Here is a 70,557-nt window from a genome sequence, read left to right as displayed (position 1 = left end):
GCACAGCTTGGTCCCCCGACCAGTGACTCATCAGTCTAATCCTGAGCCCGAGTTCAGTTCCTCGACCAGCAGGTTCAGTCCTTGCCCGAGTCACATAGCTCGGTCCCCTGACCAGTGACTTGTCAGGCGCTCGGCCAATAAATCCATCCCTCCCCAAGACACAAAGCACGGCCTGCTAGGCAACCCCACGACAAACCAGCCCGACTATCCCTCATGAGTAATCAATTCGCACACGGCACCCCTACGAACTCGACGCACCCCTCGCCCTCTAGCAAGGACCCGTGGCATGCCTCGGTAAGGGGGAGAAGTGATAAGGCATATTTTGGACTCCAGCCACATCACCACCCATGCCCCTGCTACATCGGCACGTGGGGGGACCACCACATGCCGAGGCAAAAGCCATGTCGAGGCACCCCTCGGTACGTCCCATCCCGGAATGCTCGGGACAACATTGCCTGGCACCGTTCCGAGCATTCTGAGACAGCAGCCGCACAAAGGTCCACTTCACCCCTCGGGAATCAATCATCGTGCCAAACCCGCGTATGGTCGGTGCTCGCATAATAGTATAAAAGTCCCTAGCCGGCATTTGGCCAGAGGAGAGAAAGAAAAGGAGAATCAACCACTAACTTATTCGACGAGGGGCCACTATCAGGAACCCTCGACAAGGGCCTTCTATGCAGGAGCTCAGCCACCCTGAGAAGCGCGATCGCCCCGACTAAGAGACGTCATCTCGGAAGACGGAGCCAGCATCCTAACCGAGAGACGCCTTCCCGGAAGACGGAGTCGGTGCCCTAACCGAGAGACGTCATCCCTCAGACGGACACCACCGTGCATGGCGTCATGCTCCTTACAGTTCCTTGTTCCCTCCTCTCCAACCCAACCTCTTTCTCTTGCCTTCAACTCCATCTACAGTTGCGACCAAGGGAAGACACCACTGTGATCAAGCAGAAATTTCCAACGCTGAAAGCAGAAGAAGAGGCGTGTTTTGGGTCCCAAGTGAAATGGTAACCCGGCCCCCATCATAACAGACGCAAGAAGCCATGCCATTTCTTTTCAATGCACTCTCTCCGAAGTCCGAGAGGAGAAGACGAGAGAAAAAGGAAAGGTTGTTGTAGGCACTAAGATCATGTCGGGCGGAGGCAGGAGGATCGCCGACGATGAGCTTGTCTCCAAGCTCCAGTCGTTGCTCCCGGCCGAGTCCCGCCGCCACCGCTGTCGCCGGAACACGAGTGGAGGAGGAGGTGCACTTCGTACGCAGGTGTCCGCGTCCAAGGTGCTGAAGGGGGACATGCAGATATATCAAGAGCCTGCAACGGGAGATGGATGACCTGAGCGACCGGCTCTCCGTCCTCATGGTGACCATGGACGTTAACAGCCCTGAGGCTGAGATCATCAGGAGCCTCCTCGGAGGATCCTGAGAAGAGTAGGTCTTCTTCAGTAGTAACATCTGATGGTCACGAGTATATATATATATATATATATAAAATCTAATGGTAACTTCTCGTTTCCTGATAGTGTTTGGTGTGGCTGCATGATATGCACATGCTCCATATGGAAAGGGAAAAGGAACATATATCAAGATGAAGAACACCTCTCGGTAGAGACAATGCTCATATCATCTTATTTAGATCAAAATACTGAACCTAACTAAATTATTTAGGATTCTACAGGGGTGGTTTAGATCTGTAAATAGGGATTTTATAGCGGTTTAGATGCTACAGTAGAATCTAACGAAATAATTACAACCAAATTAATAATATAATAAATTCATCAAACCACCAAAAAAATTGATGAATAACAACTAGAGATGTTATCAATAGAACCAACACTGCACCCAATAGCAAAATTGATCCAAAATCAGTTCATAATTTCAATTACAAAAGAATCAAGCCAGTTTAGCTTATTTAATTTCACAGTCAGCACCCAGCTGGAGTTGGATTAGCAACTTTGGATCATTTACAGATTCTACATCTGCCTACCAAGATTTAAGCTTCCATTTCACATGGTCACTACATATCAGAGCACAAGTGATATTACATGATAAAAATTATACTCGTTCAACTATAGGTCATCATCAAAACAACAGTATATCTTTAGTTCCATCTCTAATCCTGGTGGCTCCAACTCATCACAGTCTTATTATAAAGCTTCTAATGCAATTGAGCTGGGAGACTTCCTCGTGAAATTGAGTGTGGCTTGCTTCTTTGCCTTGAGGGGTGCTACCAAGGAAAATATTAATGATAAACCTTAGTTGGTTATGTCAGTGTCGCTATTGTGAATGATTATTGCATAGTATAGTACACATCAAAGAAGGAAAAAGAGTACTACACCTGTCTTTTCTTGCTTGTTAGAGGAGATCACTGAAATCTTCCAATTTTCATAGGCTTGTTTTTCCATCTTTTTGTGCCTCTTGTAGCTTGAAAGCTGCAAGATTCAATGTACATACAAGTATGGCATAAATTAAAAGAGTAAACCAACCAGATTCTGGGCTGTTGTTTAGCCAATGGATTAATGGACATAATAAAAGATTAACACATCCCTGGTGTCTCAGCAAGGATAAGTAGAATCATAATTTTCAGTTGAATAAGATATGAATGGCAAGAATGTGATGTAAAGCCAGCTTAATGTTCTTACATCAAGTTCCAAAAGTACTTTCTAAGGATTCCATATGAAAGAAAGTTTATTTCAATTACAGGAAACAAAGCTGCAAAAGTATTTACTAAGCATTACATATAAAAGAATCCTTGTCTGTCAACTGGATATTCATTTATCTCCTGCATTCTTTCCTTTTTGCTTAAGATAGAAGCAGACAGTAACAGGTTTCACCTTATCCATCACCAATATTGCTGAGCCATAATTATCAGAACCAAACAATCACTGACCAGCTAAGTTTTGGTTCACTAGGTCATTGATTAGGTCAATGGACCAATTGGTCATTGCAAAAAATCAAGACACGATATCAGATTTTTAATTTTTTAAGTTTCTCCTTTTTTTCAATAACAATAGTAAGAAACAATAATATCGCAAGTGTTTGATTTCCTTTTCTCCCTATTTCTTTAATCTCTTCTCCCATCAACTCCTATCTCTTCTCCCTTTTTTCCTTCATATGCTCCTCTTCTCTTCCTATCTCTTCTCTAGTCCTTTTCTTCCTTTTTATCCCTTTTTTATGCTCTTCTGTTTCTTCTCCTCCACTTATTCCTCTCTCTGATAAAACCGACAGCTGCAACAAAATGGGCATAACAATGAAATGGCAATACAGAACAAGCAGGGAGAGCAACAGGAAACAAAAAGATTGCAAGGCTTTCCTCTAATTCATGATGTTGCTATCACTCAAACACACCCAATTACTAGTGAACTTGATTTACAAAGTCAAGATTTTATTAGAACTGGATAACTCTTGAAGCCAATTCATAAGTTTTCTTTTATCTGACCAAGCAATCTAGTTCAATTTTGATGACTACGAACTAATGATTAAAAGGCCTACATGTCACAACCCAACCTGATGGGATAACTAGCCCGTCAGTTTCATTGAACCCAAACCACTAATCAAAATATTTAAGTTAAAGTTAATAATAGTACACCCATCAAACCTTAATAAGTTAATCTTAGTTTTATTCACTTCTAATGTGAAACTTTTTTTAATGTTACAAATTCCCCCACTTAAGGGCTTGACATCATCGTCAAAACTCAATATATCTCAAATCAAACACTAGCATAATACATTTAAGGCATAACCCAATGATAGCTCCACACAATGATGAGTCACTTGACTCCATCCACATATAATCTTTTCCTACTCAAGCCCCCTCACCATACCTCAACATTAGATTAGTTCTAATATCAAATGTCACAACCCAACCTAATAGAATAACTTATTTATCAACTTTGTTGAGCCCAAACCACCAGCCAAAATGCCTAGGCTAAAGTTGATAATAGTACACCCATTAAATCCTAATAAATCAATCTTAGTCTTATGAACTTCCAATGTGAGCACACTATAAATCTTTATGTGAGTGATCTCTCAAATATTCATCATAAAACTGATGCAACCATAAATTTATAAGGGAAGAGCCATTGATGTGATTTCTAGCCATGGTACTACATTGAGTCACATGTAACTGCACAAACACATAATCCTCAAATGTTCAAATCTTAAAGACATTTATTAAAGGTTTCTAACATGTGGGCATAGTTCCAGCATACTGTCAACAGTTGGCTGAAGAAAGTTATCAAGAATGTATGACCTACCTCATCTCCTGAAGAATCATCAGAGGCATCACCATCATCCGCACGTCTCCTTTTACTGGGAAGGGCATCTAAAAGCTCTGTAATTATCAAGATGAAAATTATGAATGACTAAATAATTTCAATCTCATAATGTCTCTATTACATAGATAACTCCCGTATCAAGTAATCAGAGACATATATACCTCGATGACCTTTGACAGCCTTTGGATTTTTCTTTTCTTTGAAAATCCCAAAAACATCAAAGCAGAGGTCACCCATAGAAGTTGAAACCTAGATCCCACAATCAAGAGCATATATCTCATACTACTAGAATAGCCCAAAAAATTCAAGAGATGAGACTTAACAAGTTTGTATCTCTCTTACAGTAGCAAACTCAGATTCAGATGTGCCACATAACTCAATCAACCTCAATTTGTCTACCTTCAGCTGTAAGAAGAAAAATAAATTTCTCAATATTGGTTGGGGGAAAAAAATCCAAGGAGCACAAAGGCTAGCTATTACCTTATGCCTTTTGGCACATAAATAGAAGGCAACTGCTGTAAATACTGGCCGATTGAAATCTGTGCTTGTCCGACGAGAGGGTGGAAGTGCTGCTAGAAAACGGTCCTTGTATCTGGAAAACAGAAGAATCATATCTTAAGACATGCCTAGGGTAACTAATAATATATGAGCAAGCACAAAAGATTATATGCAGAACTACAACACATAAATGGTCTAACTATAATTTCACAACAATTTTCGTTTGCTAAATCCTTCTTAAAATTTGCAGTAGATTCATATATCTGTAGCCCAATTGAATTCATAATACACCAAGAACTTTCTTTTTTTTATCATGATCTTGATATTCAGGATCTAAGAATCATTAAGAAGAGAAAGGTTACCAAAAATGTTAGGGATTCTTATTAATGGGCATTCAATTGACACATATAATGTCAAGACAAGTCATAAGAAACTACATGATTATTATGGTGTTGTTCATTGCTTAAGAGAAACACATGAAATGAGACCAAGGGATTGGATCTTACAGAGTCAAGCCCTTCTTCACGAAGGGGATGAGCCTAACACAGCCAAACTGAATCCCAAGTTGCCGAACATCCAGACTCGGCCTGCAAGAAAGCACATCGGCAAACTCTAGGCATCCATCAAAGCCTGATGAACTCAAATGAATACATCAAAATTGGAAAGAAACCCACTTGACTCCGATACCATTCTTCATGGCATTAAGTGACCTCATGTAAGCTTTTTCCGACATGCCGCTCATCTTTATCGCACTTTGCCGATCAAACACCACGTCAAACCTACATTTACATATCCAAAAGCTTAATCTTTGCATGGCAAGACAGTTCAAAAGCAATTAATCAAACAAGTGATGTGCAGGCCAACGGGGGCACCTCGATGCCGCCAGCTCCAGGCAAATGATGGCTTTGGCGATCTCGCCCTGCCAAAAGAAGAATAGTTTAGGGTGGAAGAACGGAGACGCAACGTCGAGCGAGGGGAGAGGCAAGGCCTTACAACACCAATGATGGAGGAATTGAACTGGACGTCGGAGAAGCGGCGGAGCTCCTCGGCCTTGCGGATGAGGGGCTTGGAGCCAGCGAGGCCGAGCCTGGAGGCGATGGTTGAGAAGTCCATGGCGGTCGGGGAGGTGGAGGGGTTGCGAGAGGAAGCGGCATTTGAGGCGAGCGAAGGGAGGGGAGGGGGATGGGAAGGAAAGGATTTGGCGGGGAACGCTGGCGGGAAGGGCCTTCCAATTGACCGTGAAAATTTTGGCGGGAGAAGGAAACTCGCGACCTATAAGAGCTCCTTTTCCACCTTAAATTTACGAAATTATCGAATTTATATGGCGATTTTACATATCTATCCTTTCAAGGTTTTGAAATATCCTCCTCACAGTTTTAATATTACATCCATATCCTTCCAATTATTTAGATTTTCCATATATATTCTTTCAAATTTAGATTATAAATATATATATATATATATATGCTACTCTCGATAATATCCATTGAGTAAACTTAAATTAACTCCTAATAATTATAATTTTTTTAACTTCAAAATTAAAATTTTAAATATCTGAAATGCCTTTTATTACTATCACCAATTATTTGAACCTTCATATTTTTCTAATATCTTTTTTATGTAAAAACGCATTAGTGTCAATTTGAGTTTCAATATTATTATGCCAATGATCAATTCATGGAGATCAATTACAATGGCATATCTATATGTTCTTGAACTTTGCAAATATAAATTGTATACACACAGATATATATATATATATATATATATATATATATATATATATATATATATATATATATATATATATATATATATATACACGTTAAATTTAGAGGAGACAAATACATAAATTATTTACTTTGGAGGAATATATATATCACCTATTTATTTTTATTATTTCCAAAAATAGATTTTTTTTTTCTTTTACTACCTATCATCTTATTGCTAATTTCAATTGACTTATTTCATGTAATTGCCACTTGTACAAACCTCCTTAAAATAAATTTATACTATCTTATTACTAATAAAAACTATTCCTAATAAATCATGAATATAAGCAACATCAATTTTTTTTATAATTTAGGTTTTATTTATTGTATTTGAGCTTTCTTTCTTCAAAGTAAATTTATACTTTATTACAAGGTGATTAAGCAAGTTATGACAATTAAAACTAAAAATTCTAATTTTAAAATGGATGTAAGCATAAATATAAAACGAAATTATCAGTTATGGTTCTTTTTTAATCCACAAAGTTTATTGAAGCAAGTACTATTTTATTCGTTGAATTAAAGAAAAAGGTTACAAGTTTGCACAGAGTAGGAGAAACTTGGTGGCACATTTCAGTATCAAACAAAATTGTACGAGTTTAATGGATGCACATTTCATGGCATATTTAAGGCTTGAGAGATGTTGCTCACTCATGAAGGATTCACTCACTAAGAGTATGCTTTAAAATATATTTGAATTTTTAACATATATTCAGAATAAAAAGTGTGAGTGAATGAATAGTTATAGAATATTTAACACATTTAATTTTTAAAAAAAAAGATGAAAACTATTGATGCAAGTGTTATTTGATACAATTATATTTCTAAAGTATATTGAATATTATATGATAATTTTATCCTTCTAATATTTTTAATATGTATTAAATAAATAAATAAATATTATGTATTTAAATTAATAAGTAAATAAAATTTTAAAAATAAATGAATATATGTATTGTTATAAAAAAAATTTTGTTATGGCCTAAATATATAACAAATATAAAATATTCATATAAATAAATATAAATTTATATTTAAAAAATAAATAAATAAATAAAATTTCTCATTAGAAGAAATATATCATGCTGGTTTCTTACTAAATAATGGCATTACATTAAGACAGGGTTAGGGATTCTATTATATATTAGCAATCTTATAATTTTAAAAAAATGTCACAGGTACTATGAGAAATTTAAAATTTTTCATTAGTATTCTAAAGTTGAAATGCTAATGCTACCCTAAGGTAACATGATACTGGCATCTGCAATGCAGCATCAAATCATCGTTTCTAATCTGACTGAACCATACTAGATGCAGCTTATTAAGTTGGGTGCTCCTACAAAACTTTAAATCTATTTCCACTCTAGTGTCGTTCATCCACTCAGCAGAATTTAATCTCTGACACTTTCAATTAAGACCTGACATCATTACATTGGATAAACAATCTATATTGATCGGTAAATATTACTCTATTGGCCAGCAAGACTCCAAAACAAAAAACAAAAAAAAACTGCACATCAGTTAGAACAATCCTACAAAATGGACAAACAGAAAATGGAAATTGCAGTAGGTTTTCTTTACCAACATTCCTAGTGGCAAAACAGTACCTGCACCTTTTCATTCTTCTCGGTCTTAGTTCAGGCAGAAGGCCATGTGTATCCTGCCATCATCCTTCTTGTAACAAATCTTCAGTTAACTGTGCCTTCTAACAACCACTCCTTCAGAACATGCTTTAATCCATTTATTTTTCTATCAGCTTCCTGCAGTCAACCAATACAGGTGCAATGTGTAGGAAAGGAGAAGACTAATGAGCGAGATGTTCTCAACTAATAGTTCTGCACGCTACATATGTAATTGGATTTACCATTCAGTTGGAACAACTATTTAAAGAACTCACCTTATGAAGTGTCGCAACTCTTGTTTCTGCATCACTTATTTGAGATTCTATTGCTCCCTCAACTTGCAGAAGAAGCTTTCTATGTGAAGCCTCTGCATATTTACGAGTGCAAATAATATCACCAAGAAAATAAATAACAAATGAACTCATAACAAACTTTAGAGGCAGATGGCTTTTGGAACATGTCTATCCATAACAAAAAGCAAACCTCAGAAAACATTCTTTTAAGTAAATTTTTGTGGATTCAATATCATGATACAACATATATCATGCATTCAAATACAGGATGATACTAGAAAAGAATGGGTCCAGTGAAATGCTAATGCAAATGATGTTTAGTGCAGGCAAGTGTATGTGCATATTGTACTGTGTAATCCTACCACAAGACAGAAAATATCTACAGAATGAAGCTGCATGATCACTACAGTTGGCAAACGCCATAAGACAGGTGACTGATGTTTATCACTGCAACTCAAGGAAACCAATAATTTGTCATGGAGATTATTTCAAGAAAACAACCCGTCAAAAGAAAAACTTAAAGAACCACCATATCCCTTTAACAGGCATTACATGTAATGCATGATCTGGTGCTCAATCATGTTCACTCTGGTATTTATGTGTGAAAGACACCAGATTTATTTTCACTTGAAATGCTACTTGTCCATCACTACCAACTTTGGGACTTGACTTAGTGCACCAACTTCTTAAAGTTTTAAATGAGACTTACTTTGCCTGTCCAAACTTCCTTTTAGCTCGATTTTGTATGCCTCGATTTCCTCAAGAGTGCTCCTGCAGCCTAGGAGATGCTGATCAACCTCCTCCTTGAACTTGTTGTGCATGAACCTCAGTCTTTCTTGTTGCTCTGTGTCACTTCAGCTAATCAACTAGAGGAAAAAGAAATGAAAAAGCAGAGAATAAAATATACCACATGATTTACAATGTAGTAAAGTCAGTTTTAACTAAAACACAAAGCCAAAGAGAACTACAATTGGCAAATGAGGCATCTTGCAGGCCTATGTCTACTCCTCAAGTCCTTGGTCATATCCTCATTAGGTTTCAAAATTGACATTGTATGTAAAATTTAATTGAGACATTTTATCTCTTTATGTCAGAAAATTGCATTTGAAGTTTATACCTTGGAATTTTGACTCCAAGCATTTACCCTTGGATTTGCCAATGCCAAGGAACTTCCCTCTGAAAAACAGTGTCACAGGTAAGGCTTTTGATAAAAAATGTCATTGCTTCATCGCAATGCAAAAACTTACAGATCTGCTTCCATCTGAGATTCAGCATGTTGTAGCTGCAGATGTACTTTTTCTCCAGCATCCAAAAGTATCTTTGAGCTTTTTTTGCATATTTGTGACCTTATTTTAGATTTGAATTTTTCCAGAAGTCGCACCAGTTGGCACACAGACCTATTATATGGCAGGAATGGAACACAGTTAATGTGAGCAGAATATAAAACGTTGATACAAAAAAAAGAATCATTTAATCCTAGAAGGGATAGACCTAGCCAACTCATCCTCTGGATAATGCTCCAAGATTTCATGTAATCCAGTAGCTTCTTCAATTCCTGAATTAGATTATGGGAGGGGAGATCACTTGATCTTAGATATAAAATATGTAAAAGATAGTGTTTTTTAATTACTTGAAGTGCCAACATGAGGTGGTGAGGATAGGCTGCTTTTGCTTATTTTGGTATCTTTTAGGTAGTTTACCCTTTTCATCCGATGAATTCCAACAGGAGATTCAGGAAGACTACCAGAGTTCAAGAACCATTCTTCAGATGATCTGTAATCTGCACATGGAATTCAAGATTGTGCATGCTATTCTAAACACAAGAAAATCAACAAAGATTTAAAGAACCATACAAATTATCATAGGAACAAATCAATTCTCTAACATGTTCTACAAACACTCGTTACAACTCTTTCTACCATGTTCTCCAAACACATTGCACCAGATTCCTGATATTTCTACTAAACAATAAAATTGACAATCCAAAATATATAGTTGCACCGACTAGATTAACTTCCAACAAAAAAAGGAAAGACAAATAACAATAAGAGGTTACCAACCTAAAACCACTGGCTAATATCAAGCACAACAGAACAAGTAGTAAACAATCATGACAATATCTCACATCTATATTTTCTCTAGACAAAAAAAAAAAATATTGAGGCATTTGTTACCTACTATCTTAATGATATGCATCTCCATTCAATTTTTCTGCTCTATCATTAATGTGCCTGAAAATAACTGATTAATACTAGTGTCAATCAATTCTTAAAATAACATCACAATTCTTTGGTGCAGACCTAAATGGCTGGCCAACCTTAAAATACAATATTTACTGCCTATTGCAATTACTTGCTACTGATAATCATATCATAGTAGAACAACCAAGGCAACATCCTCATCAGGACAAAGCACAGCCAACAATATTTACACTAGATTTGAGGAGCAGAAAGCATTTAACTAAATAAGGATGAAAAATGGATATCACAACTTATCATCTAATATGTCCATGTAATAATAATGAAAAGGAACAAAGTAATGAAATCTTATACAAGCTGAAATTTAATGTCATATTATGTTCAATTAAGCATGGAACAGATATGGACCAGACAGGCATGTACACATCTCTGACCACTTTTCTGGGTCAAATTTTGACTTTTGTAAAGATATGGAATGGAAATGGAAATTACCAACCACATTTTCTACAAACGGAAAGAGATACAAATCAAAGACTATCCACAACTCCGTTCGAGATAAACACTGCATGTATCATATGTTAGCCAAAGCCATATACCATATATGTTCCCACCAAGCTTTTAAGATACCATGCAGAAATAATCTATAGAACCTTTCACAATGAACAAACAAGTCAATAACATTTTTGAATGGAAGGCTTATGGCTTGAGGAAAGGAAAAAAGAAGAAAAAGATACCATAACTAGAAAGAATTGGTCAAGTGATCTCTTTCTAGAAGGATTAACGTAGGTGCATCTAATATTTGAAGTTTTAAACCATATCTGGATTATCTAATATCCTGAAATAACTATAACCCAGGCAAAATCTGTACCTCATCCAGGAAATTTTGGATGGCAAATCTCAATCAGATACATTTTACATATCCAGCTCAACTACATATATATATATATATATATATATATATATATATATATATATATATATAAAAGAAAGGTGGCAAGATAATGCACTCTATACATTTAGGCCTATCAGCTGGAAATTAAACCACCTTCATTAATGAAGTCACTTGCTTCAAAGCTCTTATATCTCTGGTTTTTTCTTGGAGATAGAGAAGGTTGCTTTTCAGTTTCTTTTCCTTCTCCATCATGTGGAAGCATCACATTCTCTGACTCATGAATCTCTATGGTTTCATCCTAAAGCACATTAAGGCAAACGAAATAGAATGGTGGAGCATATAGTTCAGGCTTGACAGACAATGAAATATAAGTCGAATTGCAAAGATAACAAGAAAAAGGATACAGTGGATACCGTATCTGAATTTGAGTTGTCAGTTTCTTGTTTGTGGTTCTCCAAAATTTGTGGCCTAGAAGATGTTCTTGATGGAATTTTTCTCCAATTTGCTACTGGTGTACAGAGGTCCTCATTGAGTAGTTTGCATAATGGTGGAGGTGGATTTGCATCCTTCGCAAAAGATGGACCCTGAAAATCAACCAATGGAATTGAAGTTTTTTCTACTGATGGATGATCAATCTCCTTCTCCAGATGCACATCATTTGGCACTTGGCTTTTATCATGTTTCCATGAATTCCTCTTCCTTTTCAGACTACCAGAATGTTCTTCAGTTTCTGCACTGCTTAATACTGGTGGCATTGCTAAATGCTTATTTGCTCCTAATTGTAAGTGGTGGTTCAAAATTAGAACCTGGTTTGATGTTTGCAATTGGTCTTTGTCATGCTGAAACACTAGACAAGGAGAGGACCTTGTTTCCTGTCTCCTTGATGTTACTTTAACAGAAGATAACACTGTTTGTTCTTTTTCATTGGATTTTAGAGTCTTGTCAGAAACCAACTTTTTAGGACGTGGGGCTGCCCTGAACTTAATTCTCTTGTTTTTCTGCTCACTCCTCTTCCTTTTCGATATATTAGGATGGCCACTGACATATCGGCCTGAAGTGACTGCTTTTGCTTCCTCTTGATCAAAGGCAAAGATGTTCTTATCTTCCAACTTTGGTTTAGATTCTGTGCTGGAGGCAGACAATGGAATCTTCGGATACAAATTACCCCTGTGCAACTTCTGGAATGTTCTACATGAAGCTCTCTTTCGTGTAAAATAATGAGTAATAGGTCCTCTAATGATTTCTTTCGGACTGTCCAAATGAGTCTCAATAGCATCTGGATTCTGTTTTGGTTTGACTGATTTTTCTTTCAGAAATTCCCCTCTTTGATTTCTACTGAGTGTCATTTTGTCTCCAGGAGTTGATGAGTCCATAGTATGATTGCTTTTTGGAGCCATACCAAATTGTTTACCATGGTATGCCTCTTTGTCTTCAGAATTTGGCAAGTTCATATTCTGCTTGCTCTCTGAAGCCATACCAAGTATCTCCCAAATCTTCTTCTTCAGGGCCCCATTGTTGTCCGTAGTCACTTCATCAGGCTGTTCATAACCCACACCTTTTTGTAGCATTTGCATTTTCTGCATGGTGGCAAATGGGACTGCCCTTTCAGTGTTTTCATCCTTCTCTAATCTCTTTCCGCAAGCAAGAGAATCAGTTTCCTTATGTACTCCATCCTGTGACTGTAGAACTGAAGCTTGGTTTACAAAGAACATAAATTTCTCTGCAGTTGGTGTTTCATGAAGTAGGGGCTTTCTGGAAAACCACGCTGAAGACTTCTCAGCTTTACCTGCCTGATCTACTTTAGCGTCAACAACTGCTATGTTCTTGAGCATACCTTCTTCTGTATCAAGTACTGTAGTTTGATCAGCAAATACATGAACTCTTTGAGAGCTTGGTGTCTCATGAGGTTTAAATCTTGTGGATAATTTTTCTGAAGCCATCTGCTCTTTATTAGTCAGTTTTCCATTTTGCTTTGTGTTCTCAGTAACCTCAGGTACTTTGTTTTCTTTTACAATGTTTTCTTGAGATGAATGTATTCTCTCGCAAGCAGGAACTGTAAGTCTATCTTTAATTTTTGCTCCAGATGCCAGCATTGGAAACTTATTAATAGTAATCCCAATTGATACCTTGGAAATTCTATCAGAAGGATAGGGATTACTGCCCAAACTCCAACAATCATTTGCCCCAGCCTAAATTTCGCCATTTGAATCTTGTTATAATATAAATGGGACATCTATTTCGACAATAAAAGCATGAAAACAACAAAAAACTTGACCCTACAATAAATTATTCAAGCAAAAAGACTCCTAAGGCTTGATGTTCGATATTAACAGCTAAAAGCAACTTAAAACTCATCAACCAGAAAAAGTTTTCCTCCATAACATCAGAGGTTCTTGTGTTTTCATCATTTTCAACCTTTTGCCTTGTACATACCTTAATGACTGGAAAAATCCATATACCCAAACCAAATAGTTTACAGCCTGCTATTGTTGTGTATCATTTTGAAGCTTTTATAGGAACCACTTACATCTTGCAACTTCAGTGGTTCAGTATTGGTCATTTTGCTCCCATGCAAGTCAACTATAACAGTCAATGTTAGGTTGAACCTAACAAGCAAGGAAAAAAAGCTTCAGAAGATAACAGAATAAGAAAAGATACACTTTCTGAAGAACAACCATTAGATTACCAACTCAATTTAGCCCCATCATGTAAAACATGACAAAGGAAATAAAAATTTTTTGAAACATAATTTGTTCGTCAACTTTCACATGTATCCTCTCATGAAATTTTCGTAGTACTTTCAGCCTGCTAACAACAATTGTTACTCTAGACTGTTTCTAGATATAATCCATTATAAAACTCCATAACATATGGATGACCATTTTTTGTTGTTTTACCTCAATATAAAATTTTAAAATTTATAATACCTGAGAAGTTGAAAGATAGATAAGATATGTGTCACCATTTTTCTATTATCATCCATATTGTGTGCTACTTGTTAACTTGTTCTCTACTGGCAAGCAAAAAATTTCCTTATCAGCCTGCATTTTCATGAAGAACAAGAGATATGTACCTAGAATTATGGTATGAAATTTTGAATGGTACCGTCCGGTATGGGGTACATACCGGTCCGACGGCATACCGATACGCGGACCGCCCATTCCCGGACGGAACGTGCTACAGTGATACAATGCTCCAACGATAAAATTGACCGTTGGAGCCCTTTCTCATAGTATTTAAACATCTTCTTCTCTCATATTTCACTCTATTACATTTTCATACTCTTTTAAACTATCTCAAACTCTTTTTTTCTCACATTTGTACTCTCCTAAACTCTACAAAACAACGATTTGTGAATTGAATCAAGGCTAATTTGGGAAGATTAAGAGGAAGAACTTTCTAATCAAAAGGTATGTTTACATAAGGACAATTCATAATGGACTGAAATACAAATCTTGCACAAAATATTCTTCAAAGCCCGAAAAAGATATGTGATACTATTCTTACCTAATTTACATTGATTTTGCTAAACTTATGCTATTACTATATTTATTTCTAACTTAAAAACCCTATCCTAACCTTTTTTTTTATTTTCAAGTATTTTCGAAAGGTTTTACGCATAAATTAGGTGTACCGCTCGGTACGCCCTGGCGTACCACTCGGTACACGATACCGTACCATACCGAGCCAACCTTGAAACACTGGTACGGTACAGTATTGCATACCTTGCCTAGAATCACTTTTGTTACAATGATGTGACATTCAGCTATGAAAAAAAGTTTGCACCCTTAGAAATGGGCTTCTCTTATAAACTGATTAGAAACTAGGCATGACAAAAAAAAGTAATCACATAAATTTTTTACATAAAACACAGTTTACTTATATTCCATACACATCTCGAACCATGACATATTAACAAGGAAAAAATTAGCCATGTGGTCAAACAATGTCAAGCCGGGAACAAACCAGTCTTTTATAAATTTATCAGCAATGCAACTGTAAAATCATATTAAAAATGATATAATTAATTAATTAAAATTGACAATCCATCTAAAAAAAAGCCATGAAATCTTTCACAGATAAAACAAACAGAAAAATCTTTTTGGTGTTTGGTATCAATTATGATGTGCAAAGTAAAACTGAAATAGGTTCAAGAGCCGAGACTCTAATATTCCCTACATAATATATCAAAATTCCAGTAACATGAAATATCTAAATTCTCCATAACCTAGTTAGCGATGACTCAGAAATCCCAATTCAGCAAATCCCGCGTTAGTAGAGTATAGAGGTTCACAAAGAACGACGAGCGCAACACGTCGTGTGAACCGACTATGAAGACCCTGCTTCTAGAGGTAAAAGCCCACTCATTCTCCAGAGGAACACTTGAAATGCATCAATCAACTAAATTACCACCATAATGAAATTACAGAAACCCTAAATTCGTCGTGAAGCAGAGCTGATGCAGAATTCCCAACTTGCAAGTGCAAGTCGAGAAAAGCCGCAGCAGCTGGATCTAATCCGAGCGAGCCCACAAAAGAAACGCAAGATCGGATACACGATAGAGGAAGATGACAACAATTAGATCGCAGATTCCAGGAACACCTCCATCCAAGAAGGCTAACATCAACAGATCCGAGGGAAACAACGGAAGGAACAAGGAGATCGGAGGAGATCTCACCTCTCCCCTCATCGTTTGCGGATCCAACGCTCTCAGCGCTGATCTCCTCCTCCTCCTCTCCCTCTATCGGCTCTGCGAAATGCGCTTCAAAATTCGGAAACAAGGGCTGCTTTCCCTCCAACGCAACCGAACGAGGGGCCGCCTTTTCTACTAAGGCCCTGGCTTGACCCAACCGGGAGATCCGCGGTTCAGTTGGACCGGGTGGCCTAATGAGCTTAATCTGAGTTCAACAGTGCCGAATTGGCTTGACTGTTCTCATCTTGAGATTGCAACCATTTTGAATTGACGACTGAAGAACAAAATCTTATCCTTTTTATTCAAATGTGCTTATTAGTCAATGTATTGGATCTTTTTATATAGGTTCGTCACAAGTGACAGTTCCATGTCCTACACCTTTGAAATCTGCGATGGTAATGCGTCGGAAGAACACAAGGACTCGAGAAGCGACAGCAATTTCTTAAAACAATTCAGCTGTTTCATCCATCGCCATGCCGAAAAGCTTCTCTTGCCCCTGCGCCGAGCTGTCGTCAAAGAACCACGGATCGAACAGGATGAGTGGTGCTTGGTCCGCCCAAACCTCGCTCATGGAGTCGGCAAACCGATGGCTGGAGGATGAATCTCCGGGTTTCGGCGAGTCATCGGTGGTCCAGCCTTGGAGAAGCCCGGCCACGTCGTCCGTGCTCGATGCGCACGGCGTGCTGCTGCTGGCGTCGGAGGGGAACTTGGAGTGAGGCGGGGAGCTCGGCTTCTCGATCAACAAGGCGTCGCACAAGTCTCGCTTCGCCTTGTGGATGTCGGTTTGGAGACACCTCTCCCACTGTCCTCTGGAGATGGACTGCTCGTTGGAATGCTTCTTGCTGCCGCTCTTCGAGACGTCGGCATCAGCATCGAGCTTCCTGAGCTTCTTCTTCAGATGGGCGTTCCAGTGGTTCTTGATGTCGTTGTCAGTCCTTTCAGGTAGATAAGAAGCTATGGCAGCCCATCTGCATGGAGTCATAACACAAGAATCAACGTGACCGACCATCGAGCTGAGACCATAAGAGCAGTAGTGATTCTGACCTGTTGCCAAGGAGAGCTTGGAGGTGAACTATCATTCTATCCTCTTGATCGGTGAAGTTGCCACGCTTGATTCCTGGCCTCAGGTAGTTTGTCCACCTGAGCCTGCAGCTCTTGCTGCATCTCATGAGACCTACAAAACCAACACATAACCCGATGTTGATGTAACAGGTATCGTTATGTAATTCATCAAGGAATCACAATATGACTTGATCGAGTCACCGGTCTTGACAGGAACATCATTCCATTTTCCTGGACCATGCTCTTTGATGTAGGAGAACAAGATTAGATCCTCTTCTGGCGTCCAAGGACCCTTCTTCACACCAACCGTCTCAGAATCCAGTGGCCTGCTCATGTCGCCCTTGGGCTATTGTTCCTCGAGGAATGAAGAACGAGAGAGAGAGAGAGAGAGAGAGAGAGTATGTGTATACAAAGATGGTGTCCGTTTCCTTCCCTCCTTTTGCTCCTCCTCTTCGACACAAAGGGGGCAAAGGCAAGGGTCTGAGGGTGCGTTCCTTCCAACCTTTGCCACCCATATATACACAAATGACACGAGGGAAGTCTTTCTTAGCTCAGGATCCGCTGACCAAGGCAGGCATGCATCGATTGCAAGATGAGTCAAAAGAAGGCAGCCAGTTGCATTTACTCTGATGTACCATCGACATCTTAGATCGCACAAGGGAAGCTTCCTTCATCTATTTCTCTATCTATCCATCTACCTATCTATCTCCCTATTCTCTCTCACTCTCTTTCTCTATCTATCTATCTATCTATCTATATATCTATGCTCATACATGTCCAATGAGAAATGTCTCTCTTTCTCTATCTATCTATCTATCTATGTTCATGCATGTCCAATGAGAAATGTTATTTACCATTTGTCTTTCTTGACTGGAAATGGAATTATAAATTCCTCCTGGCAGATCAAGCTCAGGAGATGAAAGACTTGCTTTAGTCCTTCTACTACTGCCGCTTCTTGTACGCAAGGTTTGGCAAAGAGATGACGGTTAACAGAACTCCATCAATGGATAAGTAGAAGCTTAAAGGAAGAGTGCATCACAGCTGTCTCGGCCAAGACACTGTTCAGAGAAAGAAGGGAGCAGGAGGGTCATATCGTCAACGGCGGGTGACGTTGACCTCGTGGCTCATGAACCGAGGTGAGAGATCGGTGGCTGACTTCTGGTCTTTCACCACTTTTGACCTACCACAACTTGCCACCTGCTCTTATCATGAACTAACAGCCACGGAGTTGCACCTATAGCTGAGTCGAGGCTGTCGAGTCTTACAGCCACATCATGGAATTTTATATTTGTCAACCCCCTTGACATCAGGAGAACGATCGAGTCCATTTCATGTGTTGCATTTGAGCCACGATTTTAGATTAGATTTATCTAAATATTTATGTAATTACATCTCCAAATTCTCCATTTCGAAGGACTATAATATATGATCTCCTAAAAATAGCAATTATAATTAATATAAAATTAAAGAGAGAAAAAATCTGGAGGTCTGTCCTAAGATATAGATATATATATATATATATATATATATATATATATATATATATATATTGAATTTCACATATTAATTGGGAGAATGAGAAGATTGCATTGGAATTATGCATGACACTACTTCTTCTGGCTGCTAATTTATGATGTATCCCATATGATATTGTTTAATCATTTGTGATGGCACATACAAAAGCAAAAACAAGATCAAATTCTAATAAAAATATCTTAATTTTTTTCCATTATATATACACATATAATCCCAATTTTTACATGGCTATAAAATTACAGAAACAAAAAGGGATTTCGATGAACATGTGTTACTTGCAGTGTAATCACGAAAAGCTTTTCTAGTCTTCTTTTCCTATTAGATTTTTTAAAGCAAAAAAATCATTAATATGCATCAGTTTCATGGGTAGATAATGTAGGAAAAAAAATTCAACTGTGTAGGACCTGATCACTTAATGAGGTGGAGGATGTCAGAAGCCAGTTTTGATCAATCAAAATCACCAACAGTTGCTAAGTCAAAATTTTCCAGGGACGTCGAGGTCAATCATTTTAGAATAAGTTACAAGTTAGCAAGTAAATTCTGATCCAAGTCAAGCAAATTCATTAATGGATGCACAGTTGAAAACTTCCTCACATTTTTTCACCTACTCCTTTTGTGTAGTATTAATGAGATGTTGGCATGCTTGGGGAATTTTTTATCCATGCTTCATTTTTCTAATGGAATCATGGATATATTTATCCCCCCATGAATTCTAAAAACAAAACTTTGTGTTATTTATGGAAATATAAAATATTAATTTTTTTATTATTGTAAATTTGATCTGTCGACTAGATAGATGTAAAGAAATTGATTTGATCATTTTTCAAGTATTGTTTGTTTAGAAATGAGAAAAAAATATAATATTTGAGATGAAAACAGATGATTCTATGGAAGCCCATTGTTTAAGGTGTCAAAATATATCAAACTCTTAATCTTTGGTAAATGGATCCGATACACTATCATCAAACCGATGTTTAAGATGTGATTAACTTTGAAGTTCTAATGAGATCCGGTAGTATGATCACATACAAAATAACTTGGATGATGTTTTGAACTCTTCGATATTTAGTAAGTCTAATGTATCGTTATAAGACCAATGTTTAAGGTATATATTCCTACATGACATGTATGACTAGCACATTATCATATTTAGGGTAGCTAAGTTTTATTGAGCATATAAATTGGTTTAAAAAAGAAATTATAAAAAAACCTAGTTAATAGAGTGATCATATTTTACTATCTTATTTTTCTGTTTTCTCTTTTCTTTCATAAAATCTTTTATTATTATCTTCTATTATAATATTTAAGATTTGATGTATAATTGCCCGATCATTATATTTTATACACAATCTATTACCCGTTTATACATCCGTCTAAAATATTTATTCCTTGAAAGGGGAAGACAACCACCATTTTGATTGCAACACCATGCGATACGTGGCACGGAGAGGAGTAAAAGAAGGGAAGCGAGTTGTGGACTTGGAATCAATGGAAGACATCAGAGCAGTGCGGCAGTCATGCAAGTGGGAAGAAACCCCCAATGGCCAAGGAGTGGCTCCTGATGAGCAATGCAGACTCGCACGCATGCGTGCATGCATGGCGATGGTGACCGCTTTGCACCGGACGCAGTCAAGGGAATGGGAAGCACCTAATTCATGGCTGCTATTCCATTCTCTACGCCGTGCAAACCTGAAAGAACCAAACATCTCTCTCTCTCTCTCAAGACGATAATCTTATCGAATCGGGTCCCTCACATCAAGAAGGAAACTACAGCACCAGCTCTACACATATTATACGCAAACATATCCGGAAAATGTCATGCTTTTTTTTTGTTTTTCTCTCTCTCTCTCTCTCTCAAGAAAATGATCTTGCTGAATCAGATATATGACATCAAGAAGTCCAACAATAGCACCAACTCTATTCGGATGTAGTATAACATGTGATACGACATATTTTAGCATCGCCCATGTGGACCCAGGCAAGCAGACACAATGATGCAGACGTGAAACCTCAAGTACGATGTGGTTCATAGCACACACGTGGCGGGCAACTGCTTGTCGCCCCCTCCGTACGAACGACATCATCATGGTACAATCATCTCGGAAAGCTCGGGGTGGTACCGCGTGATGCCGATCCGGGCAGGTCGATTGGCGCTCATACAGAAGCTTAAGTCGGCCACTGCCCAAGGAGCTGGTCATAGTGAATTGACCGTACGACCAACTCATCCCCGCAGGTATAAAAGCTAATCCTCCTTAATTCAGGGGAGGAGGCACTTCGAACACTCAACTCCATCTCATTCCACTAAAAGCTGACTTAAGCTTCAGAGGGGTCAGGTTAAAAAATCTCCATCCCAACCTCGACCTGTGTGCAGGAGCTCAGCGACGGAAAAGCAGACCACTCGTCAAGAGAGAAAACTGTGCTCAGGGGACGAGACTCGAACCCGACCCGGCTCGAACCCTCATCACCCGAGCATCCACGTGGACGACCTTACGCATCCGGGACCGGACCGAACCGCGTGACACCTCGACCATGGTGTAAAGATTTACTAACAACATGCAAAGTTAACTGAAAAATGCCATGCTTCTCCCCCCCTTAAAAATCTCTCAAGACGATGATCATACAAACTTCGCAAAGGAGACATGGGTATGCTTCAACCAATGTGTTAGGCACAATGTCAAAGGCAGTCTAATAACGCCCGCCTTTGGCCACCTTCTTGCTCTAATGGATTAAGACAACATGCAACCATTGCCACAGTTCCAACTAAGATGACACTGAAACGATGATCTTATTTCGTCAACAATCGATTTAGCAGCTTCAAGCCTCATGAATGCTTCATCAAACATAATAAAAGAGAAAAGGTGATGGTTCCAAGAGATGTAGCCACCTTGATCGAGTGGCCGAACCCCCAAACTGAAGTTGACCCACTCATTAATGTTGTTGATCATGTCAAGCCATCTACAGTGCAAAACAGTCAACCAAGAAGTTGGGGTAAAGACCGGGGTGTTGGCAGTTCATGTCAAGGACTGCCATGACTAGGACAGGACCACTGAGTTCTTTGTGCATGATGATGATGGTGGGATATAAGTGATCGGTCGTCCCTGGAGAGGCATCATCCTAACTTTTTGAAGTATTTTCTTCCCACCATTGATCTCTCTCTCCTTCCTCAGACAGACAGTGTCAGTTCAATCAATTGTGTGCGAAATTTCATGGCAACTTCCTGAAGGCCTCAGTCATGCTTCGTCCGAGAGCTGAGTCAATAGACGACATCACCAATCAAGGAAAGACAATAAAAGAACATATTTTGTATCACTTGTGGAACCCAAAATATGACAAGAATTTCCTGAGATAATCTCTATTCAGAACTGCAATATGAATACAACAAAAACGAACCATTGTTCACCACATCTTTTTCTTTTTTTCTTTTTTTTTTCTCTGAAAAGGAAATAATGTAGGAAATATATATATATGATTCTTCTTGTGGATGCAATATTTAGAACTGCTACTCAGTGATACCGATATTTGCACAATCAATCACCAAATCACTACTGCCTTGTCTCAGCAATTAAAACAATGCAATTAGTGATCCAAAGACCTAAGTACAAGAAATTTTTTTGAAGATTTAGATCCAAAGACCAAGCTCTTCATAACATGATTATTCGATGTTTTGGGCATTGGACCATGCTGATTTAGTACAGAGTCCAATACATACCATTCCATAAATCGTGTTTTAAACAAACTTACAATATTTAGAGGACTACCGTAATATTTGAGTGAGTTTAGTTGGAACAGCGAAATTACAACCGAGTATTTTTAACTAGTAATCTCATGAGCCTATCACCAATATATTCTATCCTGCTTTTAAATCTATCTCAACCACAATAGATTTAACATCATTTAAATCTGATCATGGATCGTGTTAGGAGAAGTACTAAGTTTACATGAGAACTACTAAGAAAACTTGCCAAAATGTTATATTCGTAATCCTCATCATATTGTCTACAAAGACATTGTCCTTAATAAGTACTTCAATCCAACCCATACCAAAATTAGACTCAAAAAGGAACAATGCAGCAAAAGTAGGATTATACACACTCCCTATAATGACCACAACACACAGCGATGAAAATGTATCCACACAACAATGCCAAGAAATAGAAAATACATCATCCAATTCAAAAGCACACTTTCATCAACCTAAAATTTAACGATGCATGCTTCATATAACTTGGAAATACATGCAATCAACCAATTGAGCAATAATATATACATATATATATATATATATATATATATATATATATATATATATATATATTAGTCAAAATTATAGTCATAGTAATCAAACAACTACAATGTAACATAAAATAATATATAGGATACATTTACAAATTAAGAGTTTGAGCATCCGAATCACATATTATTTGAAATCAATAATAATAATAAAAAATTCAATTATTTTTAAATATAATATTGAAATATTTTGAAAACAAGCAAACATTTATTTCAATAAATGCAAATCATACAATTTTTCTTTGATCACAAACGTATAGATTATTTTATAGTAATTTTAAATAATAAAATACTTAACTATTCAAATCGCTTTTCTCTATTGTCAACATATAATTTTTCTTGCAATACTTTTAAATAATAATACACCTTATAAATTATGCCGATGATATGCATTATTACTTTTTGAAAATAATTAGATGATTCATCACGTACTTAAATTATATAGAACAATCAACCATGTAGCCTTGACACTATTTTTTTTCTCATATCATTCGAACAATATAAATTAATACCACGAGAACTAATATTTAAAAATGTTAGGTCCACCTGTGGGCTTGGACAATTGGGCATTTGGAGCCCAAATCAATAATTAAAAAGGAAGTAACGAACGAGGGCAATCGATGCAACGAGATCGCGTAGCGAGTGGCGACGGCACATAGAGAGAGAAGAGAAGAACAAAGAGAGAAAAAGGAGAGAGGACAGCGTGCGTGCGTACAGAGAACGACGACAGCGCACAACAAGAGGAAAGAGAGAGAAAAGAGCATAGACAAAAAAAAAAAAAAGAGAAAGAAATATTAAGATGTTAAGTTTTTTACTTGACGATCAGTGGTCAAAAGTTATTAGTTTTGACTCAAATTTTATGCAGAAAATTCTTGTAGTAAGTTCTACAATTCTAATGGTATTGATCTGCAGTTTGCCCTCTCTGAGGTACTTTCTTACTATACCCACTTTGTGAGATCTAGAATTCTCTTTTGATGAGATCTATCATATGTGATGATGATATGCTATTCTTGAGCTAAGATCTATGTTCTTGATGTTATTATGATCCTCTAGTTATTCTAGAGAAGATTTACTATACACTTGTTATCATTACTATTGATAGTGGAAGTTTGAGGTAGACTACGATTCCGTGGTTTTTCCCACATTGGGTTTTCCACATTAAAAATTTGGTCTCACCGTGTGATTGATTTATTGCTCTATTGTTTATGCTATGCTAGTTGATATTTGTATTTTGATATCAAGTTGGTATTTTGATGATGAACCTATTTTGATACACAAAGAGGAAAAAGAATTATTCCGCTTTAACAGGTTTTTCCCAACAAGTAGTATTAGAGCAACAAGTTATTTGGTGCTAGTTTTTCTTGTGTGATTGGAATGGAGTAGGCGGATGGTATGATTAAATTGAACTCATCAAATTATTCTACTTAAAGGTATATGATGGAAGATTTGCTTTATTGCAAAGATTTGTATAAACCCATCAAGATTAAAGATAAACCTTCTACTATGGACGATGAAGAATGAGAAGTTCAACATAGAAAAGCTATTTCATATATTAGAAGATTGATGAATATAGACTTGTATGAGCATATTTCGGATAAAACCAGAGCTGATGTTGTTTGGCATAGGTTAGAAAATCTCTTTGCGAAAAAGACAGTGGGAAATAGAATTTCTCTCATTAAAAGACTTGAAAATTTGAAGTATAAAGATGGTGGTAATATTGTTGAGCATATAAGCCTATTTCAGAGTCTTGCAAACAAGTCGATTGCTATAAAAATAAATATAGATGATGAGATGCAAGGATTATTACTTCTCAGCTCTTTACCATAAAGTTAGGAAATGTTTGTGGTGACTATTTGTAACTCCACGCTAAAGGGGACTCTAACTATAGATATGGTTAAAGATAGTTTGCTAAATGAAGATGCCAGAAGGAAAGAACAAGGTGTATCTTCTTCTGGTGCATTTATTACTAAAAAACAAGAAAGACGTGGAAGAAGTCATAGTAGAAATCCATATGTTATAGAGGAAGATCCAAGTCTAGAAGAGATATCAAATGTTTCCACTGTAACAGACCATGTCACATAAAGAAAGAGTGTAGGTTTTGGAAGCGAGAACATAATGAAAGGAAGAAAAATGAGAAATAGACCAATACAGTTGCTACTGAATGTGATATCACTATTGTTTGTGATGACGGTTGTGTCAATCTTGTAGCTCAGGATAGTAACTGAGTAATTGACTCTGGTGCTTCATTTCATGTTACTTCTCATCGTGATTTCTTCAGGTCTTATACTACTGGTGATTTTGGTAATATCAAAATGGGAAACAGTGGTACATCTAAGATTTTGAGTATTGGAGATATTTGCTTGGAGACCAGTATTGGGAGCAAATTGATACTCAAAGATGTAAGACATGTTCTAGATATTCGTCTTAACTTGATATATATGGGCAGACTTGATGAGGAGAGCTTTGCACATTATTTTAGTGAAAGCAAATGGAAACTCACTAAAGGTTCTCTAATTGTGGCAAGAGGAAAGAAGCTTAATTCTTTTTATGTCATGGAAGCTAAGCTACATAAAGGAGAGATTAATGCAATTCAAAAAGGTGAAAGTATAGATCTTTGGCACAATAGACTTAGTCATATCAACGAGAAATGACTTCAAACTCTTGCTAGAAAGTAGTTCTTACCAGAGTTGCAAGGTACATCTCTTAAATCTTGTGATCATTGCTTAGTTGGAAAAACACACAGAGTTGCATTTCATATTTATCCATCATCTAGAAGATCAGATGTTATTGATTTAGTTTATATTGATGTTTGTACTATGTAAACTAGAACTCTTGGAGGTGCTCTTTATTTTGTTACTTTTATTGATGACCATTCTAGAAAAGTGTGGACTTTTACTTTAAAATCTAAAGACCAGGTACTCGATGTTTTCAAGGAGTTTCATGTCAATATTGAAAGAGAAACTCGTAGAAAGTTAAAGTGTGTTCGATCATATAATGGTGGCGAGTACAGGGGTCATTTTAAGAATTATTGCAGGTTCCACGGTATCAGGCTTGAGAAAATAGTTCCTAAAACTCTTCAGCAGAACGGTGTGGCAAAAAGGATGAATAGAACCATTGAAGAAAGGATTAGATGTATACTTTCTCACGCCAAGTTACAAAAGTCATTTTGGGGGAGGCTATGAGAACTACAATTAACCTCATAAATCTTTCTCCATCAGTTCCTTTGAAAGGTGATGTTCCAGAGAGAGTATGGAAAGAAAAAGATATATCTTATAATTATTTAAGAGTCTTTGGGTGTAAAGCATTTGTTCATATTCCCAAAGATGAAAGGTCCAAGCTTGATAGTAAGACAAAAGCATGTATCTTCTTGAGATATAATCATGAAGAGTTTGGGTACAGATTATAAGATCCAGTGAACAAGAAAATTATTAGAAGCAGAGATGTTGTATTTCTGGAAGACCAATTATTTGATGATGGTAATAATGTTGAGAAGCCAAAAACCTCTGTTTATATTCCTTGGAGTTTGGGTCCAGTTCCTTCACTCGTAGTTCATGATGATCATAGGGGAGATGAAGAAGAAGATTGTAGTGAGAATGTTAGTGGTGAGACTCCTATAGTTGATGATACTGAACCAACTGAACAAGCACCTCCACCACCAGTTGAGATTCTATTGAGAAGATCCATTAGAGAGAAACAACCATATACTAGATGTCCTCCACATGAGTATGTTATACTTACTAACGGGGGAGAGCTAGAAACTTACCAAGAAGCTATTCTACATAAGCATAAGAATGAGTGGGTTAAAGCCATGCAAGAAGAGATGAGATCTTTGCTTGAGAACCACACCTATGACTTGGTAAAGTTGCATAAAGAGAAGAAATCTCTCAAGAATAAATGAGTTTACAAATTGAAGTCTAAAAATAATAGCTCACAACAAATATACAAGGCACAACTAATTGTGAAAGGATTCAGTCAGAAGAAAGGTATTAACTTTGAAGAAATATTTTCTCTAGTTGTGAAAATATTCTCTATCTAAGTTGTTCTTGGTTTAGTTGCCCGCTTGAATTTAGAAGTTGAGCAACTTGATGTGAAAACAATATTTCTTCATGGTAACTTAGAAGAAGAAATTTACATGGAGTAACCAAAAGGTTTCAAAGTTAAGGGAAAAGAAAATCTTGTGTGTAGGTTTAGGAAAAGCTTATTTGGACTCAAATAGGCACCTAGACAGTGATATGATATGCTAAGGGTATGATAGAAGTTTGATTCATTTATAATGAGCCAAGTGTATGATAGAACCACATCTGATCATTGTGTGTTTATTAAAAAAATTTTAGATAATGATTTCATTATTCTCCTGCTATATGTTGATGATATGCTAATTGTTGGTCATGATACTGGTAAAATTGAAAAACTTAAAAGAGAGCTAAGTAAGTCTTTTGCCATGAAAGACTTGGGATCGGTGAAACAAATACTTGGCATGAAGATTTTTAGTGATAGGAAGAAAAGAAAGATTTGGCTATCTCAGGAGACCTACATTGAAAAGGTTCTTGAAAGATTCAACATAAGTAAAGCCAAAGCAGTTTGTTCTCCACTTGCAGGTCATTTTAAGCTTAGTTCAAAATAATGTCCTACAAGTGAGAAAGAAAAAGAAGAAATGTCCAGAGTGCCTTACTCATCTACAGTAGGCAGTTTGATGTATGCTACAGTTTGTATTAGGCCAGATATAGCTCATGCAGTTGGAGTTGTCAACCGATTTCTCTCTAATCATGGAAAGAAAAATTGGACAACAGTGAAATGGATATTAAGATATCTAAGAGGTACTTTCAGGTTATGTTTATGTTTTGGCAATGATGAACATGTGTTAGAAGGCTACACAGAGACAAGAGGTACCAAGTTATGTTTATGTTTTGGCAATGATGAACCTGTGTTAGAAGGCTACACAGATGCAAACATGGCAGGTGATATTGATTTCAGGAAGTCCACTTCGGGGTTCTTGATGACATTTGCAGGGGGAGCAATCTCTTGGCAATCAAAGTTACAGAATTGTGTTGCTCTATCAACCACAAAAGCATAATACATAGTAATTATTGAAGCCTGCAAGGAAGCTTTATAGATGAAAAAGTTTATACAGGAATTGAGATTGAAACAAAAATGATATACTATTTACTGTGATAGTCAGAGTGTCATTCAGCTCTTCAATAATTCAACATATCATTCTAGATCTAAGCATATTGATGTGAGATATCACTGGATTCGTGATGTGTTTGAGATGAAAGAATTATAGTTGAAAAAAGTACATACCAATAAGAATGATTCAGATATGTTGACAAAGTCTTTACCTAAGGAGAAGCTTAAAGCACGTAGACGAAGAACGGGCTTGGTACAGCCCACTATACGAGTTGAAGGGAGAGAATTGTTGGGTCCAGCCCATATGTGGACTTGGACAATTGGGCCTTTGGAGCCCAAATTAATAATTAAAAAGAAAGCAACGAACGAGGGCAATCGGTGCAACGAGATTGCGCAGCGAGTGGTGACGACGCAAAGAGCAAAAAAGGAGAGAGGGCAGCGTGCGTGCAGAGAACGAAAACGACGCACAACGCACATCGAGAGGAGAGAGAGAGAAAATGAGAGAGAAAGATTAGGATCTTGAGTTTTCTCCTTTACGATCAATGACCAAATATTATCAGTTTTGGCTCAAATTTTATGCAGAGAATCCTTGCAGCAAGCTCTACAATCCTAACGGTGTTGATCTGCAGTTTACCCTCTCTGAGATACTTTCCTATTATACCCATTTTGTGAGATCTAGAATTATTTTTGATGAGATTCATCCTATGTGATGATGATATGCTATTCTTAATGTTATTATGATCGTCTGGTTATTCTAAAAAAGATTTACCGTAAACTTGTTATCATTACTATTGATAGTGGAAGTTTGAGGTGGACTATGGTCCCGTGATTTTTTTCACATTGAGTTTTCTACATTAAAAATTTGGTCTCATTGATTTATTGCTCTATTGTTTATGTTGTGCTGGTTGATATTTACATTTTGATATCAAGTTGGTATTTTGATGTAGAAGGGAAAAGAATTATTTTGTTTTAACAGATTTTTCCAAATAAAAAATTCAAAACTATACAACATGATATCCATATTCTGTCTCTACCTTTCTATTCTTATTTTCTCAAAAATAATCAATTTTCTTATTTTATTTCCTTCACTGCACAATCTCATATTAACTATGAACATGAGAGGTAACACTGATCTAATTAGTAGGAACGTAACCTAACATAATTAGATGCTTGTTTTCAAGAGCAATCCTCACAAGCATCTAATTAATGTTAATTAAAATAACATCATCTCATGATAAGATCTTGAAAACAAGAAAACGTTCTATTTACTTTCAGAATATTGGGAAACAAGAAAATGTTTCGCATAAAATACAAAACCCAAATACTGGAAAAGAGAATGTGCCGAATAAGAAGACATTATCATATTGTTGCCAAAAATGATGCCATTCAATTTAAACATTTTGTTGCAGGCAGCTAAAACATAAAACAGAAACACATCGATTTAGCTCAAAAAAACACGTTGAGGAGACAAACCTGTTGATGATCCATCAGATCGGACCGCACCCTTTCCTGAAGTATCTGGAAAAACGAGGCTTCAGTAACCCATGATTTAGCCCTTTGAACGAATACCTTCCTATGATTAGACGAACACAGCCTCCTTGGTGGCCCTACAAGTTAACCCCACATTTTGTCCAATCATAAGTTGGGTATTTGGAAGAGTTTCGGCAAGTTTAATGGTTGAAATTACACCTATGGCATCCCTACAGAAGCTTCTAGGCTTTCTTCCAACCCACGTCTCTCTCTCTCTCTCAAACCCTCGCAACTCTTCCGTTAAATCTAGCTCTCTGTTTCCTGCTCCTCTTTCCCTCTCTCTCCCTCCAACGTGACGCCGCCGCCATGGCCGTGATCTCTGAGGTCGAGGAAGAGGCGCAAGAGCAGCAAAACCCCTCTTCCTCTTCTCCGCCCCCCGCTCCGCAGGCGGATCCCGATGAGGAGTCCTTGGCCTCGGTGCTCGCCAAAAAGGGGCCGATGCCCTTCCTCGAGGCTGCCATCGACCTCGTCAGACGGCAGTCGGATTTCTTCACGGATGAGGCGGCGGTGACAAAGGTCGTACGAGCGGTGACCGCCGCCAAGGAGAAGGTCGACGCCGAGGAGAGGCTGAAGAAAAGGGCGGCGGATGAGGCTGCCAAGGCCGAGAAGCGGCTCAAGGAGGCGGCACAGAAGGCCGCTGAGAAGACGGAGGCCAAGGATCAGAAGACGGAGGCCGCTGCGGCGGCCAAGGATGAGGAGAAGGAGGGTGTGCGGAGTAAGCTCTCTTCTTCCTTTTGAGATCATTATTTCCGTAACATTTAGCTCTGTAGCACTTGTCCGGTAATAAGTTTGAACCTATGATGTCGATTCTGAAGAGTTTGCCTGCTTTCCTGTGCACATGCCCAAGATTTAACCTGAAACATGAGTAATAGGTTCTGGATCATGCGAATGACTAGAAAAGGAACAGACTATGACTATTTGTGGTTCTTCTGAAGATGCAAAATTTGATTTTTAGGAGGGATCCTTGTATATTTGGATGCTTTGAATGGAACAGCAAATCAGATACTTCGTGGGGACGTGCATTGATTGTGCTTGTTTCTTTAATTTTTATGGTGGTCTTAGGTCCGGCAAAGTGGGAAATTCTTTAGATACGAATGCTCGGAACATGTTTAATGTTTTGATCGATGGGAAAAGGCAAGGGTTTATCTTTCTCTTTAGGGGGGCTAAAATGTCTAATATTTTTAACATGTATGAGCTATAGTCGTATTGTTCTACAAGTTGTTACATATGACAACAACTTTTTATGATTATCAATCTGGAACAGCAGAATCTGTCACATTACTACAGTGGGAAATTCTATGGATGATTGAATAGAACATCAAAATGTGAAATTCTATATATGATGGATACTCAGAACATGTTTAATATTTAAATTGACTGAAAGGCCAAGGGTTCCTCTAATACTAGTCGTTAATTCAGTTTTGAATATCTGAATTATTTAAAAGGTAGTTCCCATCAAGCAAGACTCAGGAACAAGAGCAAATTAAACCGGCAATCCAACAGTATTCCATGTCAACTAAATCTCTGTTGATTAAACAACACCATTACAAAAATAACTTAAGACCACAAGAGAGGAGGATACATCATAACGTGATATATAACAGTACACTGAGCTTCATTACATGTATAAATGGAAAAATTAATCAATACACCAAATAGAGATTACAAAAGAGCAGACAGCAAAATTTAATGGGCTGTAGTAGAGAGCAGGAGGGGATATTCTAAAAGGCCAAGGGTGTTTTGGCAATATTATTAGAACTGGTAAATGCCATTTTCTTTCCTTCCTTGAGAATTAAATGATAAACACTTGTTTTCTTTATATGTAGCAGTCTTTAATTCTTGATGTCTTTGGTTAAGTTCTTGTATGTTTTTAAGTTTTTACTTGGGAAAAATATTTTCCTTATTCTGTTCCTCATTTTGCAGAGCCAAATTCTGGAAATGGTCTGGACTTAGATAATTATTCTTGGACACAAACACTTCAAGAGGTCACCGTGAGCATTCCAGTTCCTCAGGGGACAAAATCAAGGTTTGTTACTTGCGAGATAAAGAAGACTCATCTGAAGGTTGGCTTAAGGGGACAACCTCTAATTATCGATGTAAGTGTCTATGTAACGGGTCATTTTTCTAGGCAATGCTACATTGAGAAATTGTTCTTGGATTATTTGCTGGTACGCTCTTCTCTTCTTGGAGCGCTTACATTTTTATTGCTAACACCTTTCCAGGGGGATCTTTATCAACCAGTGAAAGCAGAAGATTGTTTTTGGAGCATAGGTATGTTTTTGTGACTACCTTTGGTGCAAATTATGTTATTGCTTTTAGAGCTTACTAGTAAATTCCATTGGCACACAGAGGATGGAAAATTCATTTCTGTACTTTTGACCAAGCAAAATCAGATGGAATGGTGGAAATGTGTGGTAAAGGGTGACCCTGAAATTGATACGCAGAAAGTAGAACCTGAGAATAGCAAGTTATCTGATCTGGATCCTGAAACTCGGCAAACTGTAGAGAAAATGATGGTAAATTACTCATTTGTGAAGAAAACCATTATGTTTGTTATCTGGTTTTGTCTTGGATCGTTTTAGTATTTTTGTTTGTGGTGCAATCGTTAAAAAATATTCTTTCTTGTGGTTGGACAACAGGTATTTTATGATTTCTGTCTACATTTCTGTCAGAAATTATTTTTCAACCTGTATAATGTTCATTTTGCTGAATGGAACTTGTATCATGCCTGAGCCATCTGTGACATTGTTTTGGAGTGTTTCAGTACCCGGTATAAGTTGTATCATGCCTGAGCCATTTATCTATCATGCCTGAGCCATCTGTGACATTGATTGGCTAAATTTGCTTGAATTACTGGAGTGGTTCAACTCCATTCTAAATGAATTGGTTGACATTATGAGCGCTGATACCTCATGAGCTTACTGTAATTTTGCTTTACTAAAAAATTAGTCTTCTTTTCATTTGAATTTTGCAATCTAGTATCTCAAAAACTTTTGCTTTTAAACCATTTCTTCACCTTCTATGATCTCCCTGATATGTGATAGATAAATGGATCTTTTTAAACCATAGAAATCAATATTTTTTTCCTAATTATAATATTTGGGTATTGCATGAGCTCTGACTTCGCAGGAGACTGTTGCATTCAGCTTGCTTTAACGAAATAATATGTTCTTTTTTCTTTCCTAAAATAATTGCTGCAATATAATTATCACAAAGTTTGCTAAACTTGCACTTTGTTTTATCAGGTTTATCCCTGATATATCTTAATAGTTCTTTTTTTTTAACATGAGTTGGATTTAGTGTTATGTTATACTTTTATGTTGTCTGGAGCTAGCTTGATTTTTTTCTTTTTTTACAGTTTGACCAACGACAGAAATCCATGGGTCTTCCAACAAGTGATGAGATGCAGAAGCAGGAAATTCTCAAAAAGTTCATGGCCCAGGTGAATAAGCTTCTCTAATTTCTTAACATCTTTGCAGGATTCAGCTTTTACCAACCTGTTTGTTTTTGAGTCTCATAGAATTTCTGATTTTTTGCTTGTGCAGCACCCAGAGATGGACTTTTCAAGGGCAAAACTAGGCTAAGATTTCCTTTTTCTGCTTGCAAATAAGATATAAATGCAGCAGCTCTTCAAGCTCAAGGATACCTGATAATGGAATTAGGAAAATCATGCTCTTAAGCAGTTGTCAGTTTGGCAGATTGGTTGAAGATCCTTTTGCAGCCCTCCTTTTCTGTTCCTTGTTTTCCTTAGTAGTGCTTAGTAGTACAATCATCTGCCATGTTTTGTGAACTTGAGGGACTAATTGATCTCTTGGTAACGGAAAAAGCCGTGATGTTTGCAACTGAAACTTGCATCTATGTTTTGCTTGTGGAGGTATTACTTTCATGGTTGGGACCTTGTTGCCTTTGTGACATTGTGGTACTTTGGGCGTTTATGCCGCTTGCTATGAAGTTGTTTATGTCAACGAGCCAATTGCAAATATGTTTTGGCTGTTCTCTTATACTAGGAACTCAATCTGTCTCAGACTAATGAATGGTAACATGTCTACTGTTCCCTGGACAACTAATTGATAAATTGCTGCTATGTTGCTTATTTTCCTTGGCATTTTGACTATGCTTGCTCCTCTAAAGTGCTTTCTTGCTCTTTGACTTCATGTTTGCTGCTGCAGTTATAAATTGGAAACATCTTTTCATGAATACGTTTTGAGGCAGGTGGCAATGTTAGACATTTGTTACAGACTTGCAACTTTGATTATGTTTAGTAGATGACTTTGCCGCCATCTTTACATGAGAGAATGGTCTGTAGCTGGTTAAATGTTGACATTTTTTGGCCTTTTACTCTTGTAATTGTCAACCAACAGCTTGTTTCCCGAGTTTCTCTAGTCATAGTAGTAGCTTAGATACTAGAAATTCTCATTAGATTGATGTTGATGTGTGCTTCCATCATCTTTGTTCTTTATGTTTGGAAACAGAATGTAGAGTATGCTTTTATCTGTGTGTTTTGATTTTAAGAAGGTAAATAACAGATTTCCTCATGAGAAGCCATTGCAACTGCAGAGAGCAGTCAGATCCAAAAATAAGTAAATAAATACAATAAAATGATTTATTTCTTGGATTATGATGGGGAATACCGACTTTATCTCTTGGATTAATATTAATTGTATGTAACAGCCCATAAAGGATGCTTCTGCTACGATAAACAAAGCTATCTTATAAGATATCGTATTGCGCCTGTCATGTGATATTTTATTTCCCTTGAGACTAAGCTGTCGACTGTGCTTTCATAGTTTGCACACAAAGTCAAGCAACACGCTGCATTTGAAAGAGATGTGTCGGTTAGCTGGTAGATATTCGTGCTGGAATGGGCATGGAATCATTGTGAGTTTTGACTTGTTCCTCCTGTATCAGTTGCTGCTGTCGTATATATGATGGCGATATAAAGAGGAATAACCTTTGTATATGAACAAATACTAGAAGATCATAATACGCAGCAGAATAAAATAGAAACACAATCAAACAGAACACCAAGATATATGTGGAAAACCCCTTCAATGTGAAGGGTAAAAACCACAGGGCAAACTAGAGATAATCCACTATGAGAATAATGAATATACAAATCTCAATCTCTTGCCCTAAACCATAATCCACTATGAGAATAATGAATATACAAATCTCAATCTCTTGCCCTAAACCCTAGCAACAACCACAAGAGAATAACTGGGATACAAGGATCACGTCACTACCCATAATATCTAAAACCTCCCCAAGTAATTACAGCCAGAGTCTATTTTAGATTTGATCTAACCTGAGATGAGAACACTGCTAGATGATTGAGAACAGTCTCTCTGCGTTGTCCTTGTCTTCTTCCCTTTCTTTCTCTTCCTTTTCTGCCTTGTTCTCCTTCTTCTCTTTAGAATCCCGTGGCTCACAAGATCTGCCTTTTTCTTCTTCTAAAACGCAGCCACCACACCCCCCTAATCTTAATTAGGGTTAGGTTAAGAGGGGGTGTGGGCTGTGGGCTGTGGGCTGCCCTAGCCCACATGGGCTGAATATGAGCTATCAGCCCAACAACCTCCCCCTTCAGCCCATAAGGGAGGCTGTCCCATAACTCCTCAATGTGAAGCCATGCCGACCAACTGTCGGCATATCTCCTGTCTTTCTTTTAGTAAGGTCTTCGTTAACATGTCTGCTCCGTTGTCATCTGTATGAATTTTCTGAAGCTGCAACTGCTTTTCTTCAAATACATTTCGAATCCAGTGGTATATGACATCTATATGCTTTGACTTGGAATGAAACATTGAGTTCTTACACAAATGGATGACACTCTGGCTGTCACAATACACCACATAATTTTCCTGTTTCAGCCCCAATTCTTGTAAGAATTCTTTCATCCATAACATTTCTTTGCATACCTCTGTAGTAGCAATATATTATGCTTCTGTGGTGGAGAGAGCAATACACCTTTGTAACCTGGATTGCCATGACACAGCTCCCCCTGCAAAAGTAAGTACATAACCTGAAGTGGACTTTCTCGTATCTATATCTCTTGCCATATCTGCATCTGTGTAACCTGTCAACATAGGTGGTCCACCTCCAAAGCTTAAACAAACCTTAGAGCTCCCTCTGAGATATCTAAAAATCCACTTCACTGCTGCCCAATGCTCTTTGCCTGGATTTGCAAGAAATCTACTAGTAACACCCACTGCATATGCGATGTCTGACCTCGTACATACCATTGCATACATTAAACTTCCAACTGCTGAAGCATAAGGAGCCTTTTGCATTTTCTCCTTCTCCTAATCACTTGACGGACTTTGTTCTGAGCACAACTTGAAGTGACCTGCAAGAGGAGAACCAACTGGTTTTGCATTGCTCATACTGAATCTTTCCAATACCTTCTCGATGTATTTCTTCTGTGACAACCAAATCTTCTTATTTTTCCTGTCACGAGAAATCTACATGCCTAGTATTTGCTTTGCTGGCCCCATGTCCTTCATTGCAAAAGACTCACTTAGTTCCTTCTTCAACCTGTCAATTTTAGACATATCTTTCCCAAGAATAAGCATGTCATCAACATAAAGTAAGAGAATAATAAAATCCTTACTAAACCATTTGATGTACACACAATGATCTGAAGCCGTTCTTTTGTATCCATTTTCTGTCATAAATAAATCAAACTTTCTGTACCACTGTCTTGGAGCTTGCTTTAGCCCATACAAGCTCTTCTTCAACTTGCAGACAAAATTATCTTTACCTTTGACTTTGAAGCCTTCTGGTTGCTCCATATAAATTTCCTCCTCCAAATCACCATGAAGGAAAGCTGTCTTCACATTTAACTGCTCAACCTCCAAGTCCTGGCTAGCAGCAATACCAAGAGCAACACGAATAGAAGACATTTTAACAACAGGAGAAAATATCTCTTCAAAGTCAATGCCTTTCTTTTGACCAAAGCCTTTCACAACCAATCTAGCTTTGTACTTTGGTTGAGAACAATATTCTTAAGTCTTCAACCTAAAAACCCACTTGTTCTTCAAGGCCTTCATTCCATTTGGTAGCAGCACCAAATCATAAGTGTGGTTCTTCTGAAGAGCATCAATCTCTTCCTACATAGCAACTAACCACTTCTCTTTCTGCTCACTCTCAACTGCTTCCTAGTAACTCTCTGATTCACCTGCATCAGTAAGCATCACATACTCATCTGTAGAGTATCTTCTGGAAGGTTGACGTTATCTAGAAGATCTTCTCAACTGAGGTTTTGCGAGAACTTGCTTTCCTACGATCCTCAAAGAAGACCACATCTCTGCTCCTGAACACCTTCTGCTTTTCTGGATCCCAAAGCCTGTAACCAAACTGATCATGTGAGTAAAAAAGAAAAATACATTCTTTAGACTTACCATCCAGCTTGGACCTCTCATTATCTGGAACATGTGCAAATGCACGACAACCAAACACTCTCAAATGCCTGTAAGAAACATCTTTCCCTGACCATACATGCTCTGCAACATCACCATCTAGGGCTATACATGGTGATAAGTTGATCACATCAACTGTAGTCCTCAAAGCCTCATCATAAAACCTTTTGGGTAGCTTGGCCTGTGAAAGCATACATCTGATCTTTTCCATGATGGTGCGGTTCATCCTCTCTACAATTGCATTATGCTGAGGTGTACCAAGAACTGTCATCTCATGTTGGATCCCATGTGACCTGCAATAGTCATTAAACAATCCCGTAAACTCACCACCATTATATGATCTTATGCATTTCAATTTCCTTTCTGTCTCCCTTTCAACCCTGGCATGAAACTCTTTGAAGACATTAATAACCTGATCTTTGGTCTTCAAAGCATAAGCCCAAACTTTTCTGAAAAAATCATCTATAAAAGTGACAAAATAAAGTGCACCACTTATACCAAGAACATCAACAGATCCACCAAGAGTTTTTGTCCTCAAAGGACCACATACATCTGTATAAACACGATCTAAGGCATGCATTTTTCTAGACAAAGCAACACTAGCAAATTAAACTCTATGTTGTTTACCAGCCAAACAATCAATACAAGAGTTCAGATGTATACCTCCGAGATCCGGTAATACCTCTCTCTTGGAAAGAGCTTGCAGCCCCTTCTCGCTCATGTGTCCCAATCGCCTATGCCACAACACTCCATACTGAAGTCTTTCTCTATAGCATTTAACTGCTTACCATAAGCTTTAGCCTGCAACTTGTACAAAGTATGACATTTCTTTCCACTGGCTATAACAAGAGAACCCTTATTGAGCTTCCATTGCCCTTTGTGAAATCTGCTTTCATACTCTTCATCATCTAGTCTTCCAACTGAAATTAAATTCAGCCTCAAGTCAACCACATGCCTCACATCCTTAAGTACCAACTTGCAGCCAAGGTTGGTCTTTAAATGGATATCACCCATGCCAATGATGTCTGATGTGCCATAGTTGCCCATTTTGACAACACCAAAGTTTCCAGACCTGTATGTAGCAAAAAACTCTCTCCGAGGTGTAGCATGATAAGAAGCACCTGTGTCAATCACCCACTCAAGATCCTGACACACAAAAGAAAAAATATCATCAGAAGGAGACAAAATCAAATAATCACCACCCTGCACTATAGCTGTAGTATTATCCTTTGACTCTGTAGACTCCACTTCTTTTCCCTTTTTCTTGTTCTTCTTAGGTTGCTTACATTGGTTCTTGTAATGTCCTTTCTCACCACAGTTATAGCAAACAATATCTTTTCTTGATCTTGACTTGCTCCTACCCATTCGTGAACTGCTTCTAGACTTTGACCTTCCTCTGTTCTCTGAGATAACTCTGTTCTCTGAGATAAGTACCTGTGAATCATTCTGAGATGTTGCCGAACTCTTTTTTCTCAACTCCTCATTCAACAAACTGCTTGTTACTTGACTCATAGTGACAATACCATCTGGCGCAGAATTATTAAGGGAAACCACCAGTGTCTCCCAACTTTCTGGTAATGAACTGAGAAGTAACAATGCCTGCAACTCATCATAAAGAGACATTTTCATAGAGGATAACTGGTTAGTAATACTCTGCATTTCATTCAAATGCTCAGCAATAGAAGCACCCTCTCTATATTTTAGGTTCACAAGTTTTCTGATCAAAAAAGCTTTGTTGCTAGCTGTTTTTCTTTCATAGAGACTTTCCAATTTTTTCCAAAGAGAATATGTAGAAATTTCAGTAGAAACATGGTGAAAGACACTATCATCAAGCCATTGTCTAATAAACCCAATTGTTTTTCGATCTAACCTCTTCTACTCATCATCTGTCATAGTTGTAGGTTTTGCACTATCCCCTTGCAAAGGTCCATACAAATCTTTGCAATACAAGAGATCTTCTATTCTTGGTTTCCATATCATCCAATTATTTTCATTCAAACTAATCATGCGAGAAATATTACTGGCCTCCATGTTCAAATACAAAAATTAAATCACCAAAACCCCACTCTGATACCAGTTGATGGGGATATAAAGAGGAATAACCTTTGTATATGAACAAATACTAGAAGACCATAATATGTAGCGGAATAAAATGGAAACACAATCAAACAGAACACCAAAATATACGTGGAAAACCCCTTCAATGTGAAGGGTAAAAACCACGGGGCAAACTAGAGATAATCCACTATGAGAATAATGAATATACAAATCTCAATCTCTTGCCCTAAACCCTAGCAACAACCACAAGAGAATAACTGGGATACAAGGATCACGTCACTGCCCACAATATCTAAAATCTCCCCAAGTAATCACAGCAAGAGTCTACTGTAGATTTGATCAAACCTGAGATGAGAACACTTCTAGATGATTGAGAACAGTCTCTCTGCGTTGTCCTTGTCTTCTTCTCTTTCTTTCTCTTCCTTTTCTGCCTTGTTCTCCTTCTTCTCTTTGAAATCCCGTGGCTCACAAGATCTGCCTCGTTGCTTCCTTTTTATAACCTTTTTCTGCTTCTAAAATGCAACCACCACACCCCCTAATCTTAATTAGGATTAGGTTAAGAGGGAGTGTGGGCCGTGGGCTGTCCTAGCCCACATGGGCTGAATATGGACTATCAGCCCAACAATATATATATATATATATATATTTATTTATTTATTTATTTATCATCATTGTAATGGCCTTTCTTGACTCCTGTATCAGCTAGTAGATATTCGGGTCTCGACACGGCGGACCTGCTGTTTTGCCTGGTCTTGGATGGCTGCATTGGCAGCCCACTGCACTTCGCCGCCGACGCAAGCCTCCCCAGAAGGCGACCGCAGTTCACCCGACAACGGCCACACATTTCCCGTTGGCCAATCAAACAGGAGATTCATGGTGGGACCCACTCCTGCCTTTTAAATACTCCGTCACGTCACCGGAGAGAAGAAGACGTGGACGAGTGTTTCTTCGCGTATTCAAAGAAGAGGTTGCGCCGGCGCCGGCGCCGGCGCCGCTGCCACGGATGGCCCTCTCCGCTGCCGTCGACACTTCATTACTCCTCTCTGCCGCCGCTGGCCGACAATCCTCCAAATCCGGCGCCCGCCCTCGTTCCGAGAAGCAGGCGTCATCCTTCTCCCCTTCCTTCCTCCGCAGCGTCGCACCTCGCTTCGCTGGCCTCTCCTCCGCTCTTATCCTGCGGTTCCCCCCCAACTTCGTGCGCCAGCTGAGCACCAAGGTGCGCCGGAATTGCTGCAACATTGGCGTCGCTCAGATCGTGGCGGCCTCGTGGTCGAACAGCTCGCCAGCGTTCGAGGCCCCCCGGTCCGCGGCCTCCGAGGACGCTGCCGTCGCGGCGGAGGACGCGACCCTCGTTAGTGGTGGTGCGTCCCAGAGCACGCCTGTAGAGTCACCGTTTCCGTTGACGGGGGAAGCGAAGGCCTCCGCTGCCGTCGCAAAGGCTGCAGCGTCGCTCAACTCCGATGGGAGCCTCGCGGTCCACGCTGGTGATTGATCTCTCTCATCTTACTCTTTGACGTGTTATCTCTTCCACTTCCTTTCACGATCTAAGGTTTTGATGGTAGAAATCGGCCTTCTCCCCCCCTCCCCCCCAAATTCGTGAGATCTCGGCCAATTATTCAGATTATTTGCCCGCCCAAATATATGTTCATATTGGGATCTGAGATTATTGCATGCGTTGCTTCAAAGACATTGTGAGAGATTTGGACGGGCAAATAACACATTGGGGTCCGATAGGTGAGAGATTTGGACGCCGTACAGCCACAGATGCCATTACCACTCCGGTCGTTAACACATCGGCTTACTGGTTCAACAACTCGGATGAGCTGATTGATTTCAAGGTATCTGATCGATTCGATAACTATCAATTGCAATAACTTCTCTTCCGGTTTTTTTTGGTGATATGTAAGGTCTTAATTCTTGTAAGTAATTTGCAGGAAAAGAGACATGCTAGCTTTGAGTACGGTAGATACGGCAACCCAACAACACAGGCTTTGGAGGAGAAGATGAGGTGCCTGTTGCTTGTGCTTGATGGATATGTGGGATCTGCTGAAATATACTCTGTGCTGATGCTAATTCTTTTGCTGGAGCAGTGCCCTGGAAAGAGCCGAATCCACTTTGTTTGTGTCATCTGGCATGTATACCGGTGTGGCTAGCTATGCTGTTGGCTCTGGTCCCTGCTGGTGGGCACATTGTGACCACCACAGACTGTCATAGGAAGACTAGAATCTTCATCCAAAATGAGCTTCCAAAAATGGGAATTTCGGTAATCCTCCAAGCCTCTCGTCACATATGAAGACTGCTTTATCTTGGTTGACTGGCCGGGAGGCTGTATAAATTCATAGCAGTGTATAATATAAACTTAGCCTCTGCAATTATGTGCCCAAATGCCAACTTTTCTTTTGTTATTCTGTGTTCCTGATTTCTTTGTCATTGAAATGAAGGTCACTGTCATCGATCCTGCTGACATCGAGTCCCTAAAAGGTGCACTTGATCAAAATAATGTTGGTAAATAAGGCCATGAGTACTTCACTCTTATGCTTTAGAATACTCCCAGTTGCAGTCAAGCTAACAAATGTGTTTTTATTAGGTAACTCTTTTCTTTACGGAATCTCCAACTAATCCATTCCTCCGATGTGTTGATATCGAGTTGGTTTCACAACTCTGCCACGACAAAGGAGCCTTGGTTTGTGTAGATGGTACCTTTGCCTCACCTGTGAATCAGAAGGCATTAACTCTGGGTGGTGATCTAGTTTTACATTCTGCTACAAAGTTTATTGCTGGGCACAATGATGTAAGCCATCAAAAATAGCTACACAATTGTTTTCTCATTTCTTGTTTTTGCTTAACATATAAAAATGATTTAACCTTTTTTAGGTGCTTGGTGGTTGCATCAGTGGTTCTGAGGAACTTGTCTCCAAAATTCGCCAGTATCATCATGTTATCGGTGGTGTTCTTAATCCTGTAAGGGAATTTCCATTGGACTCTTAATTATTTGTATTTGTTACACACACGATGTCAGCTGTGAGCTTCAGACTTTAAGATTTACGAAAACATGGGCAAATTCTCCTATCCCTTGTGTTCTCTTTATTCAAGTTGTGTGTGACAGTTCTCAGAGCAACATATTGATATCAAGAAGTTTTTAATTTTAGCTGCAATGTGTCACTCTCTAGTTCCCTGCCAGTTGTGCATGGCCTGTTAAGAATGATTTGGGAGAAATATTGATCACTGATGATTTACATCAAACATGTGCAAATCATTAGCTATAGTATTATTGCATCTTTATCTTTGCACTTAAATGGATTGGACATTTTGCAAAATTCATTTAACTGGCAAAATCTTATTTCCAGAATGCTGCATATATGATTCTCCGAGGCATGAAGACGCTGCATCTGCGCGTAGAGTACCAGAATAGTACAGCAATAAAGATGGCCCAATTTTTAGAGAAGCATCCCAAGGTACACGAAAGCAACCTTGTGTTTTCTCCTTCTAGGATTTTTGGGTAATTCTCTGCTGAAATATGAATTGTATTTCGATTTCACTCATGATTCAATGGGAAGCAGTTTTCTATGGCCGCTGATAACCACTATGGCACTAAAATTGGTCAATGTTGGTTTGTAAGACTTCATGTGAACCTTGTTCTAGGACATCATAATCACCAATGTCAATCATGTAACCGATGGTCAAGAATTTTGCAAATGTTCAATGTTCAGCTAACAGTATTTTAATCCTTCAGTCTTCTTGCTTGGAGGAGGCCTACTATATTTTCGCTTATTCAATTCTCAGTTTTCCCTTGTACCCATCAGGTTGCGACTTGGAATTCTTACCATTTGGTGCCATCCGGTGATAACAATGAAGAAAGACTGGCATAACCTCCACAACTTGTCCATGAACCTACATGACCCCTTTCCTTGTTCCAAAATCACATTGCAGTTGGTCTCCTCAAGATGGTAATCACCAAGGATGCATGACCTTGGGGAAAATTATATTGACACATGGATCTTACAACCTTCTAAGGGAGTCCTTGTAACTAGGAAAATGAAGGCTTGTGAGATACAGAGTGACTCCCTAGGTAAAGGCATGTGCTTGGGTCTCATTTCAAATCTCTAGTCTCCTCGAGATGAATTCTTTACTCAATTGTTTCCAATCCACATTCTCCTCATTGTCTTCTTTTGCAGAATCTATAGAGATCTTTAATACTTTCCGAACTTGTCACCCTACAAATACTGCAGAAGTCATCTTTATAGCTAGATTTTTGGTGTATTGGCTTCTTTTATGACCCTTACATACTGGAGTAGTGTTCTGAAATGGGCCATGTGGACTACATATGAGGTGGTAGCATACTATCTATCATATCTAGTGCTGGCACTATGCCATATCAGTTGCTCCAAGTGGCCAACCATGGAAGCTGATGAGTACTGTGTTCCATGCTGTCACATATGTGCTACACCCACCTGACAGTTGGGTGGGTCTGATAGTGCCAATGGATCCAGTATTTTGGTTGAATATGCATGATGAATTCTTTCAGTATACTGTGTTGAGGATGGAGGAACAAAGAAAAAATAGAATATTACGATACAAGTAAAAAGAAGAGAAAACTGATGTAGTATTAAAAAACAGGAGGATTGATAAGAACACTTACAAGATACCAAATGCACACAGACTCACTCTGTCTTATTTCATAAACTATGATCCTATTTATAGGACCTAGATTGAGGTAATTATTGAAATCACCTTATCACTACTAGATCATGATTGAGGTGGTTATTGAAATCATCCTGTAACCACTAAATCATGATAACTATCCCCACTTGCTTTTTCCTGCCTGTCACTTCCATCTCTATTGCATCATCTCTTTTTCCTTTTATTTTTTTTTCTTTGCAAGTGATAAATGGGGAGTATGAGATTCGATCTTAAAGCTTTGATAAGTAGCAGAGTCAAACAATTTTAACTAGCTAAGTAGCAGAGTCGCAGACATCCTCTAAAATTTGTTGGATAAGATTTCAATTCCTCAACCATCTCCCTATAGTATAGTCTCAATCATGTCCTCATCATCACTCTACTTCCTTTCCATCTCCTTTGGCTTTTTTTCTTCTTTCCAACTCTTTTGCATCATCTCCTCTCGACTAATTTCTTTTCTTCTGAAGCTCTTATCATCTATTTCTCTATTCTTTCTCTACATCACCTTCGTCAACTCCATGATTTTCTTATTTTCATCTATCACATCTCCGCCTACTCGTTATTGGGCTGACAACCCACAAATTCAGTCCATAGTGGGCTTGGGCAGCCCACAGCTCATCCCCTCTTAACTTAACCTTAATTAACATTAGGGGGGTGTGAGGCAGAAAAAAACATAAATATGACAGCAACGTGGGAAAAGAAAACAGTCACGTGATTCCAAAGAAAAGGAGGAAAACAAGGCAGAAAAGGAAGAGAAAGAAAGGGAAGAAGACAAGAACAACATAGAGAGGCTGTTCTCAATTATCTAGTAGTGTTCTCATCTCAGGTTAGATCAAATCTATAGTAGACTCTTGCTGTGATTACTTGGGGAGGTTTTAGATATTGTTGGCAATGACATGATCCTTATATCCCAGTTATTCTCTTGTGATTGTTGCTAGGGTTTAGGGCAAGAGATTGAGATTTGTATATTCATTATTCTCATAGTGGATTATCTCTAGTTTGCCTCGTGGTTTTTACCCTTCAAATTGAAGGGATTTTTCACGTATATCTTGGTGTTCTATTTGATTGTGGTTCCATTTAATTCCGTTACGTATTATGGTCTTCTAGTATTTGTTCATATACAAAGGTTATTCTGTTTATATCCCCATCAACTGGTATCAGAACAAAATGATTTTGGTGATTTAATTTTGTATTTGAACATAGAGGCCAGTAATGTTTCTCGCATGATTAGTTTAAACGGAAACAATTGGATGATATGGAAACCAAGAATGTCAGATCTCTTGTGTTGCAAAGATTTGTACGGACCTTTGTAGGGGGATAGTGCAAAACCCATAACTATGAGAGATGATGAGTGAAAGAGGTTAGATCGAAAAACAATTGGATTTATTCGATAGTGGTTTGATGATAGTGACTTTCACCACATTTCTACTGAAATTTATGCATATTCTCTTTGGAAAAAGTTGGAAAGTCTCTATGAAAGAAAAACAGTCGGCAACAAAGCTTTTTTGATCAGAAAACTTGTGAACCTAAAATATAGAGAATGTACTTCTATTGCTGAACATTTGAATGAAATACAAAGTATTACTAACCAGTTATCCTCTATGAAAATGTCTCTTGATAATGAGTTACAGGCATTATTACTTCTCAATTCATTACTAGAAAGTTGGGAGACACTAGTGGTTTCCCTCAGTAATTCTGCGCCAGATGGTATTGTCACTATGAGTCAAGTAACAAGTAGTTTATTAAATGAGGAGTTGAGAAGAAAGAGTTCGGCAACATCTCAGAATGATTCACAGGCACTTATCTCAGAGAACAGAGGAAGGTCAAAGTCTAGAAGCAGTTCACGCATGGGTAGAAGCAAGTCAAGATCAAGAAAAGATATTGTTTGCTATAATTGTGGTGAGAAAAGACATTACAAGAACCAATGTAAGTAACCTAAGAAGAGCAAGAAAAAGGGAAAAGAAGTGGAGTCTATAGAGTCAAAAGATAATATCACAGCTACAATGTAGGGTGGTGATTATTTGATTTTGTCTCCTTATGATGATATTTTTTCTTGTGTGTGTCAGGATCTTGAGTGGGTGATTGACATAGATGCTTCTTATTATGCTACACTACGGAGGGAGTTTTTTGCTACATACAGGTCTGGAAATTTTGGTATTGTCAAGATGGGCAACTATGACACGGCAGACATCATAGGCATGGGTGATATCCATTTAAAGACCAACCTAGGCTGCAAGTTGGTGCTTAAGGATGTGAGACATGTGATTGACTTGAGGCTGAATTTAATTTCAGTTGGAAGGCTAGATGATGAAGACTATGATAACAGATTTCACAAAGGGCAATGGAAGCTCAGTAAGGGTTCTCTTGTTATAGCTAATGGAAAGAAATATCATACTTTGTACAGGTTGCAAGCTAAAGCTTATGGTGAGCAGTTAAATGCTACAGAAAAAGACTTCAGCATAGAGTTGTGACATAGGCGGCTGGGATACATGAGCGAGAAGGGGCTACAAGCTCTTTCCAAGAGAGAGGTATTACCAGACCTCAGAGATATACATCTGAACCCTTGTATTAATTGTTTGGCAGGTAAACAACATAGAGTTTCATTTGCTAGTCCTGCTTTGTCTAGAAAAATGCATGTCTTAGATCGTGTTTATATAGATGTACGTGGTCCTTTGAGGACAAAAACTCCTGGTGGATCTGTTGATATTCTTGGTATAAGTGGTGCATTTTATTTTATCACTTTTATAGATGATTTTTTCAGGAAAGTTTGGGCCTATGCTTTGAAGACTAAAGATCAGGTAATTAATGTCTTCAAAGAGTTTCATGCTAGGATTGAAAGGGAGACAGAAAGGCAATTGAAATGCATAATATCAGATAATGATGGTGAGTATACAAGATTGTTTAATGACTATTGCAGGTCACATGAGATCCAACATGAGATGATAGTTCCTGGTACACCTCAGCATAATGCAATTGCAGAGAGGATGAACCGCACCATCATGGAAAAGATCAGATGTATGCTTTTACAGGCCAAGCTACCCAAAAGGTTTTGGGATGAGGCTTTGAGGACTGCAGTTGATGTGATCAACTTATCATCATGTACAACCCTAGATGGTGATGTTGCAGAGCATGTATGGTTAGGGAAAGATGTTTCCTACAAGCATTTGAGAGTGTTTGGTTGTCGTGCATTTGCACATGTTCCAGATAATGAGAGGTCCAAGCTGGATGGTAAGACTAAAGAATGTATTTTTCTTGGTTACTCACATGATCATTTTGGTTACAGGCTTTGGGATCTAGAAAAGCAGAAGATGTTTAGAAGCAGAGATGTGGTCTTCTTTGAGGATCAAACCTTTGAGGATTTGAAGAAGAAGGCACCAGCCAAAACTTCTACAGAAGGATTAGCATATTGTGACCCAATTATTCCTCCAGTATATCAGGGTGATAGGGGAGATGTGTAGGAAGATGACGTAGAGCCTGACGTTGATCTACCTACAGGACATGTTGAGCAAGAAGAAGTAGGAGAGCAAGTTCCAACAGAACCTCAGTTGAGAAGATCTTCTAGACAACGTCAACCTTCCAGAAGATACTCTACATATGAGTATGTGATGCTTACTGATGCAGGTGAACCAGAGAGTTACCAGGAAGTAGTTGAAAGTGAGCAGAAAGAGAAGTAGTTAGTTGCTATGTAGGAAGAGATGAATGCTCTTTAGAAGAACCACACTTATGATTTGGTGCTACTACCAAATGGAATGAAGGCCTTGAAGAACAAGTGGGTTTTCAGGTTGAAGACTCAAGAATATTGTTCTCAACCAAAGTACAAAGCTAGATTGGTTGTGAAAGACTTTGGTCAAAAGAAAGGTATTGACTTTGAAGAGATTTTTTCTCCTGTTATTAAAATGTCTTATATTCGTGTTGCTCTTGGTATTGCTGCTAGTCAGGACTTGGAGGTTGAGCAGTTAGATGTGAAGACAACTTTCCTTCATGGGGATTTGGAGGAGGAAATTTATATGGAGCAACCAGAAGACTTCAAAGTTAAAGGTAAAGAGAACTTTGTCTGTAAATTGAAGAAGAGCTTGTATGGGCTAAAGCAAGCTCCAAAATAGTGATACAGAAAGTTTGATTCATTTATGATAGAAAATGGATACAAAAGAATGACTTCAGATCATTGTGTGTACATCAAATGGTTTGGTGAGGATTTTATTATTTTCTTACTTTATGTTGATGACATGCTTATTCTTAGAAAAGATATGTCTAAAATTGACAGATTGAAGAAGGAATTGAGTGAGTCTTTTGCAATGAAGGACATGGGGCTAGCAAAGCAAATACTAGGTATTCAGATTTCCCATGACAGGAAAAATAAGAAGATTTGGTTGTCACAGGAGAAATACATCGAGAAGATATTGGAAATATTCAGTATGAGCAATGCAAAACCAGTTGGTTCTCCTCTTGCAGGTCACTTCAAGTTGTGCTCAAAATAGAGTCCATGAAGTAATGAGGAGAAGGAGAAAATGTAAAAGGTTCCTTATGTTTCAGCAGTTGGAAGTTTAATGTATGCAATGGTATATACGAGGCCAGATATCGCATATGCAGTTGGTGTTACTAGCAGATTTCTTGCAAATCTAAGTAAAGAGCACTGGGCAGTAGTGAAGTGGATTTTTAGATATCTCAGAGGGAGCTCTAAGGTATGTTTAAGCTTTAGAGGTGGACCACATGTGTTGACAGGTTACACAGATGCAGATATGGCAAGAGATATAGATACGAGAAAGTCTACTTCAGGTTATATACTTACTTTTGCAAGGGGAGCTGTGTCATGACAATCCAGGTTGCAAAGGTGTATTGCTCTCTCCACCATAGAAGCAGAATATATTGCTGCTACAGAGGTATGCAAAGAAATGTTATAGATGAAAGAATTCTTACAAGAATTGGGGCTGAAACAGAAAAATTATGTGGTGTATTGTGACAGCCAGAGTGTCATCCATTTGTATAAGAACCCAATGTTTCATTCCAAGTCAAAGCATATAGATGTCAGATACTACTGGATTCGAAATATATTTGAAGAGAAGCAGTTGCGGCTTCAAAAAATTTACACAGATGACAACGGAGCAGGCATGTTGACAAAAACTTTACCAAAAGAAAGACAGGAGATATGCCGACAGCTGGTCGGCATGGCTTCATATTGAGGAGTCATGGGACAACCTCTCTTATGGGCTGAAGGGGGAGGTTGTTGGGCTGACATCCCACAAATTCAGCCCATAGTGGGCTTGGGCAGACCACAGCTCACCCCCTCTTAACCTAACCCTAATTAACATTACGAGGGGTGTGGTGGCTACATTTTGGAGGCAGAAAAAGGCATAAATAGGGTAGCAACGTGGGAGAAGAAAATAACCACGGGATTCTGATAAGACCCTAAAGTCTTATCGTAAAAAAGAAGAAGAGAAAGGGGATGATCACTTCGAGGGGATCGACCCTCCTTGATCGCTTCGAGGAGATCGGCCTCCTAAGGTTTGTCACAAGACAAAAATAGTATTTTTCATAGATTACTGAAAAGAAGCAGTTACATCCTTATTTATAGAGTTCCACCCAGAGTCCATCAGGACTTGAACTCTAATAATAAATAAATATTAAATAAACCTCTACTTGACTCTAACTGAACCAAACCGTTTCAATAAATAACTGGACTAAACAGACTCAATAAACATTATTCAAAAGCTCATAAAAAGGTTCCTAACAGTTCCTCCCTCTTCAAATCAGCCTTGTCCTCAAGGCTAAGCAGCATCAATCTCGGGGAACTTATCTTTTAGCACTTCAGTCATAAGCTATCTGTAACGCATCACAACCGTTTGATCAAGTAAGTATGGTCTCCACTTTCTGACAGTGTAAGCAATAGGTCGATCTTTCAGTGTAGTAATCGTTGCAAGAAATTCCTGGCCTTTGCTATCATAAGTTAAAATCCGTCCATCAGCTTCGAATATATCACAGCCTTCAATGTGGTGGGCTAATTGGGCTGCAACTTTCCTGTCCATAAAATTATTAGTGTTATCTGTATCAATCAAAATAGTGATAGGTTGATGCTTCAAAGTTCCTCCGATTTTCATAGTTTGTGGGTTAGTGTAGCCAGCCAATGCATGTACTGTATGTGTGATGGCTTCAATATCTTCATCGGTTTTCATACCTTTATGATCGGAGTCCAACTCTTTTACTTCCGGTTCCTCTCTAATTGGCTCAATCATCAGAAGTTGCCCTTGTTTACATCGGTGCTCTATACTCCAATTTTTATCATAGTACAAATCCCTTGCTAATCTTTCCTTGCCAATTTTTTTCTCATGTAGATTTGCAAATGAGATCGCAGCTATCATAGTGCGGGGTTGACGAGCCTTAACTTCACACCGGATCTCTGGAATAAGCCCTTTAATAAATGTATCCAGAAGTTATCGGTCTGACCAATCTCTAGCTTGATTTGATAATTTTTCAAACCTACTCTGATATTCTAACATTGTAGAAGTCTGATGAATTTTGGCAAGCTGGCAATCAACATTCTCATATTCGGATGGGCCAAAGCGAACAAGAAGTCCTCTTTTGAACTGCTCCCACGAAGGAACTCCATGGAAAGTTGTCGGTCTGACCAATCTCTAGCTTGATTTGATAATTTTTCAAACCTACTCTAATATTCTAACGTTGTAGAAGTCTGACGAATTTTGGCAAGCTGGCAATCAATATTCTCATATTCGGATGGGCCAAAGCAAACAAGAAGTCCTCTTTTGAACTACTCCCACGAAGGAACTCCGTGGAAAGTTTCATACCAATTGTACCACTGGAGTGCATCTCCCTCGAGCTGGATTGAGGCCACTTCTACCTTGGATTCTTTTGGGGTTCTGTGAAAACGGAAAAAATTTTCTGCCTCAGAGATCCAATTGGTCGGATCTCCATCTTTCCATCTCGGAAATTTCATCTTCATGTGTGGGTAATTTATGTCACAATCTTAGGGCCCTGTATTTTTAGATCTGTGCAACGTAGAACTTGAGCCCCCATTTTGTTGAAATTTGCTGAGACTCTCCAGTAGGCTCTTTTTGAAATCATTAAGTGTTTCTTGCAGTCGGTTCTCAATTCTGATTTCCAATGCTTCCATTTGTGCTTTCACCAAGTTATCAGTGGCCATTGCGTAAGACTGCAAATCTATAATCTCAACTCCTGTTTTTGGTGTCAGTCAAGGGCATCAACACTGTCGATGCGAAGTTGCCGAGGAGGTGGACGCCAAGGCAGTGCTGTGGTCGCTACGTTAGAGGAAGAGTTGTTGCCCTGTTTCTATCGTTGCGTAGGGTGAGAGCTCCGAGGCTAGAAGGCGACTGCGTCGATGTGGCTGCAGCTACTGCGACTTAAGGGACGATCGCCGAGCAACGGGGTTGAGGCTGTGGTGATGGCAACCTGTGGTGATGGCAACCTGCGGTTGTGGTAGAATATGCTAAGTAAGGGGGAGGTGGCGTTAAAGCGGCCGGGGTTGAGAAGAAGAATCAGTGTTGCGTGCGTTGCTAGGGTTGAGGCAGGGCAGTATACTTGCTGCGGTTGCTGCGTTCGCTGTTGGAGGGCGGCTGGTACAGAACGAGGGGTTAATCGTTGGCCAGGAGTAGTGGCGGTAGTGGTTGCTGGCCAAGAACTGTGGTGATTGGTGGCTGCGGCAAAAAAAATGTAAAGTTACTCTGTTGTGGTTGCCACGAAGAGGGGAGGTCGAGTGACTACAACTGCGACGGTTGTGACCCAAGGGAAGGCAGTGACGGTGGTGCGACTGGGGGCAACGGAGGCAGTGATGGTGGCGCGGTTGTGGCAGCATCGCCGACGGTAGAAGTGACGAGGGGGTTGGTCCGCTAGCCGGGAAGCAGCGGCCGTGGTCCTTCTCGCTTAAACAGGGAGCATCAAGGAGGGAAGGCTGCTGGCCGGGGAGCAACGGCGACGGTGGTCGCTGGCCGGAATGCAGCGGCTGTGGTGGGGTTGGCCGAAAGCAGGGGAGGCAGGGGCCCCTTTCGACCAGATGGGCTTCAAAGGGGAGAGGATGTGGTTGTGGCGGGTACAGCACAATGAGGAGGGGACGTTGCTGGCTGGGGAGTGGCGGCGGCGATGGTCGTGCGGCCGAGAAGCAACAGCGGCGGTGGAGAAGGAGGAGTCGGCGGTGTCGCGTTTGGGAACAAGGGCAACCGGTGAGTTGCCCTGTTTCTGTCACTACGGATGCAGAGCAAGGAGGATCGACAGCTGGGAGGCGTGCGATGGTCGTCGCACGGTGGCTGGCAGCGGTGTGGCTTGGCAACGAAGGAGAGGGGTGGCGTTGAAGTGGTCGAGAAGCAGCGGCGGCGGTAGAGGCAACCGGCGCCTACGACAGCTGAGGGACCGGCGGCTGCTCTGTTTTTATCGCACCACAGAAACAGTGAAGCCGACAGATTGCGTGGCCGAGGCTGCAACCGAGGTAAGGCAGCGATGGCGGTGCGGCTAGGGCAGCATCGCCGAAGGTAGAAGCGGCGATGGGTGGTCCGCTGGCTGGGAAATGACGGCCGCGGCCCTTCTCGCTCAAGCGAGATGCGGGCAGCGAGGTCGCTGGCCGGGGGGTGGGGGGGGGAGGGCAATGGCGACGGTGGTGGCTGTCGGCTGGGCAGCAGCGGCGGCAGGTAGGCTGGCCGGAAACAGGAGCCCTAAAGTCTTATCGTCGCTCTGATACCAAATGATAAGACCCTAAAGTCTTATCGTAAAAAAGAAGAAGAGAAAGGGGATGATCACTTCGAGGGGATCGACCTCCTTGATCGCTTCGAGGGGATCGACCTCCTATAGTTTGTCACAAGATAAAAATAGTATTTTTCATAGATTACTGAAAAGAAGCAGTTACATCTCTATTTATAGAGTTCCACCCAAAGTCCATCAGGACTTGAACTCTAATAATAAATAAATATTAAATAAACCTCTACTTGACTCTAACTGAACCAAACCAATTCAATAAACAACTGGACTAAATAGACTCAATAAACATTATTCAAAAGCTCATAAAAAGGTTCCTAATAGATTCCAAAGAAAAGGAGGAAAACAAGGCAAAAAAGGAAGAGAAAGAAAGGGAAGAAGACAAGGACAACGCAGAGAGGCAGTTCTCAATCATCTAGCAGTGTTCTTATCTCAGGTTAGATCGAATCTGCAGTAGACTCTTACTGTGATTACTTGGGGAGGTTTTAGATATTGTTGGCAATGATGTGATCCTTGTATCCTAGTTATTCTCTTGTGATTGTTGCTAGGGTTTAGGGCAAGAGATTGAGATTTGTATATTCATTATTCTCATAGTGGATTATCTCTAGTTTGCCCCATGGTTTTTACCCTTCACATTGAAGGGGTTTTCCACGTATATCTTGGTGTTCTATTTGATTGTGGTTCCATTTAATTCCGCTGCATATTATGATATTCTAGTATTTATTCGTATACAAAGGTTATTCCTATTTATATCCCCATCACTCGCTCCTTCTGCTCTTACCTAATACCTGATCATAACTAATATTTTGTATATTTTAGAATATGACCATGGGCAACAAGATGCCTTGTCCACTGCTTTTCATCACCTTAGAACACCTACTGGTGTTAAGCTTCTTTCCTCACATGGAAACATTTAGGTTCATGTTTAAATGTTGTACAGGAGTCTGCCTGTCTATTTGTCCTGCATTTCTTTTGGAAGTTAGCTATTTGGTTTTTTCTAGGAATGCCTTGAAAATTTATCTTGGATCTTATACACAAATTTTTGTGTTCTGCCCATTGATTCAAAAAAGAAAAATGGTGCACAGGAAAGAACCTCCAATTGGTTTATACTGCTTTATCAATCTTGTTGGTGAGAAACCTAACACACAGCTTTGCCAGATAATTCATGTCTATTATCCTGGCCTTCCAAGTCACCCGGAGCATCACATTGCCAAGCGCCAAACGACTGGTTTCGGGGGTGTCGTCAGTTTTGAGGCAAGTTCCTTCACTCCATCATCATCATCATCATCATCATCATCATCATCAGCATTTTTCGATTTGTTTGTTTGTATCTCTACATGTTGATGATGCAGGTGGCCGGAGACTTGAACACTAGAAAGAATTTTGTTGATTCTTTAAATATACCGTACCTTGCCCCTTCCTTTGGAGGCTGCGAGAGCATAGTAGACCAACCTGCCATCATGTCTTATTGGTAATACTCGTGTCGACGCTATTTTACGGTAGATTATTGACGAAGGATTTGGCAACACTTAGAATCCTATCCACATGCTAGAATGATATAAACTAGGCACGAAATATTTGATGACACACGAAAGAACCAGTGCTAGTTTTCTCAGTCATCTTGTCTACACAGGGACCTCAGCGGTTCGGAAAGAGCAGCCAAATATGGAATCAAGGACAACCTGGTCAGGTTCAGTGTTGGGATTGAGGGTTTCGAGGATCTCAGACCTGATATCATTCAGGCCTTGGACAAGATCTAATTAGCGTTGAGCTCTCTTGTGAACCTGATCGAGCACAAGCCGTCGTGCATTATGCTTCTGAATGCTCCATGAGATGAGATGGTTAGAGTGATGAGCAGTAGCTATCTATCTATTTCTTTCGCCTAACCATTTTTACATGATGCTCGAGATTGTAATTTCTTAGACAGTTCTAACACAACGATAGGATTTAACTCAGAGAGTAAGTTTTATTTCTTTTTTTTTTTTCTACTTATAGGTATGGTGTGATGTTGCAGATATCGAACCCATGCTGGTCTCGGGTCGAATCAATATGTATCGACGTACAATCATAGAATAGAATAGCATAGCATAGCATAGCATGTCGGTACAATGTTACAATACATGTCGTGTGGATAACTATAATAGGCCTTCATATTGTGTGTACTATCTAATATGTAGAGGTAGAGAGAGGCCTTTGTGTACTAATTATTTTTTTGTAGGTTGGAGTTTTGTCTCAATTTACTTGGGATTCTAAGTGATGCTTGCAAAGGGAAATTATTGTTGCATTATTAGCCTTATTTATTTATTTTTGTTGTACAAACAACAACATTGGGCTCTTCTGAAATTATTTTCGGACATCATTTCTCTTATCCTATTTCCTGCCTCTTTCTACCTTCTACAATAATCCTTCTCCGTCGTTGTCAACACCCTTCGGTGTCCCGACTGTCCTTTACCTTATTATATTAATGTCCTTTTAACTTCCGCGGGCATCGCATCCATCCATTTTATATTAATGTCCTTCAACAACCGCAGGCATCGCGCTGCAGCTAACGAAAGTTGGGCCACCATGTGTTTGCCCAGCGGGAACGATGATGGTGGAGGCGCCGCTCCCGGCGGCAACGTTGACTTCCACCCGACCACCCCCTCCCAGCGCACCGCCACCGCGTGGGACATGGCCAGCCTGTGGATCGGCCTCGTGGTGGGCGTCCCGTCCTACTACTTGGCCGGTAGCCTCGTCGAGGCCGGCATGTCCTGGTGGCAGGGCGTGGCCGTCGTCGTCGCCGCCAAGGTCATCCTCCTCGGGCCACTCCTCGCCGCCGCGCAGCCCGGCACCCGCTACGGCGTCCCGTTCCCGGTCCTCGCCCGCGCCACCTTCGGCGTCCGCGGCGCCCATGTCGTCGTCCTCCTCCGCGCACTCGTCGCCTGCGGCTGGTTCGGCATCGAGACCTGGATCGGCGGCCAGGCCGTCTTCCTCCTCCTCCCGGCTTCCCTCCGCCTCTCCCCCTACGCGACGCCGCTCCCGTGGCTCGCCACCTCGCCGCTGGAGCTCGCAGCCTTCCTCCTCTTCTGGGCGGCCCAGCTCGTGCTGCTGTGGAAGGGCATGCATGGCATCAGAGCGCTACAGAAGATCTCAGCTCCCATTCTTGCACTGCTCGCCGCTTTGCTCTTGGGCTGGGCTTACTGCAGCGCCGGTGGGTTCGGCCCCATGCTCTCTCTGCCGCCCCGGCTGTCGCCACCCGAATTCTGGGCACTCTTCTTCCCGTCGCTCACCGCCAACGTCGGCAGCTGGGCGGCGGTGGCACTGAGCATCCCGGACTTCTCTCGCTACGCCAGGAGCCAGGCGGACCAGGTGGCAGGGCAGCTGGGCCTCCCCCTCTACGTGGGAGCCTTCGCCTTCGTCGGCCTCGCCGTCACCTCCTCCACGATGGTCATCTTCGGTCGGGTGGTCTCCAACCCCATCGAGCTCCTCTCCATGATCGACGGCACGCTGGCCAAGCTGCTCGCCGTCCCGGGGATAACCCTCGCCGTGGTCACCACCAACATCCCCGCCAACGTGGTGGCTCCGGCCAACGCGCTGGTGAGCTTCCGTCCGGCCACCTTCAGCTTCAGGGGCGGCGCGCTGCTCACGGCCCTGACGGCGATCCTCTTCCAGCCATGGCGGATCTTTAGGTCCACGGACAGCTTCGTATACACGTGGCTCGTCAGCTACTCGGCGGTCATGGGCCCGATAGCCGGCGTCCTGCTCGCGGACTACTATGTCGTGCGGCGGATGGAGCTCGACGTGGAGGAGCTCTACTGGAGCAGCGCGGCGGGGAGGTACTACTACACCGGGGGATACAACGTGGTGGCCATGGCGACGGTCATGGCCAGCCTCGCGCCGGTAGTCCCTGGCTTCCTTCACAAGGTGAGGGTGGTGAAGTCTGTACCGGGAGCGCTCGTCTTCATCTACAACGTTAGCTGGTTCTTTGGCTTCTTCTCGTCGGTGGGCATCTACTTGGTTATCTCTGCTTTCTGCAGCAGGAGAGGTGGTCGTGATGACTGCCAGGTGACGCTGTCTTCTTCTTCTCCTCCGGCATTGGAGGAGCCCCTGTTTCGGCATTGGACGATCAAATTGTAGGCCATTCGTTTCTCTGTAAATCTTCATTCGAAAATGGGATGCAATGTGTTTGCGTTTTCCTTCTTTTATACGAAAATGGGACGCAATGCATTGAAGGATCAATGCATGGTATTATTGTACCAAAAGAATCAATTGGATTTGCACAAGTTCCCAAACATCGTTAAGCTGCTCATGCTAATGGCGGGTGTCTCGTCTCCATGCTCGACTCGGTATCCTTCTCGAACTGTGTTGGATTGCAATTGCCCGGTGCGGGCCTCAATTGATCACGTCAGTGTGTCGCACATTTGGAATTCAATTGGCCGGTCGGTCCGGACCGGTTCCGCTCGGAGACCCAGCAGTCAGAAGTAGCGTGATGTCCAAGCAGATGTGATGATATCTGTCCACGCGTCAAGACGAACGATTCCGTGGAGTCGACCGACCTCGCTGTCGCAAACGCCCTTCCCGCCGTAGGAGAAGGAACCGAAACGAAGGTTACAACAACAGGTAACAGAGAGGAGAGGAGAGAGAGGAGAGAGAGAGAGAGAGAGAGAGGAGATGCCTTCCAATCGGGTGCTGAGGGTTGCGACGGACGGCAGCGGCGAATTCCGGACGGTGCAGGAGGCGATCGACGCGGTGCCGCTCTCGAACCGGTTGCGGACAGTGATACAGGTGGCGCCGGGCCTGTACCGGGAGCCCGTCTACGTGCCCAAGACAAAGAACTTCATCACCCTCGCCGCCTCCCGCCCCGAGTCCACCATCCTCTCCTGGGACAACACCGCCACCCGCATCAACCACCACCAGGTCTCACGCTCTTCTCCCCACCTCGCGCACGCACTTGTTGATCATCATGGACTCATAAAAGGTGCTTCCTTTTCCCCCTTTTTTCTGCCATTCTTTGTAGCCGTCTCGAGTGATTGGGACGGGGACTTTCGGGTGCGGGAGCACCATCGTCGAAGGAGAGGACTTCATCGCGGAGAACATCACCTTCGAGAACAAAGCCCCCCAGGTCTAGCTGATTCGTGCCCTTGAGCCCGTCCTTTGCTTCCCCTTTTTCTACTGCTACCGTGCTATCTTTTCTAGCTGTAGAAACGCACCGACACATATCTTGTTCTTGTGGATGAACGTGTAGGGTTCGGGGCAGGCTGTAGCGATCCGGGTAACTGCCGACCGATGCGCATTCTACAATTGCAGGTTCCTCGGGTGGCAGGTACCGGCCTTCCTCCCACTCACTCTCTTGATGATATGTTCTTGTGTGAAGTTGATGGGTCCTCTGCTTGGATCAGCTTAATGATCCTTGAGATGAAAAGCTTCGATCTGAATTTAATTTGTTGTCACCTAGAGACTCAATAATAAGGCAAATTTGCAAGTTCTTGGGATTACTTTTGATATAATTGGTCTGTATGGGGTTTAGGTTTGACGTTCCGTCGAGCCATCACCTCTCGGATGGAAAGTTTCGATGGAGGAGTTGCGCCTTTACTGAAATAAATAAATACAACTTTGAAAGAGCAATCTTAATCTACTCTTGCAGAGAATCAGAAGTACCTAAAATAGGAATCAAGAGTTCTTGAGCGACACAGGCTTAGAGTTTCTCGTGCGCAAGCACTGACAAAACGCTCTCGGCAGGACGCAGGTTGCTGCTGGTTTCTCTCTTTCTTCCCTCCTTTCCTCTCAACCATCTGCACCTTGGTTAGGGGCTGCAGAAGGACTGTTATTGCTGCTGTGTCTTTTGAAGTCGAAGATGAAGACGAAGCTGCTGATTTTTGCTGGAAGAAGATCTCTTTCTGTGGTTGAAGTTTGTTGCCGCAGGTTGGAAGGAGCTATTGAGATTTGCTTGCTGCTGAATTCTGCAGCTTCAAAAGGCTGTGATTTGGATGAGACAGACATTGAAGACATCAGTGTTGTTTGTAGAAGGGATAAAGCAGCAACTAGGACCGGCTGATTGTAGTACTCTCCAACTCCTTTCTGCCAAGAACTTTCTGCTGCAAGCGAAGGAGGCTGTGCCTTCTTTTTTTTGTTTGTTGCTGCCAACTTGATCTCCTCAAGAGCTGCAAGGCCGGCTGAAGTCTGATGGTTTCTCCGCTGCAATGCTGCTACAATGGGTTGGGGAACAAGAAGAAGAAGGGCTGTCAAAGTGTTAGGACTCTAGCTAGGAGAGTCCTAATTGAGAGGGACATTCATGTAAAACCTACCTAAGCCGACCCCTATTAAAGAGGTGAAGTGGCCGGCTAGGGTTAGGAGGTTATTTCTTAGAGAAGAATAAGGAGTTATAAAAGAATAGGAGTCTTGAGTAGGAGTCCTATTAGGAGTTGGTTAGAAGTAGGAGTCTTGAGTAGGAGTCCTTTTAGGAGTTGGTTAGAAGTAGGAGTCTTAAGTAAGAGTCCTATTAGGAGTTAGGGTTTAGAAGCCCTATAAATAGTCATGTATTCCACCTCTTTTCATAAGCAATAGATGAATCTTTTCTGCAGCCTTTGAGCAGCAACTTGGAGGGAGAAACCCCTATAGAGTTCCAAGGAGGCCGATCCCCTAAAGAGATCAACCCCAAGTTTAGAATCTGCAAGGGTTCTAACACCTGGTATCAGAGCAGCGTTCTTGGCGTCTCGCTGCCCTTCCACAGCCATCCATCAACCCTCAACAACCGCTCAAAGCAATTCTCACAATTGCTTAAAAGATCGTCACCAAATTCTGTCGTCATCTCCACCACCACGAATCATCCTTTGATCTCCCCGTGAATTGCAACAGGTTCTGGTTTTCTACCTTACTGCTGTTGCAATTTAGTTATCCTTATTTGAAAATCCCAAAAAAACTATTCCTATATTTCTGCATAAATTTTTCGTCATAAAATTTTTATCTCTACGACGAAAGATACATTGCAGAATTCCAACTGTATAGCACCGTCTGTTTGATCTTGCTACTGTGTTTTTTCTATCCAAATCTTTATGAAATTTTTATGACATCTTTGACACTTCCTAACAGCAGATTTTCCTTTGGTTTTGTCAAAAATTCTCAATATAAACCATTGATATTTTACATCTAATCTGCTATACTTGAAAATCTGCACTGTAAAATTTCAACCGCATAGCATTGTTTTTTTATCTTGATACTACGTTGTTTCTATCCAAATCTCTACAAAATTTTTATGATAGCTTTGACACTTCTTAACAGTGGATTTCCCTTTGGTTTCATCAAAAAATTCTCAATATAAACCACTGATCTTTTACGTCCAATCTGCTATACCTAAAAATCTATGCTGCAGAAAATTTCAGTCGTATATTGTTGGCTTAACCCATCTATTTGCAATCTTTTTTGAATGAAATTTCTTATATACTTCATAGATTATCTTGGCTTCTATCTAAGATTGATCTATTAAGAAATTCATCTCTAAAAACGATTTTATGTTGTTGCAAATTTTCGTCGTAACCCGCTGAAATTTTTCGACGAGAATTCTGCAATCGCAACTTGCACCAATTTCCTTGCTGTTATACTGTCGAAATTTTCTTGATTAAATTAGATATCCTTGCTGTCATATAAACTGTGATTTTGCTATCAATTCCCTCCTCAATTCTCTCAAGTTTTTGGTGGAAATTACGTCGAGAAACCGTTGTTTCTTCGACAACAATTCTACTCTTACAAGACAGCACATACTTGCTACAACTTCCACTGATTTCTATCAAACCTTTGCTACCATCTACCACAGATCCAAAACATTCATCCACAACCCTAAAACTCCACCAAACCACACCCTCAAACTGCACCCAAAATAGTCACAAAACAATCCTAAACCGTAGCCTACATCCACCAATCCACCAACCCTTTCGACCATCACCTCTCTCAACCAATACATGCCTTTAACCCGACAACAAAAGAGAGATCTTAACATCACAGATTTGGCGGTCTATACTATGACATCTGAGGAAGTAATCAATGCTAAATTTGAAGCCTTCGAGGTGCGAATGGAGGATAAGATTCGGATGCTCTTTACCGAACTCTGATTGGGCCGACCACTAAACCCGAAGAAATCATATCAAGGAGAGAGCTTTGCCCAATCGCACCAAGCCCGAAGATATGACTTCCAAGAGAGGGGAAGCTCTATGACCAACCCCAACTATCCATGCATGAGGATAAATTTTCCTAGATGAGAAGAAGGAGACCCGATTGGTTGGATCTCGCGCGTGGAGCGATATTTTCGGTACCACAAAACCGCGGACGCATCTATGATGAAAATTTCAGCTATACATCTTGAAGGGGATGCCATACAGTAGTTTGACTGGTTTGAACACATTTATGGAGTCCTTTCATGGCGACAATTCAAAGAAGGACTGTTGATCCGCTTCAGACCAACGGATTATGAGAATATTGACGAACAACTAGCAAAGATCCGACAAACCTCCACCATTCAGGAGTACCAAACCAGGTTTGAAAGGTTATCTAATCAAACTCGTGATTGGTCTCAAAAAGCAGCTATTGAGGACCTTCGTTAAGGGCTTGAAGCCGGAGATCCGAGGAGAAGTTAAAGCGCGACAACCATATACGCTTATGGCAGCCATCTCTTTCGCACGACATCAAGAGGAGTAATTGAACCATGAAGCTCGGAGGACTAGGGTTGCTCCTCAACCAGTAATATTGAAGCCCTCAGCCCCCCTACTGTCGACCAAGTCCCTACACCAAAGAGGTTAACAAGAGAAGAGCTTCGGGAGCGATATGCGAAGGGGTTATGTTGGCATTGTGACGAGCCGTGGAGCTGTGAGCATCGCTGTAGTAAAGGGGGACTTCTTATGATTGAACCGATAGAAGAAGAGGTCATTGAACATTCAGAAGAGAGCCTTGAACATGAAGAAGAAGATGCAGAAGAAGAGCCACAACCGACCGAAGTTACAGTACATACACTAGCTGGCTACTCAAACCCGCAAACGATGAAAGTTGGAGGCCTTCTCAAACAACAACCGATCACTGTTCTCATCGACACGGGCAGCACTAATAACTTCCTAAACAGTAAGGTTGCTGTCCATATGAACTTACCTATTGAGAATTGCAGCAGGTTTGTCGTTAAGGTCGCCAACGGACGGATTTTGAAGTGTGATCATAGGTGCCCGCAGGTGAAACTGTTGCTGCAGGACCAAGAGATAATTGCAGATTTCTTCCTCCTCCCTCTTGATGATCATGAGGCCATACTCAGAATTAAATGGTCGATGACATTAGGTGATATTTCTTGGAATTTTATGCAACTAATTATAAAATTTTACAGTAAAGAGAAACAGGTGATACTGCACGGGAAACGTGAGGGCGACGTAACGATGATTTGCACACAACAAATGAAGAAGGTTTTGTATAAAGCATGCAGGGGCTTTTTGGTACAACTTGAGCAGTAAATTAAAGGAGAGCCAATAGAATTTGAAGATCCAAACCTATTTCCTTTGCTTGCTGAATTTTTAGATATATTTGACGAGTCGCACAACCTACCTCTTACTCGTCAGCATGATCATTGTATAATGATTTTTCCAATCAAATCTCCAGCAAATGCTCAGCCATATCAGTATCTACATCTCTAGAAGGATGAAATAGAAAGGATTGTAAAAGAGATGCTCAAAATAGGAGTTATTCGGCCATGTTACAGCCCCTACTCTTCACCGGTGCTCCTCATACGAAAGAAGGATGGAATATGGCGATTATGTGTTGATTACCGAGCTCTCAATGGCATAACCATCAAGGATAAATACCCTAATCCAGTAGTAGATGAGTTGCTAGATGAAAGGGAGCACAAATCTTCACAAAGCTGGACCTTCGATTCGGATATCATCAAATACGAGTATGCGAAGAAGACATACCGAAAACCACCTTTTGAACACACAACAACCACTATGAATTTTTGCTTTCTTCAAAAGAAGGTGGAATATCTTGGGCATATCATATCAGAGGAAGGTGTGGCAGTAGACCCCTTCAAAATTGGAGCAATGCAAAACTGGCTGACCCCGAGGAACATAAAATTGCTACATGACTTTCTGGGTTTAACAGGCTTCTACTGCAAGTTTGTGAAAAACTATGGAGAGATCAGTGCACCACTAACTTCCTTACTAAAAAAAGATGTCTTCCAATGGTCGGACAGAGCCTCCGCTGCCTTCGACAAACTTAAGGCAGCCATGACGACGACGCCGGTGCTAACACTACCAGTTTTCAACTAACCCTTCATTATTGAGGCCGACGCATCTGGAGTCGGAATTGGAGCCATTCTCATGCAAGATGGTCGACCACTCACATACACTAGCAAGGCATTATCTCCCTCCCATCAAAATAAGTCAACATATGATAAGGAGATGCTCGCCATTGTGCGCGCATCAACGAGGTGGAGACCCTACTTGATTGGCCGACGATTTCAAATTAAAACCGACCATAAAAGCCTCAAGTACTTTTTGGAGCGAAAGATATCATCTCCTGAGCAGCAAAAATGGGTAACAAAACTTCTTGGATTTGATTATGAAATAACTTACAAAAAGGGGAAAGAGAATGTTCTTGCAGATGCGCTTTCGCAGCTACCCGAGCAAGTTGAAGTTTCGGCCATTTCACTTCCGACCAGCGACTTTCTTAAGGATATTAAGATGGAATGACAGGAAGATTCAGAGACTAGTAAGATTATAAAAAAATTGGAGGAAGCACCAAGCCCCATGGCTCATTACAATTGGGATTCAAAAGAATTACACTATAAGGGACGCATTGTGCTTCCGATAAATTCTACTTGCATCTTCACGAGCAGATTTTGGACAAAGTTATTCCATATGCAGGGTACTAAATTGAAAAGGAGTATGACATATCACCCACAAACCGACGGCCAGACGAAAGTTGTAAATAGGTGCTTGGAGATAGCCCAAAGCCACCCACCAAATATGACTACCCAAGGAGAACTTCTGACTCAGCTAAGTGTCATTATTGATCGACGGATCGTGACTCGACGACGACGATCCACTACTGAATTGCTAATACAGTGGGCAAACCTACTAACAGAAGATGCCACTTGGGAGAACTATGATGACTTGAAGATCAAATTCCCAAAATTCATGAATCGTCAGCCTCGAGGACAAGGCTGATTTGAAGAGGGCGGGTTTGTTAGGACTCTAGCTATGAGAGTCCTAATTGAGAGGGACATTCATATAAAACCTACCTAAGCCGACCCCTATTAAAGAGGTGAAGTGGCCGGCTAGGGTTAGGAGGTTATTTCTTAGAGAAGAATAAGGAGTTGTAAAAGAATAGGAGTCTTGAGTAGGAGTCCTATTAGGAGTTGGTTAGAAGTAGGAGTCTTGAGTAGGAGTCATTTTAGGAGTTGGTTAGAAGTAGGAGTCTTAAGTAAGAGTCCTATTAGGAGTTAGGGTTTAGAAGCTCTATAAATAGTCATGTATTCCACCTCTTTTCATAAGCAATAGATGAATCTTTTCTGCAGCCTTTGAGCAGCAATTTGGAGGGAGAAACCCCTATAGAGTTCCAAGGAGGCCGATCCCCTAAAGAGATCAACCCCAAGTTTAGAATCTGCAAGGGTTCTAACACAAAGTTGGAAGGGAGAAGGCTGCTGCTCGTTTCTCAAACTCTCCTTCTCTTCCTCTTCTCTAACTCTAACTCTTGACTGGAAGGAACTCTTAGGGCTGACTGGTTTTGGGATGCTCTCAAGGGGCTGCGACCCCTTTCTTTTAAAGGCTTATGAGGCATAGAAGGTCCCGATGGTTTTAGGACTTTTGGTTAGAGCCGGCTGATGGGAAGTCCTGTTCCCTTTAGGACTAGGACTGACTCCCCTTGTGGCTACTTTAGTTGGCCGCATGCTACCCTAATCCGAGTTCCACTCGGATTGGGATTTTGGCTGATGTGGTACTGAGTAGGAGCTTGACTTGGGCTGGCTGAATTGGGCTTTGAAGCTTGTGTGATGACTCGGTTGGGTGAACTGTGGAGCATGTTGGAGACTCCGGTTGAATGTCATTGAGATCATCCCTGATCAATGATGGGATTGGGGTTTGGATCTTCTGTTACCCCTTGCTTTCTGCAGGATTGTAATCGAGTGTAGGCTGGAGTTCAAAAGGTGAGTCTCCTTGTATGATCTGAAGCTGCTCTTGCAGAGACATGGATCAATCTGGCAATTTTAGGTTTTCATTTTTTTTTTTAGTGCAAGACTAGTGTGAGACAAACTCCTTGACATCACAAGATTCAACAATATGAGATCCTGAGCCATGTGGGCATAGCTATTCTCTTTGTTTTCCTAGTTGATCCAGTGTTTTTCTTTTTTGAGATTGCCAAGCATAAAAGTGATGAAATGGACATTGTATCTGAATGAACTTGCACACAGTAGTGATGGTTACTGGTCCATAGGATTACGATGTGATCAGATGTAATAAATTGACTCGGTTAGATATTTTTATTGAAAATGTGTGAAAGCAAATGATACAGGTAAAGAAACAAGCAAAATCAAGAAAGAAATAGAAACATTAAAATTAAGAAATTCTGTAAAAACTATGTAGGCTAGGGAGCTATAAATGATCCATCAATTGGCTGAATAGATTATTATAAAAGATAATAATGATATGTGATTTTGTGAACAAATATTAACAGCAAGGCATTACAAGACTAAATGTTTACATTGAAATTTGTGGATTATATAGAAAATATTTTGTCACTGGAAGGAAATTCAAGAATTTACAGCTGGGAACTTAATCGAGCAAAAGCTGCAAAACAAAGAGGGGAATTTTTCTTCAAGTCTTGAGCTTATAATAGAGAAAAGTCCCTTGTAGGGTGATCCTCTTCTTTTGCTTCAATCAACTCAGATCCTTCACTCTCATACTTTTTAGGGTCTTTGGAGGATTAATATACATAGCCCTATATCTAAATATAAAGAGAGTATTTCTATGATGCGAAGCTGATCTTCTAAGTTGCAAAGGAGTAATCTTACTATTGTACTAAGACCCACCCTTAACTCAAATCCTTCATTTCCAAAAAAGAAAATTGATGTTATCTATTATAAGCTCAAGACTTGAAGAAAAATTTCTAAATATAAAGAGAGTATTTCTATGATGCGAAGCTGATCTTCTAAGTTGCAAAGGAGTAATCTTACTATTGTACTAAGACCCACCCTTAACTCAAATCCTTCATTTCCAAAAAAGAAAATTGATGTTATCTATTATTGATTTCAATCCAGATTGGCCAATAAAGGCCAGAATGATACATGGTATGTTGAAATTTGCTCAACATATGGACCTAGCATTTTGAAGAGAAGATCTAGTGATTGTGATGGCAATGCTCAGATTTCCTCTTCACCTGTCACCTAGTTCATGAAAATGATTGGCAACATCATTGAAGGAGCTTTTATCTTTGATAATATTATATTTGTCTGTAAAGTGCACAAAGAGATATGTATTCTGCCCTTATAAGTTGGTAATTTTGGAATTTCTTATGGCTTAAATGCTCTGTAACGTTTTCATTTTTTCCCATATATAGAACCATAAAAAGTCCAAATATTGAAATTTTTTATCATACTTTAAATTATACGTTAAAGATCAAAAAAGTATCTTTATGACAATCACTTCATTTTGTTGTACAAGGTCATAAGGAGTTTATTTGGTTAATATCATGTTTTTAATGTTATACTTTCATGAAGTAATGGTCTGTTCATAATATATATGGCCATCATTTTCACGAAGGTGTATACTGTATGTATGTTGTGCAGAATATTCCCATTGAACTGAAAAGATCAAGCATGTTTAATTCCATGAAATGCTTGTAATTCATGCATTTCATTTTTCATAAGACAATAAAAAAGGTGAAATACTCTCAAATCCAAGACGATATGCAAATAATAAGTTTTGAATAGATAGATCCAGTAAGATTTACCATTCCAGATAACAACTGCAAACTTGCATCCTATGTGCTCGTTTTTGTATATAACATCCTAAATTCCTTTTCAAATATCCACATCAAGCTTGGTCCATCTTATTATAATGTCCAATGGATAACCCAGTGCATGAGACTTCTATCACTACAAGGTAAGGATGGGTCAAATGCATGCAATATTTTTCCATGTACAAGAGAATGATTGAGATTCAAATCCATGATATCAGTTGGCAATTGGGCAACTTATCACTATACTAGTACCAACAACAACTATTTGGAATGTTTAAGAATTAAAAGATCATCTAATTTGGGGCTAATTACATATTACCCCTTGTAGTTAGACTTTTTTAGCATCTCGGTCTCTAGAGTTAATAAATTTACATTAAAATCCCTATAGCTATGAAAGTGAAACATATAGCTCCATTTATCCACGAGTGGCTGTTGTAGATAAGGAGGAAGAGCAACGGTGAAAGGTGAGGCAAAGGGAGAGGAGGAAGAGGACGATGCAGATGTCAAAGGTTTGCATCTGCGTTGACGTCGCTTGGTAACGTAGATGCAGAGTGGCGAAAGGGTCGCTGGACATCTGCATCAGCGCCGACGCAGTTGTCGAGCAGCGTTGACATAGATGCAGAGCGTCACCGCTCTGCATCTGCGTCGGCATCGATGTAGATGTAAGCAGCGTTGATGCAGATGCAGAGCGTCAGTATCTGCGTTGTCCTCTTCTTCCTCTCGCTTTGCCTCACCTCACACCGTCGCTTTTCCTCCTCATCCACAACTGCAGGTGTCTCTCTATATCTGCGTTTGTGCCGATGCAGATGCAAGCAACGTTGATGCAGATGCAGAGCGTCGGTATTAGTGACATTCTCTTCTTCCTCTCCTTTTGCCTTACCTCACATCGTCGCTTTCCCTCCTCATCCACAACAGCAATCGTAGCCCCCAGTGGTGTCATCGTCCCCCACTACTGAAAACGTAATTGGAATGTTGAAATTATCTTTTTTCCTATTGTTCGTGGTTTCGTTGGTAAACCCGATGATGTTATGGTAAATGGAGTTAGATATTTCACTTTAATAACTATAGGATTCCAATGTAAATTTTTTAAATATAGGGATTGAGATGCTAAAGAGGTCTAACTACAAGGGGTAATATATAATTAGCCCTCTAATTTGGTCGCTTCTTGTTTTCAAATTAAGAACATCATTTTCGAGTCTGAATGTAAGTATGGAATAAATTTGGAATTCTAGGTCCAACGTGCATGTTTGCCAATGGTTGAGTTCTAATATAAAACAAGACGTAAGTTCCAAGTATATGGTGTTGGCGATTAACCACCGAACAATGTTGAGGAAAAAATGAATTCTAAAAGCTAAAAGCCTTCAAATTTTCATAAGATGAGTTCTCATTGTGCCACTAATCTGGATGACTCATCACACCTAATTGGTGTATAAAGAAATAAGTTTCTTCTGAGAAAGTTTGTCTGTTTAGTTATAAAGAAATATTATGTTAATACTGTTTAGGTTCCAACCGAGCAGTAAGGTTCAGAATTTTTGCTACAAATCACAGGGTGTTATTTTTTTTGTTCAAACTTTCTTTGTGCAGGATACCCTGTATTTACATCATGGAAAGCAATATCTGAGAGATTGCTACATTGAAGGAAGTGTCGACTTCATTTTTGGGAATTCTACTGCCCTCCTAGAACATTGTCATATCCACTGCAAATCCCAAGGATTTATAACTGCCCAAAGTAGAAAATCTTCTCAAGATTCAACTGGTTATGTCTTCTTAAGGTACATAATTCCTTTCCACCAACTGCACGAGATTAGTAATTGAAAAGTTCCACAATTTTGGTTTGTCAGAACAAATTAGTGTTTTTTTCTTTATCTAATATTTGATGCCAAAGATCTTTTGCATGTATAATATCTCCTGGTTGTAAGTACACTCAAGCATGTAATTAAAGAAAAAAGAAAACACCATCTAGTTTTTGATTCTCAGAAGTCAGAACTATAGATTTTACAAATATTTGTTCATGGTTATTTCACTACAAAGTGATTAAGATTATAGGCGTAATACTGTGTCCAAGGATTATCTTGAGAATTTGAGCCAGATAACGTATGTTAGGAATTAAAAATCACTAGATTGAGAATTTATGCCAGCAATTTGGCATTTACACAGTAGAAAAGATACATCACGTATTACTCTTGTTGTCAATTAGTTGCTATATACCCTCATTAGCATTTCATTGCAGAACTTGGTTCCCTTGTTGATATCTGGAACACACTCTCCATGTCAAGTTGAGTTTGTTGGCAAGTTGTGTTCTTATATTTGTTCCATGCAGATGTATTATCACTGGAAATGGTGGAACTTCGTATGCATATCTTGGGCGTCCATGGGGACCTTTTGGAAGGGTTGTTTTTGCATATACTTGGATGGATGCTTGCATCAAACCTGTCGGGTGGCACAACTGGGACAAGTCTGAGAATGAACGAAGTGCATGTTTCTATGAGTATAGGTAAATTACATTTTGTGAGATTCAAGCTGGTTCCCCTCTTACTGCCCTGGCTCACTCCATTGAAGATTTGTTTTGGGCATGGAAGGGCTTAAACAACACTAAATCCATGTTGCATTGATAGATCTAATGCGCATGGTATCAAAAGCTGTTATGTTTTATCAAAAGGGGTTGGAAAAATCCATCTTACAATGTTTGCATTAAACCATCATTTTTTGTGCATGTAGATCATTTTTTACTGACAATTAGAGAATCTGCTTCATTGTGGTTTCTTCCCAATGGTATTAATATCATCGTCTCTCATGAATCACTTTGTTGCCTCAGAGATAGTCTTGCATGTTTCTTGTCTCAACTGCCTTTTTATTTTTTTGCAGATGCTCTGGACCAGGTTGTTGTCTCACAAACAGAGCCACATGGTCAAGAGAACTGGTTGATGAGGAGGCTGAACAATTTATATCACACTTGTTTGTAGACCCAGACCCTAGTTGGCCTTGGCTTGCGCAGAAAATGGCAATTAGAGTACCACATTCAGCTTAGAGTTCACAAAGATATCGTCTAGCATTCGAATGCTGTAGTCACTAAAATTGAGTGTCAGTCTGTTTATGTTTGACTGGTGAATTAAGTGGGTAAAAGTGTATGGTTTTGATAGAAAAGTTAAACGATTTTGGAATATTTGCACACCTAACATCGAACATTCAGATAACAATTATGTTCGTTGTGGTTGAAGAGTTTTATTGTGGATTATTTTGTCCTACTAAAGTTACATACTGGAAATTAGAGTCTCTTATATATGATTATGTGGCAATGCTAATCCATTGCAGTAGACTACCAAGTGCGGAGACTCTCAAAGAGATGGAATCATAAGCAATAAAGGCCAATCAGCTCGCAGCATTTTGCTACCTTCTTTTCTTGCCGTGGCCACTTCTTCTGGCATTTGAAGGATTGCTTTCGACTCTTTATGATTCTGCATTAGAATGTCTATGGTCTATACAAACATTACAGGGTAAATTTTTGGTGCTGGTGCTGATTTTTTACTTCAATGTTGGAGATAGTAATTTTTTTTTAATTTTAATTTTGCCTCGATCATTAACTGATTTTTTACTTCAATGTTTGAAGACCAGCAGCAACAGAAGCATTTGCAAGGACCAGAGCTCAGAATCGAGGTTGGCTGACACCGCAGCAAAAGCGTGAAATATATGTATAGTTTTGAGAATTCGTTTGATCGTCTTCCTCTTAACATGCCAAAATCTTGATGGTGTTATTACATTGACTTCCACAAAGCCGGACATTGCAGGTTCAACTTTGCATGAATCTCTAGCCGTACAGGAAAAACGAAGAGGAAGAAGACAACTTCCAAACAAATGCCAAATATTAGGTCGGCTCAATCGGTCTATTGTAAGAAGACCGATACAATCGATTCGTATTGCTGGTGAGAATTTTTTTTAGATAAATAATTTATTGTTTAC

The 70,557-nt window shown here is 39.9% G+C and overlaps 6 protein-coding genes and 1 pseudogene across 10 annotated transcripts; 4 read left to right on the top strand and 3 right to left on the bottom strand.

Moving 5' to 3' along the window:
• Positions 1–1,846: 1,846 nt before the first annotated feature.
• LOC135596606 (origin of replication complex subunit 6-like) lies at positions 1,847–6,116 on the bottom strand. The gene is made up of 10 exons (XM_065088671.1): positions 5,761–6,116; positions 5,640–5,686; positions 5,442–5,546; positions 5,274–5,354; positions 4,750–4,861; positions 4,612–4,674; positions 4,431–4,518; positions 4,249–4,325; positions 2,331–2,424; positions 1,847–2,219 (listed from the first exon to the last, which is right to left on the bottom strand). The coding sequence occupies exons 1-10, from the start codon at positions 5,878–5,880 to the stop codon at positions 2,140–2,142; spliced, it is 867 nt and encodes a 288-aa protein (XP_064944743.1). The 5' UTR covers positions 5,881–6,116; the 3' UTR covers positions 1,847–2,139.
• A 1,807-nt stretch (positions 6,117–7,923) lies between these two features.
• Positions 7,924–16,347, bottom strand: LOC135583284 (meiosis-specific protein PAIR3-like). 5 transcript variants are annotated; one of them, XM_065089949.1, is made up of 11 exons: positions 16,220–16,333; positions 14,069–14,147; positions 11,946–13,730; positions 11,695–11,839; positions 10,082–10,231; positions 9,943–10,006; positions 9,699–9,848; positions 9,569–9,627; positions 9,161–9,295; positions 8,434–8,525; positions 7,924–8,296 (listed from the first exon to the last, which is right to left on the bottom strand). In XM_065089949.1, the coding sequence occupies exons 2-11, from the start codon at positions 14,099–14,101 to the stop codon at positions 8,225–8,227; spliced, it is 2,685 nt and encodes an 894-aa protein (XP_064946021.1). In that variant the 5' UTR covers positions 14,102–14,147; positions 16,220–16,333; the 3' UTR covers positions 7,924–8,224. The 5 variants fall into 5 exon arrangements, 4 of the variants coding, with proteins under 4 accessions (XP_064946021.1, XP_064946022.1, XP_064946023.1 ...); XM_065089950.1 differs by having other exon boundaries at positions 11,955–13,730; XM_065089951.1 differs by lacking the exon at positions 14,069–14,147 and having other exon boundaries at positions 16,220–16,347.
• Positions 16,348–16,550: 203 nt separating this feature from the next.
• Positions 16,551–17,767, bottom strand: LOC103971337 (myb-related protein 306). The gene is made up of 3 exons (XM_009385330.3): positions 17,498–17,767; positions 17,279–17,408; positions 16,551–17,202 (listed from the first exon to the last, which is right to left on the bottom strand). The coding sequence occupies exons 1-3, from the start codon at positions 17,628–17,630 to the stop codon at positions 16,677–16,679; spliced, it is 789 nt and encodes a 262-aa protein (XP_009383605.2). The 5' UTR covers positions 17,631–17,767; the 3' UTR covers positions 16,551–16,676.
• A 12,236-nt stretch (positions 17,768–30,003) lies between these two features.
• Positions 30,004–33,744, top strand: LOC103971323 (protein BOBBER 1). Its single transcript, XM_009385318.3, has 6 exons — positions 30,004–30,494; positions 31,703–31,875; positions 32,002–32,050; positions 32,129–32,295; positions 33,138–33,221; positions 33,325–33,744. The coding sequence occupies exons 1-6, from the start codon at positions 30,086–30,088 to the stop codon at positions 33,361–33,363; spliced, it is 921 nt and encodes a 306-aa protein (XP_009383593.1). The 5' UTR covers positions 30,004–30,085; the 3' UTR covers positions 33,364–33,744.
• Positions 33,745–39,938: 6,194 nt separating this feature from the next.
• LOC135597246 (cystathionine gamma-synthase 1, chloroplastic-like) lies at positions 39,939–54,993 on the top strand (annotated as a pseudogene).
• Positions 54,994–55,116: 123 nt separating this feature from the next.
• LOC135597247 (purine-uracil permease NCS1-like) lies at positions 55,117–56,935 on the top strand. The gene has a single exon (XM_065089946.1). It carries the CDS (start codon positions 55,153–55,155, stop codon positions 56,755–56,757), a length of 1,605 nt encoding a protein of 534 aa, XP_064946018.1. The 5' UTR covers positions 55,117–55,152; the 3' UTR covers positions 56,758–56,935.
• Positions 56,936–57,149: 214 nt separating this feature from the next.
• Positions 57,150–69,873, top strand: LOC103971326 (pectinesterase 31). The gene is made up of 6 exons (XM_009385320.3): positions 57,150–57,537; positions 57,638–57,742; positions 57,866–57,943; positions 68,185–68,372; positions 68,921–69,094; positions 69,466–69,873. The coding sequence occupies exons 1-6, from the start codon at positions 57,292–57,294 to the stop codon at positions 69,626–69,628; spliced, it is 954 nt and encodes a 317-aa protein (XP_009383595.2). The 5' UTR covers positions 57,150–57,291; the 3' UTR covers positions 69,629–69,873.
• Positions 69,874–70,557: the final 684 nt, after the last annotated feature.

Source organism: Musa acuminata, chromosome BXJ1-11 (assembly GCF_036884655.1).
Source record: "Musa acuminata AAA Group cultivar baxijiao chromosome BXJ1-11, Cavendish_Baxijiao_AAA, whole genome shotgun sequence".
NCBI lineage: Eukaryota > Viridiplantae > Streptophyta > Magnoliopsida > Zingiberales > Musaceae > Musa > Musa acuminata.
This window is presented reverse-complemented; position numbering and strand designations above follow the sequence as displayed.

Excerpts from the sequence above, each read along its gene's own strand:
- LOC135596606 (XM_065088671.1), bottom strand. The coding sequence starts at position 5,880 with ATGGACTTCTCAACCATCGCCTCCAGGCTCGGCCTCGCTGGCTCCAAG. Across the intron at positions 5,687-5,760 it reads ATTCCTCCATCATTGGTGTT|GGCGAGATCGCCAAAGCCAT; the intron begins GTAAGGCCTTGC and ends TTCTTTTGGCAG. Across the intron at positions 4,862-5,273 it reads GTGAAGAAGGGCTTGACTCT|ATACAAGGACCGTTTTCTAG; the intron begins GTAAGATCCAAT and ends TCTGTTTTCCAG.
- LOC135583284 (XM_065089949.1), bottom strand. The coding sequence starts at position 14,101 with ATGACCAATACTGAACCACTGAAGTTGCAAGAT. Across the intron at positions 11,840-11,945 it reads ATTCAGATACGGTATCCACT|GATGAAACCATAGAGATTCA; the intron begins GTATCCTTTTTC and ends AATGTGCTTTAG. Across the intron at positions 9,628-9,698 it reads TCTCAGATGGAAGCAGATCT|AGGGAAGTTCCTTGGCATTG; the intron begins GTAAGTTTTTGC and ends ACTGTTTTTCAG.
- LOC103971337 (XM_009385330.3), bottom strand. The coding sequence starts at position 17,630 with ATGAGCAGGCCACTGGATTCTGAGACGGTTGGTGTGAAGAAGGGTCCT. Across the intron at positions 17,409-17,497 it reads TGATGTTCCTGTCAAGACCG|GTCTCATGAGATGCAGCAAG; the intron begins GTGACTCGATCA and ends TTGGTTTTGTAG. Across the intron at positions 17,203-17,278 it reads CAAGCTCTCCTTGGCAACAG|ATGGGCTGCCATAGCTTCTT; the intron begins GTCAGAATCACT and ends GACTCCATGCAG.
- LOC103971323 (XM_009385318.3), top strand. The coding sequence starts at position 30,086 with ATGGCCGTGATCTCTGAGGTCGAGGAAGAGGCGCAAGAGCAGCAAAAC. Across the intron at positions 31,876-32,001 it reads GACAACCTCTAATTATCGAT|GGGGATCTTTATCAACCAGT; the intron begins GTAAGTGTCTAT and ends ACACCTTTCCAG. Across the intron at positions 33,222-33,324 it reads TCAAAAAGTTCATGGCCCAG|CACCCAGAGATGGACTTTTC; the intron begins GTGAATAAGCTT and ends TTGCTTGTGCAG.
- LOC135597247 (XM_065089946.1), top strand. The coding sequence starts at position 55,153 with ATGTCCTTCAACAACCGCAGGCATCGCGCTGCAGCTAACGAAAGTTGG.
- LOC103971326 (XM_009385320.3), top strand. The coding sequence starts at position 57,292 with ATGCCTTCCAATCGGGTGCTGAGGGTTGCGACGGACGGCAGCGGCGAA. Across the intron at positions 57,743-57,865 it reads TCGAGAACAAAGCCCCCCAG|GGTTCGGGGCAGGCTGTAGC; the intron begins GTCTAGCTGATT and ends ATGAACGTGTAG. Across the intron at positions 57,944-68,184 it reads GCAGGTTCCTCGGGTGGCAG|GATACCCTGTATTTACATCA; the intron begins GTACCGGCCTTC and ends TTCTTTGTGCAG.